At 37.1% G+C, this 72089-nt stretch overlaps 3 protein-coding genes and 2 long non-coding RNA genes across 5 annotated transcripts; 2 read left to right on the plus strand and 3 right to left on the minus strand.

Moving 5' to 3' along the window:
* The first annotated feature begins 7200 nt into the window (after positions 1 to 7200).
* LOC138333023 (uncharacterized) lies at positions 7201 to 11899 on the plus strand. Its single transcript, XR_011209929.1, has 2 exons — positions 7201 to 7513; positions 9650 to 11899. It is a non-coding gene; the product is annotated as an uncharacterized lncRNA (long non-coding RNA).
* Positions 11900 to 13383: 1484 nt separating this feature from the next.
* LOC138333024 (uncharacterized) lies at positions 13384 to 17151 on the minus strand. The gene is made up of 3 exons (XR_011209930.1): positions 16886 to 17151; positions 15635 to 15829; positions 13384 to 14864 (listed from the first exon to the last, which is right to left on the minus strand). It is a non-coding gene; the product is annotated as an uncharacterized lncRNA (long non-coding RNA).
* A 4826-nt stretch (positions 17152 to 21977) lies between these two features.
* On the minus strand, positions 21978 to 23637 carry LOC138334068 (balbiani ring protein 6-like). Its single transcript, XM_069282783.1, has 3 exons — positions 23033 to 23637; positions 22585 to 22728; positions 21978 to 22311 (listed from the first exon to the last, which is right to left on the minus strand). The coding sequence occupies exons 1-3, from the start codon at positions 23635 to 23637 to the stop codon at positions 21978 to 21980; spliced, it is 1083 nt and encodes a 360-aa protein (XP_069138884.1).
* Positions 23638 to 26536: 2899 nt separating this feature from the next.
* On the plus strand, positions 26537 to 28577 carry LOC138334069 (probable myosin light chain kinase DDB_G0279831). Its single transcript, XM_069282784.1, has 2 exons — positions 26537 to 26553; positions 27839 to 28577. The coding sequence occupies exons 1-2, from the start codon at positions 26537 to 26539 to the stop codon at positions 28575 to 28577; spliced, it is 756 nt and encodes a 251-aa protein (XP_069138885.1).
* A 23104-nt stretch (positions 28578 to 51681) lies between these two features.
* Positions 51682 to 53034, minus strand: LOC138334070 (multifunctional-autoprocessing repeats-in-toxin-like). Its single transcript, XM_069282785.1, has one exon. It carries the CDS (start codon positions 53032 to 53034, stop codon positions 51682 to 51684), a length of 1353 nt encoding a protein of 450 aa, XP_069138886.1.
* Between the last annotated feature and the right edge of the window lie 19055 nt (positions 53035 to 72089).

The following is a 72089-nucleotide window of genomic DNA, read 5'->3' on the forward strand; positions in this document are numbered from 1 at the left end:
GTAACGGTCGTATACAAACACCTAGGGCTAAGGGGCCAAGGAGAATCAAGTTTCAGTCATTTAAACGCCGTTATATTGAAATATATAACGGCCAAATGGAGCATTTGAAGGTGTTCCACACGCTCGGGGCTATTTGTCCGAGGTATACTTTGGAAACACACAGTGCTGAAAAAATATCTAGTTCGATCGTGAATACAGCAGAGGTTCCGTGTTAACGCAAAAAGCAATGTTTTAACACACTCTCTATTTTCATATATCTTATTTATTTACACGACAAAACACATTACTTTAAAGGGAACTATTTTATTCGGGAGCAGTAACGTGCTGTGTCGCGGCGGGATATGTCGTTTGCTCTGACCAATCTGTCAATCAGTGCCAGCTAACCTATTCACAGCGGCGGAGCGATCCGATACTTTCAATGATGGCGGTTGTTGGCACGGGTTGACGAATACAATGTTCAAACCGCGTTCCCGTCGTGTCAATTTTTACTGAGTTACTAAACCGCCTATATCATTAAGTGAAATGTATCCAAATTTGTCTGTTACGACAGGAAATACCTTTCACCGAATACCTTGAGAGTACTAAGATTTCAAATATGACCAATGAGAATGAAAATGTTACTTTGAAACAAAAATGACATCGACTTCTTTATAATTAGCTGTTAAGTGGGAAATGTCCATCAAGCTGAGGACAAATTTCACATTTTTATACAATTTTACGAAAGTATAGAATGAGTGGATATTGTAGAGGTTTCATGTGTATGACAGCATCCTGGGGTATCACATCAGACTCAACAATCCCAAACTTCTGTAAGCGGACTACCAACATTTAACAAAAAGTATTTGACGCAGTGTGACTAAATTTCTAGGTCTAAATTCTTCTGACGAAGGTGTCTTTAGACGCCATGACCATCTAAAAGCAGCAAAGATCAAATGTCATCACTGTCAAAGATGAAGAGACCACGTCACTGCGACTAAAGTGATGACAAAGAATACACGCTGATGATACTGCCACAAACAATAGTGTAATATATATTTTTATCTTGATATTTCAAAATTATTTTCGCAATATACATTTCCGAAACAAAAATTAAAATATTCTTAAAAACAATAATAACATAAGTAAATATATATCGATGGTCTAAGATGAGGTTGTACATCCAAACAAATGCGTTTCCCTGCATAATCTATCATAACAGTGAGGATTCATTTCAGTGTTTTGTCGTCTGGTGCAGTGATGGTCAACTAATGTTCAGTAATGAACGCGCGTTATAAACATTCTTTTTGTTTTGTTTATTTTAATGAAATTGTTCAAATAGTGCATGGGCCATTAACAGTACACCAATAACTTTTGTGACTCTACAAAATTATCTGTCTCGATTTACATAACATTTTAAAAAGTAAAAGCCGTCTTGAAAAGGAGATGAGCATTTGATATCAATAATTCTAATTGCCTTTAACTCTAAAGGCAAATTATGTTTGGCATTAGGCAAAGTCTGTTTTAGCCGTCTCCAAACTAATAAGATAGAGAACAATTTGTCCAACAAAGCATATTTAAAGCAAACAATACATTATATTAGTGTATAATATATCAACCATAGTAGGAAAAGTTTAGACAAATAGCTCAGTACACCCACATTAAGGTACATTAAACAAATACATTTATTGTAATGTGGCAATTGCTCTCTACTGATTACAACTTAAAGACTTTTATTCGCATTTTTTTAAAATACGATCACTCGACCCGAGTGATAAAGACATGCTTTATCAAGAGTCAGTTGTCCGGAGAGTCGGTGTCAATACAGACAATGGTTAAGTACAGTGCTTGCCGTAACTGACAAATACACCTGAAACAGGCCGTGCGTGGCTCCCTACAGCGGCCAGGTGATCAGGTGGTCGTTTGGGAGTGAATTACCGATCATTGCAGAGTTACAAAAGATGTAACGAGTCGCAAGTGGACAGCATCATTACATGTCTGGAGTGTCGCGGAGATAAAATCATAACTCTACAGAGATGGCGCTCTACATGTGTTAATCTGTCAAGATACCATCATATAATTATTTACAAGCAGAACGGGAATAAATTGAGAAGAAATCCGATTTTCCGGAATACCTGTTGTTTTGAGGTTTATAACATCAGTTTTACCTGAGGTCGTGTATAATCTTCGGACCGACAGATCGGACTTAAGGCTGGCAGAGATTGATAGTATTGTAATTCTAGTGTATGAGAACAAAGTGGGATATGACAGCTTCATCGTGCATCTCGTGTATTAATTCATCTTTGCCTGCGGAGTCGTGGGGGTTTGGTCTTAAAAGGGCTCCAAAGGGGATGAAGCTTTCAGCATTAAAGGGGTCGATAATGTTTCAGTTATCAACAGGTTCTCAATCCATTAAAGAACTCGCGATGTTTTAAGTCTACTAAAAAATCAAAGGATTCTTTAGGGGTTAACTGCCTCAGAACGAATGGGTATTGACGGTTGACATCTTTAGGATAAAGTGTCTTCAGGATAGCAGCACATTTTGTCTTACATATCAGTAGTCCACTAACGTGTCCACGGGTTTCAGCCTTTCAAGATTCTAAAAATTCAAGTGTTTCAGCTATAAAAAAATATTGGCGTCAGAGTCGACGTTGGAAATCACTTGGTTTTAAATGTATTTGTGTAAATATTGCGATAATATTATAATATTAACAGTCAACTGACCAGGATTTCTACATTGATTATTGTTAGTGTTTCAGTGAAAATGAACAATTATTTTGGAGGTAAATGATCAATTTTTGAGAATTTCAAGAGTCCCAATGGGCCGAAATTACCAGCTTAAGGCTTTGGTACAAGTGTTGAAATACTGTTATCCGTAATAACTGACACGCATTTTAGTATAAATATCAAATAATCAGTCTTGCTTTTGGTATTGATAAACAAGGATGAAAAATTAGAATTTTGATAATTTCAAAATGTCTTAAGGGCAAATTTGTTCTTAGTTTTCCGGCTATTTTGTTATGGATGCGAGAAATCATTTTTGGGGGGTAAATCACGGGAATTTGACTTTTGAGAATTTCGAGGGACACAAAGGGCATACTGTGAAATCATTTATTTTCGTTGGGCTAATTTTTTTTTGGATTGCAAAGTTTCACAATTTTGTTGGCACTTAAATTCGTGGAGAAGACCTTAAATATTAGTGTTGAAAATGCACAGTGGACACTGTCACCTGTACTATGTGATCGCTCGAGCGGAGGAACTCAGCTCTATCACACCACACAGTTATACCGGTTACCACTTACAAGTGTGCCTTGAAACAATAATCGTGTTAGCGTTGATGATTTTATGATAGACTCAGTTTTTTCGTTGGTAAAAAAACTATCTTTGTGTGAACAATACTTTTCAACTGATGTTTTGAGCTTGTTATACTCCCTGATACAAGACTTACAGTGGGATACCAATTAATCATCGCATGAACACATAAACTTACCAGACATTGGTATACATAACATAAAACAGATCAATTTCCGTTAGGACGTAAATTCGTAGATTTTGGTCAAAAAACGAAAAATCACGAAAATTTAACCCCGACGAAAAATAATGTTTCCACAATAAATATACTCGCATTGTGATGATTTAGCTCTTAGGTCCTGAAAGCTGTCAAATGCGAGCTTTGCTGTTCTCAAATAGTTGTTAATCATTTTTACTCTTAGCTATTTCTTTTTTCGTTGATGGTGATTTTTGTTTGGTAATAACAATTAAGCTTTCAGTTTTTCATCTATTAAACAAACATTAGTTAAGTTATCCTAGATGTCAATCATTCTGGGTACATATTTAGTTAATGATACAGCCGTATAGATTCACAGTGTCATGTTTTGAATTTATTTTATTTCATCAATAGTGGATATTTTCTTGACAAACCTTTCTTATTGTTACCCTTTTTTATCAAACAAACTGGTTTTGTTTGCTAAATGTGTCAATTTTATACCCACAAGTGCCCCATTGGTGATTTGTTTCAGCTGCGTTTTAAAACACACCTGTGAAAAACACATATTTCAGTTTCTTCAATCACTCACCATGTCAAAGCCCAGGCAGCGTGAATCTGATTGATTTTCCCCGACAACTTGATGATCGCTTGTAGTATAAACCATCGCTGCGTGCGCAGTCATCCGGGCCCTTATTAAAAATTAGAAACAAGGCGCGTGCAAGGTGCGCGTGTTCTGAGTCGTTAGAATTTATGAGATATTGTTTCTTTGGAGTTAGACAGATTCTCTGCCCTGCATGTTAAAGCGGATTGAAATCATTCGAACCGGGAGTATTTAGTTTTATCTACGTCATCTTATACTCAAAATGAAATTCATTATCGAGTGATACAAATCTTTTCTATCTGCTTCTTGAAGCCTGATTTTTTTGTGGTTATAAAAAAAATATTGGATACAATGTGAACAACGGGACATATATTAGCATACGACATCTTACAGATCAGCTGCTTGACTGTTCTCACCTTGATGTCGTTTCTGCACGCGACTTAGAAGATGTCATCAAGGTTATTTTGTAATTATGCTATTTTTCTGTTCTATGATTTGTCTTACCTCCGAATTAAGTCCTAATTGGACCGAAAATATTGAATTTGTCCAAGTAATTCTCTCCAGATTCCAGGAGTGATAAGTTCAAGTAAGACAATACCAGAGGCACTGTAAGGCTGGACATTCCCTGAAATCACTGATCCGTTGATATCAGTTTTAACGTGAAATAAAATGTCACTTCAAAATTAAAAAAAAATCAAATGTTATCAACAATTCACATAACTACAGATGAAAAAATACACATTACTTTAAATGTTACATTTTCCTAGCAGATTTAGGTATGCTATCTATATTGCTGTTTTCCTGGAGTTCCCAAACGGTTTTTTTTTGTTGTAAAAAAACCTTTGATATCAACAATAATCAGGATGTATTGCATCAACAAATAAAAAAAAATCATAATACAATGCTGGTAGAGATTGAAATAATCTATTTACTTCATCGATGCAAATATGTAGCCCCAAAGGGAGCCCCTGTAAATCATGCACACGCACATTTCTATTTAGCTCTAATAGGGTGTAGGTATATCTGGTTATGCAATGACATAAATCTCTGGTTTATCACGTGATAATCATGTGCTGCTTAATCATTCATGTACAGGTGTAAGCTACTAAATACCGTAGATGAAGATAACAAACAGATGATCCGTGTGATGTGGATTTGGAAGAATTAAATGAGGTGATGCCTCGTCCACTGTAGATATATCTACATTATGTTATGGTTGTTAGTCACAGAAACCATACATAAACATAGGTGTTTTTTATTGCATTCTTAAAGGCCCACTACCTTTCCGGAGCAAAATTTAAAGGTTTCTTAAAACATTTATAACAAAAGAAAATATATATCGATGGCATAAGATGAGGTTACAACACCAAAAATATGCAAGATTTCCTGTCTAATGTACGATAACAGTGGAGATTCATTTCGCTGTTTTGTCGTCTGGTGCAGTGATAGTCAACTACCGCGCGGCATTTAGGACGACGGCGGGAAACATAAAACGACCCGCGTTATGAAAATTAACATTTTATTTATTCTAATTAAACAGCTCTGAAGGCGATGATAAGTGTGCTAGTAAACGTATAGTTAATAACTTCTGCGACTCTACAAAATTATTGATCTCGTTTTACATTCCTATTTTAAAAATTAAAAGCCGTTTCGGAAAGGTAGTGGCCCTTTAAGAAACTACATTGAAAAGTCTTTTTGTGCATTAAAAGGTGGGAAATAGAATTGTTTTTGATAATTGAAAGATTAATTTCTTTATATGAAGTTCGCAATTATTGAAATAATCTTTTATCTACATGTAGTAATCAATCAATAACAACCTATCTCATAGAATTTTTATTGAATTGTTACGCTGTTATTTCAGTCAATAGAAAGCTTTGTTTGTTTGTCAACGTCACTTTATATTTGTACAAATGCATTTTTATGTCCAGGAACATTCGTTTTACATGCAAAATTAAATTGATACCATTGAATTTGACGTCGAACATTTCATTTTCATTTGAATGGATAGGATATATATTTTAGCTGAACGAAATGTTAATATTGATTTAAAATCCATACCTTTTATACTACTCAATGGGTATCCTTTATCTCAATTTTTCAAAGTCCTTCGAACTTCTTTATTTGTTTATTTTTTTTCTAAATAAAGATCTAGTGGGTCACAGAATCAGCATTTTAAGAACTCAAATGAATTGCATGTTGGCCAATCGCGTTTGTCTGCTATTTTGGAGAGGTCAAGACCTCGTGACTGCAGATGACCGCTGGTTAACGGTGCTGCTAAGTACAGGGCTTGACCGGTCACGTGTTTTTTCTACTCAGACGTCAGTTTATGTATTATTCAATTAATAATGCCCGATCATCATGAATTAAGTATCTCGGTGTCTGTGATGTACCGATTACACTGTGGTAAGTGTGATTAGAAGCTTATATTCTGGGCCGTTTACGGACCATCCTACATGTACACAGGCCAATTACAATACATAATTAATGAAACTACATTTTGGAACTTTAGCGAGATTCATACATGTTCGGGTTACGACCCTTGCTCCGAATTAGCATATGTTCGTAATAATATGAGCTGTGTTGTTACCATGAACATGGATACATTAAACTGTATAGATCTAAAGCAACATAAGACTCCTTTTTATTAGTCATGTATATGTCATAATGCCGTTGATGCAAGCAAGATCGTTACATAAAACCATATAATAATCTGCCAACATTCACATTTAATTTGTTTTGTTTTTTTCCCCCGTTTTTTTTTTTATTTTTTTTTATTTTATGATGTTTCGTATCATGACATCCATAGCTTATGACGCCATAAAGATTTAAACCTGTTCTGTATGGCATGTGAAACGTTGCAATATTCATTAAATTTATATTTTTGTTCTAAAAAATAAATATTTGTTCTTAAAAAAATAAATATTTGTTCAATAATACAAAATATATATTCAAAAAATAAATATATGTTCATAAAGAATAAATATTTATTCAAAAATTGAAATATATGTTCATAAAAAAATATATTTATTCAAAAAAATAAATATATGTTCATAAAAAAAATAAAAATATGTCCATAAAAAATAAATATTTATTCAAAAAATTAAATATATATTCATAAAAATAAATATATGTTCATAAAAAATAAATATATGGTCAAAAAATAAATATATGTTCATAAAAAGTAAATATATGGTCAAGAAAAATAAAAATATTTGTTCAATCTGTATTTAGGATTATTGAATATATATTTATACATTCAATGTGCCAAAATAAATATATGTTCATAAATGTTGCATTGTGGGACAGTATGTAATGACACCAAGGGCTTTCGTTACGGCGTATTTGATTGGATAAATGAAAACGAAAGTAGTCTTGATCATGGAAGTGTTTGTTTTCAAATGAAGGCTGCAGACGATTTGACGATGGAAGTGGAAATGCTATTTGTTTTGGTGAGTAAACTAAGTAATACCTACGTGTACATCTCAATTAAATGTAACTGTGTGACAGGGCACATCGTTTGCAATTGGCGTCCGACCAGAAACATATATAACGTTACGTAACCTCCCGTCAAATAGTTCAATAAACCACAACATGTCATGTAAGACGACGACCGTTTTCGTTTATTCGGAGCAACCAGTTCGACCGTTTGTTATTGTCATTATCTAAAATGTAAATCCTGACGGACCTGCAGTTTTTTTTCTGACCGAAGGGTCAGGATGACCTATATAGTCATCATGCACCGTCCGTCGGCGTCCGCCGTGCGTAAACTATTCATTCAAACGACTTCTTCTCAATAACCGTAAGGCCTAAAGTACTCATATTTGGCCTGTAGCATGCTGGGATGAAGAACTACCAAAGTTGTGAAAATGAATGACCTTGACCTACTTTCAAGGTCAAAGGAGTCAAATAGGCTAAAATCTTTGAACAACTTCTTCTCAATAACCGTAAGGCCCAGAGTACTCTTATTTGGCCTGTAGCATGCTGGAATGAAGGCTACCAAAGCTGTGAAAATGAATGACCTTGACCTTCTTTTAAGGTCACAGGGGTCTATTTGGCTAATATATATTAAGTACTTCTTCAAACTAGCCGAAAGGCCCAGTGTATTCATCTTTAGCCAGTAGCATGATGAGATAACGGACACGGGGGTCAAATATTCTAAAATCTTGAATTTTGAATTTCTTATCAAGTTCTTGCCAGTGTAATTTAGCTGACACTTGCATGAAATGAGCCTGACATGGTCCCGACCAAGTGTTGTTATATTTTAATGTTGATCCGAAATCCAAGATGGCCACCACACCTGCCATCTTGAAAATATATTTTGAACTTCTTCTATTGTTCTAAGTTTGGCTGAAACTTGCATGAAATGATCCTTACATTGTCCCGACAAAGTGTTTTTATTTTTTAACCATGACACCATATCTAATTAATTTCCTATACGGCTATTGCCAAGGTAGTCCGAAGACCGTTAAGGCCCTTGGGCCTTTTGTTTTTATACAGGCCTGTGAGGGCTTTGTTAAGGCTCGTCTGAAAACAATATCAGATTAGCAGGTCCCTCTGAAATTCATAAACGAACGTAGCCTAGGTCAAAAACACTCAAACCGTATAATCGAAAACGGCCAATGACTTTGAAGGTTCATAGGTATTGTGATTTTTAACCCTGCTCAGGGGCTTGTACCTTTGACAGTTGAGAAAACAATACACTGCAGCTTTATTAAAACTTATATTTCTGAGAGTTTTTCTTAATGCGGGGAAAATGTTAACATAAAATTGGGAAAATGCAGCAAATATTCAGCCACAGAGCCTAGTTTCTAATGATTAGATATATATATATAAGATAGGTCACGTCTATTTACATACATTACACAAATGTGAATAGATGTGACCTATCTTATATATATATATCATCATTAGGAACGAGGCCCTGTGTTCGGACAGAGAATTGTAAATAGTGTTACGGTTGCCTTCTAGCTTCGTGCTAGGGTGAATTTCCCTTTAGCTCAGTCAATAGAGTGGCGGACCAGTAAGTCTGGGGTCGCGGGTTTGAGTCTGGCTGGCGGCACACTACTCTGCGCCCTGTTACATTTTGTGCCGTAGACCACTCCATATGAGATTGAGAGCCTTTTTTTGGAGAGAGAACCTGGGTTGTTCTGTGTTTGGGGGTGAACACGTTTGAAGGGGGGAGTATTAGTGTTGTAAATAGTGATATCGTCGCCTTCTAGTTCGCGCTAGGGGGAATTTCCCTTTAGCTCAGTCGGTAGAGTGGTGGACCAGTAAGTCAGAGGTCGAAGGTTCGAGCCCATCTGGCGGCACACTACTCTCGCCCTGTTACATTAGTATGTAAATAAACGTGACCTATCCTATATATATCGCATCATTAGGAACGAGGCCCTGTGATTCAGCCATAAATGTACATAAAAATCCCTGCTATTTGTTATATAGTATTATATTTTGTAAACAGTGGTAATATTTGCATTATCCGAATATACAACTTTGAATAAATTTCTTGAATCTTTCATTTTGAATATATATTTGGTAGAGTATATTTATCAAAATTAGTATATGTGTTGATATTCTATATTTTGTAGATCTCCTAATAGAAATTGTGACAGACATGAAAGAAAAACACAGAAAATTGGCTGAACCTTTTCCTTAAATTTGCAAGCAGAAGACTATCAAGATTTTAGAGATTGTCAGAAACACTTATCTGTTTCTGGAGACAAGCGTGCAGAAACTACGCTCAGCTTATTTTCGGAAGCAGTAGAGAGGTATGGATTACCATCAAGGATATCAACGTAAGAGGTGATCGTTGAGTGGAAAATGTGCTAGTGGAAGAGTTTATGGAAAACTAAAGAGGATCGAACCGAGGCAGTTATATTGGAGGAAGATCAATACACAACTGAACAGTCGCAATAAACGACTATGGAGGGATGTTTATTATTCAGTGATAAAAACTTTTTATAGCCTTTTTTTATAACAATGTTTTTAGAATATGCAAATGTTTTAGAATGTCGAGAATGAAAATGATCTTTTCTGTCTCCATTATGTCTTACCATGGATTAATGCTGCTCCAGCCTCTCGGTTAATTTTCTGAAGCCTACAGTCAACATAGTATTAGAACAAAACATGGTGAACGTTGGAGTCCGTACATAATGTGGATGAATATATTGATTAAACTTACATAGACAGAACAGTGTTGCTGTAAGAGATGTCATGAAGTCAGCTAACATTCAATCATTTGGAATAGACCCCTTTGAAGTGTACACCAATAATGGAGACATGCTTCCACCACATTTTCCAGAAGTGGAATTACAGTTACCTACAGGTAGACAAAGAGAGGAAATCCTCAATGACTTGAGAACAAATGTTAATCCAATGAGCAACGGTCCAGAGTTTGGCATAGATACTTACCTAATTGTCAGACAGTATCTGCATTCCTTGCAGCAGTTGGTGTAATGATTTTTTTGCAAAAATTGTAGTGTTTGGTTGTACTGAAGAATTGTTACTCTTTTTTTGAGAGATACTGTAAGGAAGTAATGTTTTTAAACAACAGGAATAAAGCTATTGTGGCAGGGTAATTAATTATGTAATTAATTAAGTAACTAATTAGTTATGTAATTAGTATTAGTGTATTTATGTATGGTTATAAATTAAGATGCACCCCTGCTTGTCCCAATACTGTCTATATGTCACCGTCTTGTTTACCTGTATACCTGTATGTTACCTGGAATGAGTGAGTGCATGGATGGATGCATGAGTGCATTATTTAATTATAGGTGAGGGTAGGTACCAGTCAGTTGACTCACCTGGCTAGTCAGCTGATTGATTTTATTGGGTAATAGATATAATAATGTGTTATTTTATTGGTCAAACTTTCCTTCCAAATTTCTATCTTTGGAGCACTTTCCTTTGTCTGTGGACAGTTCACAGAAAGGTTTTAATGAGAGCATGCAGTTGTGTTTTTGGTCTAGCTCTTAGACCTTTTGACTGTTTTGTGGAATTGGAATATAATTCTTCTACTTCTGTAAGTCATCTTTTTATATTTCTTAGCAATATTGTATATCCTGTGCAATGTTCATAAAGAAAACTATGTATATTTATTTGTCTTATTTTGGTAAAATTATCAGAATGTATTTTTGAACAAGTTAAATTAACTTGAAAGTGTAAAAGTATAAGTATATATTTGAATTTAAGTGTAATTGTCTATTTATATGGACCATTTGATGTAAAGGAGTATATATTTGGATCTCTAGCATTATTAGTATAGAGATCGAAAACTAGTGTTTTATATGAAGATGTTATATTAGTTTAGACCTTTTTGTAACATTATGTATTTTATTCATGTATAATGTATAGGACCCTTGGTCGAATGAAACAGATAAAGTGTATGTAATGCATTGATAGTGTATTATGTTGTAGTGTCTAAGTGGGTAGATTATCTCCCCTTAGACTAGAGTATTTTATTGTATAGTTGTAAAGGGGCGAATTGTCTCACCCTGATATAGCATAGTATAGAGAAGACATTGTCTCCGGGAAAATATTGTCTCCCCTTGTATTTATCATAATATCTATTACATGTATTATAAATGGTTCATAAATGTCTTGTTCTACAGTTACTTATAATATAACTGTATTACTGTATGTTAAATAGATATTTCACATCTGATGCTAATTTACTGTAGGCTACTTAGGGATCTTGTATGTATGGATGGATGTATGATTAGTATGAATGTTATTATGTATTATTGCATTGTGAACATGTATTTAATGAGCTTGTTTTATTTTGTTACAGACATACACACTTACATGTATTGTCAATAAACCATCATGACTTAGAAGACGGATTGTGTCCTCTATTACATCCCAACACTCCCACCTTCATCTGGGACTTAACCAAACCCAGTTACACTATAACTGTGGACAGCAGTATACCTGATGAAGTTTAATCAATTATTAAAGCATTCATTACTAAAGTCTATAATTAAAGAATTTCATGTGAAATGTTAAATGAATAAACAATCTAAGTAATTTGAAATAGTACACAGTAAAGGACTGTTAATAATGTTTGTTGCTAAAATTTACCCTTTCAGATTCATATCCTTTCAGATTCATATTTCGATTTTCAGATATAGACACATCTATTATGTGAGAAAATTTAAAGTTTGCATTAACTTGAAAGTTTTCTGATATTTTTAGCCTACTATTATATATTTATGAATTTGCCTTAATAATGGAGGAAATATACAATTTTGTTTTTCTCTTTGTTGCAAGTTTTAGAAAGCCCATTCACTTTATTGACTGATCAGGAGTTTTAAGCAAAATGTCCGACACTCAACCATTTTGAATTTTGACATTGACAGTTTATCACCTTTCATGTTTTATTGATCTTTCTCAAATTTCATATGAAGGTTACCTTCTGTCCCTGGTTTATGTACCAGAAGAGTCACATTAGCTTATTCAGGACTTGAATTGTAATTTTTCTTGTCACTTGCTAAAAAATGCAAGTGCCCTAAATTTGTAAAAAAAAAAATATCATTTTACTTATAATTTAATATCCGTATTAAAATTACAGTTTTGTATTACAGATGTATATCAAAGAACTTATTTTTGCATGATTATGCGAGGTGTATAGGTACCAGGGTACATGTTTATCAACAACATTATAGTAAGAACTGTGTCCTTATATTTTCCATTAAAACAAATTTTCCACAATCATTTAATATCATTTTTAGTCCTTAAGCCTTGCAAGCAACACCTATTATGCTGAGCGTTAAGAAGGAGTAGTACCAGATTTACAGACTTTAGTACCGCGGTGGCCGAGTGGTTAAGATGTACCGACATATTATCACATGCCCTCCACCTCTGGGTTGCGAGTTCGAATCCCATGTGGGGCAGTTGCCAAGTACTGGCCGCTGGTCGGTGGTTTTTCTCCGGGTACTCCGGCTTTCCTCCACCAACAAACCTGGCACGTCCTTAAAAGACCCTGGCTGTTAATAGGACGTTAAACTAATCAAACTAAAAAATTGGTACGTCTCTGACAGGGGACAGAACCCAAATTCTAGCTTCCTCACAAGGGCGAACACTCTAGATCTACCAAAGGCCAAACGTGAGGCAGTGCATTATTCAGCATACTACTAGCCATATATCACATTTTTTTTCTGTCATAGTTATGGAGATGTTGCAATTGATGGACGACATACTACAGCACATGCTTTGCTTATAGTTACAATTATGTATTAAGCTAAAATTTGTAATTTGCATACTTTAAGAAATATCGTTTTATAAAGGAATGCAAACACAAGTATAAACTGACTAAAAAATCTTTATTTATGAAATCAAAGGAAGGAATTATAAATCTTATTTTGTAATCCAATCTCCACCCTAACACAGTAAATGCAGTTGTACATAGCTCATTTCATTAAACAACTTGAATACATGTGCTCACAAAATAATACCATTTATAACATAACAGAATTTACTCCAAATATTGTGATCTTTTGATTTTTTTCAATATCCAAAGTCATAGGAAAACAAGTTATACATGTATTTATAGTTTTGCTCCTCATGACATTACATCTACCATGCTATGAAAGCTGCTTTGAGGATGAAGATGTGCTGTAAATAATTACAGGCACAGAGGCTGAATGGTCATGTGACTATTGGTACAATACAACACACCAAATTGAATGAAAATGCCTACCTCTTCTGCAACTTACAATTTACAATTAAGACTCATTGTATATAACAAGAGGCCCATGGGTCTTAACGGTTATCTGACTATTGGCAGGATAAACCACACCTCAAAGAAAATAGTAGTGGTAAACAAATTGAGGCAATACAAAACACTCTTTTAACAAAAGAAGTTCATTTTCTGATACATTTGATGAATTAGACCTTGAATGAAGGTCAAGGTCACTAATTTAAAACAAGAGGCTAATTTGGCCTTGATGGTCATCTGACTATTGGCACAATACAACACCTCAAAGAATATAGTAGTGACAAACAAGGCAATGCAACAAACTCTTTAATAGAAGAAGTTCAGTTTCTGATATATTTGATGAAATTTTTTACCTTGAATGAAGGTCAAGGTCTATATCTTTAATATACATGTTAGCCCTTCATACAAACAAGCCACAAGTCCAATAACAGGTCTCAAGGACTCTTAGCTATACACAAGTTGTTTTTAAAGATTTAAGCCTATTTAACCCCTGTGACCTTGAATGAAGGTCTAGGTCATTCATTTGAACAGACTTGGTAGCTCTTCATCCCAGCATGTCACATGCCCAATATCAGGACTCTAGGCCTCTTAGTTATTCAGAAAAAGTTGTTTAAAGATTTTAGCCTATTTGACCCCTGTGACCCTGAATGAAGAAAATATTACTAAATTGATTGAATTGACCGTTATTAAAAATATTCTTATTTTTGTTTTTATTTCATGAAATTTCATGTAAATGGTATTGCTTCATGAAACTTTATTATAACAGTCCATTTGAAATGTGTCACATTATTAGAAATTGATTTTATAACAAAAGTATTATTTGTTACAGGAATGACATGCTCAAACTGATTTAATTTTCCCAAATCCTTGGCATTCTTTCAATGCTCTCATCATAAGATGTTTCAGTTGATCTACATCATAATCCCTGGGAATATGAATGTTCAATGTGCAAGTTGTCAGTTGATGTTTAAGGTAATCTGAAAACAGGTGGTTCTAAGAGTAGTGGAATTTTGTTGAGAAGCCTGCAGGAAGTATCTCATCCGCTCCAGTTATAAATGTGAGTAGTTCTCCAAATGTGATGTCAACTGAAATGGGGAAAAAAATCATACAAAAATGGATGTTTTGGAAATAAATCTGGTTCTCAATATAAACACTCAACACTTAACCAACATGCGAATACAGGGTTTTCGAGATCCCAAAACGACGCAAGTAAAGTACAATTTACCGTTCATTACTCACAACATCGCGAAACTCATGATATCATAATAACCGGATGCTGGGACTAATCCACAGTAAATTGTACTTTACTCACATTGTTTTGAAGTCTCGTAAGCCCCGTATTGGTATACGCTTCTATAGTCATTACATAATTGACGGATCGCAAGCTGTCAATCAAACCGCACATGACTTTGTATTGTGTGTGCTATGATGTTTGCTCCGACATTGAATAGAAACACGTGCGTTTGTGAGCACGAGGCGTAGCTATATTACACCTGGCGATCGGTCAATTGCTTTTAGATGCTCATCTACCGTAAAGATATTTTATCTAACTTACATGTATTAAATCTTAACCTCCAATGCTTTATGCAAAATTATTAAAAATTTTATAGTACTATATTAAATTTATCACAAAACAAGCTTACAATAAGTGTTGCAAGCAACACATGTACCCTGCCATTAATTAAATTTATGAAGTTTGAACAAATTCTGTTGTTGTGTTCTCAAGTTATTGTCCCGAAAATAAATTTGTGAAACTTTCTAATTAATTTTAGTAACTTGATCAAGCAAACTTATTTTATCTAAAATAATGATAAATTAAATGAAGCTTTTTACAATTGGGATATGCCATATATACCTATACAATGTAAGTCCACCGTAGTTCATCTCCAGTTCTCCGCTGAACTTTACTACAATTTGCAAACCATTGAAAACACTACCAAGAATGTCTCTAAGTTTTACTGTTATTTCTTGTTTGTCGAACATGTGGATCCTGCCTTTCAATTCGTTTATACCTGCTTCAATGCCTTTGGAAGGAATACTGGGTTTATTTCTGTAAAATAAAATTGGAGCATAAATAGTTGGATAACAAAGTCTCTTAAACATTCATCAACATCCTAAAAAATGTTTTAACTCTATGATCAATTACTAGCTGTAAAGTGAATCTGTGGAGTTAGCTGTACATCAGCAGGGTGGAAATAGGCGGTATAACAGGTTGGGACACTCCCTCAAATACAGGACTATTACTCAAATGCAGGACTATTCTGCGTATATATACGGGAGTGTCCCCAATCTGTATAATGGGGGACTACTGTACTGTACGGTACTTGCTATGACATTGGCCAGAATCGCCGAAAAAGACCGCTTTTTTAGACACCGACCTCTATCCGTCATAACAAGGATTTATAAGTATACGTCCTTGGCAGGGACGTAGGAAGAGGGGGGCAGGGGGGTAATCGCCTCCCCACCCCCGTTACCCAGGACAGGGCCAAACATGTCTTTTTGGTTTTCTTTTGCCCCCCCCCCATTTTAGCCGACTGAAATGTTCTAAAAATGCACATTTGAAAGAAAAATGGGTCCTCCTGCACATTTTGCATACTTCATTTTAGAAATATGAGTACTCTGGGCCTTACGGTTATTGAGAAGAAGTTGTTCAAAGATTTTAGCCTATTTGACTCCTTTGACCTTGAAAGTAGGTCAAGGTCATTCATTTTCACAACTTTGGTAGTTCTTCATCCCAGCATGCTACAGGCCAAATATGAGTACTTTAGGCCTTACGGTTATTGAGAAGAAGTCGTTTGAATGAATAGTTTACGCACGGCGGACGCCGACGGACGGTGCATGATGACTATAGGTCATCAAAAAAACTGCAGGTCCGTCAGGATTTACATTTTAGATAATGACAATAACAAACGGTCGAACTGGTTGCTCCGAATAAACGAAAACGGTCTTGGTCTTACATGACATGTTGTGGTTTATTGAACTATTTGACGGGAGGTTACGTAACGTTATATATGTTTCTGGTCGGACGCCAATTGCAAACGATGTGCCCTGTCACACAGTTACATTTAATTGAGATGTACACGTAGGTATTACTTAGTTTACTCACCAAAACAAATAGCATTTCCACTTCCATCGTCAAATCGTCTGCAGCCTTCATTTGAAAACAAACACTTCCATGATCAAGACTACTTTCGTTTTCATTTATCCAATCAAATACGCCGTAACGAAAGCCCTTGGTGTCATTACATACTGTCCCACAATGCAACATTTATGAACATATATTTATTTTGGCACATTGAATGTATAAATATATATTCAATAATCCTAAATACAGATTGAACAAATATTTTTATTTTTCTTGACCATATATTTACTTTTTATGAACATGTATTTATTTTTTTGACCATATATTTATTTTTTATGAACATATATTTATTTTTATGAACATATATTTAATTTTTTGAATAAATATTTATTTTTTATGAACAGATATTTATTTTTTTGAATAAATATATTTTTTTATGAACATATATTTCAATTTTTGAATAAATATTTATTCTTTATGAACATATATTTATTTTTTGAATGTATATTTTGTATTATTGAACAAATATTTATATTTTTAAGAACAAATATTTATTTTTTAGAACAAAAATATAAATTTAATGAATATTGCAACGTTTCACATGCCATAGTTCTGACTTATTTTATTAAGATCATCAAGGGTATAGGAGTTAATATATCCTTGATATTCAAGGAGTTACTTCCACTATCATCAACTCCTGGAGTATGTAATAGCATAACTGGAGGCAGGTCATTAGGAAAAAACTGACCAATCATAGACCGGAGAATTTTCCTTTGAGGATAAAATAGTGACGCCGACTATCAAAGCCACAGAGTCAACCACAATGAACCGTTTTTCGATTTCTATCAAAAACCAAATTAACTGTTCGTCACTTGTCGTAGGCAGAGCCTTCATATTTGTTGCGACTTAGTCCAGGGGTGGATTTTACAACAGTAAGTATTTACCCTCGGAATATCGAAGATGGAGTTGAGTGTGACACTGGTCGACATTTAAAAACATCCAATACTTTGTTCTAAATTTGTAGGTAGAAACATTAATTGGCATTTTACAGTACTAAAGTGAATTCAGATTATAAAAATCGTTCAAATCCTACACAGTTCTTATACAAGCAGAGCTAGACAGTTTAGGTATTTGTTTAAAAGGTTAATTAATGTAAACGGAAACAATGCGACAATTAACAAAATAGCATCTGACACTGAAGCTTTTTCATTCTCTAGGTAGTCGTAAAAGTTTATTCTTCTGAAATATAGAACCAAAAAAGCTTTTCTAAAAACTTTATTGAAACACCCTCTACCGCTGTACATGAGCTACCACTAAAATAAGTAGGTTTACATTAAATCGGCCAGTCAGTGATCTCATACGTTTATTATCAGATGTTGCGAAAGCGGAATGAATTCAGTAGAGATATATGAATGCTGAATGTTTTATGCTATATATAAACCCGTAAAACTCAAATCGCTTCCCATTCCATATGCGCTAGCCATTCCTAAATTTTTAGTCATTTGGTTGCCTCTTTTTTTTATCAAAGCCTTATCAGCAAACGTGTCCCATAGGGAGGAAACATTAGAATGATTTCTCTAAAATTACCGAACGAATCTGCGTTTTGGAATCCCTCCCAGAGCAACTGTTTGGATTTTCTAAAATAACTGACGAGTCCTAGAAGGCGAAAAAACTGTAAATGTTGTGCTGCCATCACCATTAGCGACGTGTCCTATAGAAATAAGGGAAGATACATGATGAAATGTTTTGCCTATATAGCATTATGCCGATGTGATAAAGAAGGTCTGGACAGTCGTACGGTGTCCCACTGACGAGTCCTAAAGCTATAAAGTCGATGTATGGTTGATTCAGCATTTCACTAAAAAGTCATGAAGGTATTAAACAATTGTACCACTGCATAGTATGATGCGTGATGTCATTTACATCACTGACGATTCCTAGAAGGACGAAACAGCTACATCACTGCCGTACGCTGTAGACGGATGCAATAGGTATACAGTGCCTGACACATCAGAAACGAGTCCTAGAAGGATAAAATGACTGACAAGTTCCGGTTACTTTTTCCTGACTGTCCTATCGATATTTTTCAGATGCCTCGTGAGGACTTGTTTGAGGAAGGCTGGGTTCTGTGTCCTAGACAAGGCACATCCTGCATAGTCTATAGCCGCTTAGTATAAAGATAGTTGAACGACTAACCGGGTGGAGTGTGCTCTGTTTTGTGTCTCAGATAGCATGCTTCAGTGTGATAGCACTATAAAAAGGACAAAAGTTATTACAAAGAAGTACAACACAAATATACCACAGTCTCTCAAAACACGCACGCACGCGCACTGCACACACGCAAAGCACCGCATAATGAAAAAAAAACCTAGCTGAGACTAAAGAGAATAACTTGATCTGTTTAACCTGGGTGTTCTTTTCTGTATGTTTTTCTCTTTTGATATTATGCTCATGACATTTTTTTTCTCTAAAATTTGTATGTCAGACTTCGTCAACATGTTCTGTGCTGTCTGTTTAATCAATGCCACGTGCCTGACTTATCGACGTCACCAACCATGCATGAACATTATCGTAAGTGTTTGCTTCTTTCTTTCATCAACTATCAGCAGACAAACGTCTAGGAAACTATGATCATTGTTTTGTGGCTTGTGGTCGGAAGCTAATTTAAATGATAAAAGAAGGTGGTCACATTGATGTCAGGGACACCGGAAGTGCTACAGTTTTTAATTGTTTTAATTATCTTTGATAATAGATAATATTTTCTTTATTTTCCTCCTCCCCCAAGATAACGTAAACTGCTGACAAACTGGTAACTGATCCGATAAATTTGTAACATGAAGTAGATTATATTTGTGGGCAGGTTCTGTCGCCAAGGTTTGTCGTTTTCTTCATCAAAATGATGGTGATGATATCGTTAAATATTCCAAGGCGACCTTAACTGTTATCTCAGTCTCATCTTATCGTCATCGCAAAGAGTAAACATCAAATTCATACATTATTTCTATTTATTTTTTGTAATTTTCAAAGTAAATAATCCTGTCAAAGTAAAATTGTGGAGTGAATTCGCGACCCTCATTTTGGTCCTATTCTTACTGCAAAATGCACAGAAAATCTTCTCATTATGCATAATAAAAAGATATTCAGCAACATTTGCAGCAATAATTAATAGTACCAAAAATTAGGTTAGTCATAGTGTATTAGTATATTTTACCTACCTGGTATATTATATAAATTTGTTCCCCCATTCGCTTTTACTTTTTGCGCGCCCAGTCATTACCACAATTCTAAATTCTAATCAATAATTATTTTCCACGCTCTGAAACCAACCAAACACATGTCTTTGTTTTCACAGAACTCTCACTGTATATTCTCATGTAAAATCACAAATTGTCCGACGCGCTTGTATTTTTAACTAAAAAATATACACACACAAAATATTTTCTGGTGTACAAATCAAGATGCAAAACAGAAATTTGTATGTGAAATTCAAAATTCCTACGCAAAAAAAAAAAAATATATAAAAATAAAATAGCCACGTCCTTGTGATTGAGACCTCTTTTAAGCACGTGCACAGATGTCCTTTCATTCTCCTTACCAATGTAATACTCGACAATCCTTCCCTGAAGAAATATAAGGAGATTAGAGCTGGGCTTTTCTGTATATACTTTTGTTCGTAACACCTCTCTTCCCATCACGTGAACAAACCATCAGTTTGGATCGGGATGTATTTTTTCTTTCTTTCCTAACAATCGGATTGTGTTTCTTGTAGCTCTTTAATTAAACACAAAAAAACACCGAGAACATGGTATAAAGCATCACGGAACAGCCCTTGTAATTATTATAAAGAACTTCCATAGAAGGGATCTAAATTTATTTTTGTTTAAACAACATTCTGTTTTTCTGTTTACAGTGGATTTGAAGAACGCCGTGTCTTTTGCTTCTTAAACACCGCAAACAGTCTGCGAGGAAACCCGTAAAATAGTGCTCACACCGAGACACAAAAATCAAGGCCCAGTAATGAGTGCGTTTGTCTAACAATTCTATAGTCTTCTACGGCGAATCCATTATCGATTCCTTAAATTGACGTTTGAAAATTCGTCAACATTCAGCTATCTACGTATGAGGGCAAAGCAGCGTCCATATTGAATCTGGTTAATATTGGAAAAGACCGCTGTGTTATTGTTCGGTTCGCGCAAGCCTCCCTACAAACAGGAAGTCCGCATTTTCAATACGAGGACAAAATTACCGGAAGTGAAGTTTGAATTAGCCTCTCTATTAGAGAGCTCCAACAGATAGCCCAGACAAAGAGTGTTTCGCTAGTTTCTTAACAACATATTTAGTTGTAACCGTCGGCAAAACATTACTAAGCGTGTATCCCCTTAATCACCCCTTAATAATTCCAATTGGAGAGTCAGCGGAAAGTGACAAATGATAACTGCGTATTAAGACCCCTCCATTTCCTTTCCACAACTTATAAGTAAAAGATATTGGATGATTTTTTTCATTATACACTGGCGGACGCCGACACACACTTCCGGTACAAATTGCTCACGCGCACGCTCCGATCGATTCTGGCGTATAATAATCACCCTGGATACACAATTCTGCGAAAAAATTACAAGAACATTCTTGTCAAGAACGAATCGACTCGTAAAGTCTGTCAAAGAAGTGAAGCATTTTTCTTGTCAGGCCTGTCACTAATGTCTGGAAACGATTGGTGGTTTCTGGCATCCGTCAGACATACGATACTGGGTATATTTGTTTCGGGTTGATTATAATAATTACACTGGTACGATATTCCGACGTACACGTATTTTAACCCCTGATGTAGTGTAACGATATACTGACTATTATTTATAATAAACACTTATGTTGTAACAGGTAATGGGCGGACAGCTATAAATTATACCTACCGATCTACACTCAGCTTCACGTTTTACATCATGTGTATGCTGTACTTTAGAGACTTTGTAGAACGTTCACGTTGTATAAACAATTTGTTTACAGACGCCTTCCCGGGCTATAACTTGTTCCATGGCATTCTCAAGATCAAAATGTCCGTCTTTTTTCTACATCAAAATTATGAATTCTAATTAGGATTGATCTTTGTTTCTTAGTGACACTTTGACGGAGAGAATTTTCTGTTAGTCAGGCACATGTAATAAGGTGCATCAAACCTCCGGGGTGTATCAAACCGCTGGGGTGTTTCAAACCTCTGGGGTGTATCAAGCATCTGTGGTGTATCAAACCTCTGGGGTGTATCAAACCTCTGGGGTGTATCAAGCCTCCGGGGTATATCAAACCTATGTGGTGTATCAAACCTCTGGGGTACATCAAACCTCTGGGGTGTATCAAACCTCTGTGGTGTATCAAACCTCTGTGGTGTATCAAACCTCTGGGGTGTATCAAACCTCTGTGGTGTATCAAACCTCTGGGGTGTATCAAACCTATGTGGTGTATCAAAACTCTGGGGTGTATCAAACCTCTGGGGTGTATCAAACCTCTGTGGTGTATTAAACCTCTGGGGTGTATCAAACCTCTGGGGTGTATCAAACCTTGGGGTGTATCAAACCTCTGGGGTGTATCAGACCTCTGGGGTGTATCAAACCTCTGTGGTGTATCAAACCTCTGGGGTGTATCAAACCTCTGAAGTGTATCAAATCTCTGGGGTACATCAAACCTGTGTGGTGTATCAAACCTGTGTGGTGTATCAAACAAACCTCTGGGGTGTATCAAACCTCTGTGGTGTATCAAACCTCTGGGGTGTATCAAACCTCTGTGGTGTATCAAACCTCTGGGGTGTATCAAACCTCTGGGGTGTATCAAATCTCTGAGGTACATCAAACCTCTGGGGTGTATCAAACCTATGTGGTGTATCAAACCTCTGGGGTGTATCAAACCTCTGGGGTGTATCAAACCTTGGGGTGTATCAAACCTCTGGGGTGTATCAGACCTCTGGGGTGTATCAAACCTCTGGGGTGTATCAAACCTCTGGGGTGTATCAAATCTCTGAGGTACATCAAACCTCTGGGGTGTATCAAACCTATGTGGTGTATCAAACCTCTGGGGTGTATCAAACCTCTGGGGTGTATCAAACCTCTGGGGTGTATCAAACCTCTGGGGTGTATCAGACCTCTGGGGTGTATCAGACCTCTGGGGTGTATCAACCTTTGTGGTGTATCAAACCTCTGGGGTGTATCAAACCTCTGGGGTGTATCAAACCTCTGAAGTGTATCAAATCTCTGGGGTACATCAAACCTGTGTGGTGTATCAAACCTGTGTGGTGTATCAAACCTCTGGGGTGTATCAAACCTCTGTGGTGTATCAAACCTCTGGGGTGTATCAAACCTCTGTGGTGTATCAAACCTCTGGGGTGTATCAAACCTCTGGGGTGTATCAAATCTCTGTGGTGTATCAAACCTCTGGGGTGTATCAAACCTCTGTGGTGTATCAAACCTCTGGGGTGTATCAAACCTCTGGGGTGTATCAAACCTCTGGGGTGTATCAAACCTCTGGGGTACATCAAACCTCTGGGGTGTATCAAACCTATGTGGTGTATCAAACCTCTGGGGTGTATCAAACCTCTGGGGTGTATCAAACCTCTGGGGTGTATCAAACCTCTGGGGTGTATCAGACCTCTGGGGTGTATCAAACCTCTGTGGTGTATCAAACCTCTGGGGTGTATCAAACCTCTGGGGTGTATCAAACCTCTGGGGTGTATCAAACCTCTGGGGTGTATCAAACCTCTGGGGTGTATCAAACAAGTGAAGCATTGAATAGGAGGGCGTGTTGTTATCCAGGCAGAGAGAGAACTAAAATGGCCGCATTTCCTCTGATACAATAGGAAATCGTCTTAAGATATACTTAAATTGAACCATAATCTTTTATTCCGTTTTTCTGAAATGGACATTTCTTACGTTGTAGCTTAAAGTCACAGTATGTGGGATAGGGGGTGATCTTACGTGGTTTTTCCGAGTCTTAATCTTTGCTCTGTTTTATTAACACAAGCTCTGTCGTGGCGGGTTCTTTTATCTGGTTCGTACCAATTGACCTACTGTACGTCATGTAATGGAACGCTCTAAGATTCCTCTAGATGACAAACCCATTATGCAATAAACGCTTCGAATGTAGGGAAACTAAGAAGGTTTTTAGCATCATTTGTGACAAAATATTTTATTCACTGATTGAATTTTAAGAAAAAATATTGAAATTAATCATTTGCGTATCTTGATAAAAAAAACCCAACAATATCCTGATGACAAAACCCACTCAGTGAACAAAGGAAATTATTTTGTAACCACTAAGTTTTTATACACAGGTTAAAATGTAATGGATTGACCATTTGGAACAATGAACTTAATAACCACCCGTACACTTCACATAAGTATGATAAAAGTCACAAAATCGTTATCGTTTGGCATAGTTAAAGTCTCTGAACAAAATGTCCAAAACAGAATAGAACGTACACGAGATGATAAATTTTATATTAACTGTCATTTGATTCGTGTTAACTATTACTGATACAATAAAATCACAGAGGCAGCCCATTAACGCACTGAAGTCAAATTTACTGCCATCGTAACAGGTAAACCAAAGTGCCAGGCAGGGAAAACTTATGTTTTTCTAGAGACATGCTAAATTAAGTGTCGTATTAAGTTGAACATTTTTTTTTATAATAAATAAATGTTCGCGATTCAATTTAATTCTATTCAATCTAATGCAATTCAAGTTTTCTAAGATATGGGTCCCGAACCGATAAGAGAATATGTCCATAAAATCTCAAGTCGTAACTGAAATCCGTTGTTGTTGATGTTCGATACAGTTGGTGTGTCCCTCTGTGACAAGTTAGTGATGTAAGTTTTAGGTTTGGTACACTTTAAATATGTAAGTTTTAGGTTTGGTACACTTTAAATATCTCGTGGTGTTCGGTGTTGTTCATAAATCGTTAGTTAAACATATCTATAAGGATCATCGTATAGTTGTTTCAATCTCCTCCCGATGTTACCGAGGACACGACACAGCTAGTTTGTTCTTCTAAGGCACGTAAGATATGGCAGCGACACCATACAGCTATTTTATCTTTCTAGAACTCCTCAGTGATGTTAGCGACACCATACAGCTTGTTTGTTTCTAGAACGCGTCAGTGATGTTAGCGACACCATGCAGAGAATACGCGTCAGTGATGACTTTCTAGAACGCGTCAGTGGGGCTAGCGTCACTAAACAACTATTTTGTCTTTCTAGAACGTATAAAAGATTTTAGCTTCACTATGCCACTACATGTAGTTTGTCCTTCTAGGACCGTCGTCAGTGATGTTACCGACATCATGTAGCTATCTTGTCTTTCTAGTTCGCTTCATTTATGTTAGCGACACTATTCGGGCATTTTGTCTTTCTAGAACGCGTCACAAATGTTAGCGACACCATGCAGCTAGTTTGCGCTTTTAGAACGCATTAGTGATGTTAGCGACACTTCAGCTACTGTTGTCTTTTCTAAAACGTGTCAGTGATGTTAGCGACACCCATAAACTAGTTTGTCTTTCTAAAACGCGTCAGTGATGTTAGCGATACCATGCAACTAGTTTGACATTCAAAAGCGCGTCAGTGATGTTAGCGATACCATGCAACTAGTTTGTCTTTCTAAAACGCATCAGTGATGTTAGAGATACCATGCAACTAGTTTGTCATTCTAGAACGCATCAGTGATGGTAGCGATACCATGCAGCTGTTTATTTGTTGGTTTTTTGTTTAGATGGTACGTCAGAGATGTTATATAAATCATGCAGCTATTTTGTCTTTGTAGAACTCGTCAGCTTTGGCTTCCTTCACCAAAAATGTTTCGTCATTCTAAATGACTCGTCTAGATTGTAGGGTTCCAAGAAAGTCGGTAAGGAAGATCAGATCCTAAAATTCGCCTTTCAGAATAATGCAAATGGGGCAACCATTGTACAAAGTTACAATTCGAATATTCTACCTACAGTGTCGCACTTGACGAGCCTAAGATTCAAAGTCTAATCTGATCGAAATAAAGAATTATTATTAAACATGTAGTTTAATCATTTAAATTAAATGAGTTTTTTTCCAAAGTTAATTGAAAAACATTCACATAAGAAATTCACGCAACAAATATATATTGTATAAAAAAGTAGGAGTATGTATCAGTACGGTATGTCATTTTTAAAGGTAGAATATTGATAAAATCTTTAGGAAATTTTTCTTTAACCAATGTTCCATTTATGAAATGTTAGAAAATACCTGCAAAAGAAAATTGACGTCACACTCATACCAATAAAAATTTATTCTAACACATTAACTAAATGAATCGCGAATACAGATTTTTAATGATTTTATTTTTCAGAGAAAAGTCTAGCCGACCTTTGCCCTTCACAGACCCGTGTAACATAAAAGCAAAAACTACTTGCCACTCGTTGACCAAAAAATTTTTGTTGTGTACCGAAAGGTTCGTAAAGTGTAATTAAGGCACCTGGCCACAAAGTGACGGCTCCAGTAGTTTATTTTCTGACGAGATCAAGAGCGCCAATGTCTATTGGCACCTCCATGGAGACCCATTTTGCATTGTAATTGGTGCTGATCAACTTTTCAGATCTCACCTGAATTGTTTTCTTGTCTATTAGATGTAACAGACCACGTGATTGCAGATTTAATGGCAACTATGGTAACGCGCTTCAGGTAAATCATTAAAAGTACATTTACAAATGACATGAAGTAAATTGTTTTTGAAAATGCGTCGAAAGTGGTCATTTTAAATTTTATAGGGATTTTAAGGCTACGGGTGTTCATTATTAAGGGTTGTTTTTTAAAATTTGTATGGCCTATGACTTGCTGTATTTTTTGACATAGAAAAAGTATTTTAAGTGTTCTACATATTTCTATCCACCACTCTTAGTTTTAAACTTTCTATATTTACCGACTTTTGTAAAGTTTGTATTCGCAAAGTTATTAAACAATTCAATTAAAATATTGTGAAAATTACAAGAAATACAACTTTAATTTGATCAATGCAAAGTCGTGATTGCTTTTCTTTACCCAATTATCTCGCTCAGCTGCTTATAATATTATTTTATTTATTTATTTCTAGGTTTTTTTCTTGATTCCGCTATCTTAAGGTCACTGACTGTCACACTATTTCTCCAGAATGGTGGCATGTTTGAGAACTGGATTTCTTAAGAACAATTATCATTAGCGATGATTTAATTAGTTTGTTAATTAAACTACAAAATACCAGGGTTGATGTGTGATAGCATTGTGACTATAATAAGAGCGGCTTTAGTTGACGGATCAGACCTAATCAGACCGACAATAATTCTAGTCCTCTGTCACAGTTACATTACAGTTAAGCTCTCATTTCTGACTTGGCGCTTGTGTTTTGGTAAAGCCAGATTTCATACTACTTAAAGAGGCGATTAAATCCGGAATATCGTGGTGTGAGCTGTAAATGAGAGCGTTAGTGAGCGCCATGACAATTAACCAAAGAGATAATTAGTTTCACTAATCTAAACATTCAATAAACACTTGCCTTGGGTTTATTGAGTTACCGTTCCCAGCTGCCTAACTGTATTTGTTGATAATTACGTTAATATTACATATCCGCACAATACTACGTTTTTCCAGCAATGTTAATACATGTAGTTTCTTGCCATCTCCGTAAAAGACTGCCCCTATTTAGCATTTACAGTTACTGGTAACTATACATCAGCAGTGTCAGTATCGTACTACGACAATTAACTTTATCCAAACCAACAGTTCATTATATCAAGGCCAAGACGACATTTTAAGCACCAACTATATCATATATATACTGAGCATAAATCCCAGTGTACGTATAACGTAGCCAGTGGGGTGTGTTGTTTAGTGTCTTTGGTGAAATGAGTTACTGAGATAGCACTATTAAATGAGTTTCACTAGTACAACAAGTGTACAATACGAAAATACCACATCCTTTCAAACCATACAGACCGACAACGCACCAGGGCAGGTCGTCCTCAAATGATACTACCAACAAAACATACAGACAGACAACGCACTACACACAGGTCAGGTCGTCCTCAATTGATACTACCAACACAACATACAGACAGACAACGTACTACACACAGGACAGGTTGTCCACAAATGATACTACCAACAAAACTTACAGAAAGACAACGCACTACACACAGGACAGGTCGTCCTCAAATAACACTACCAACAAAACATACAGACAGACAACGCACTACACACAGGACAGGTCGTCCTCAATTGCTCCCACCAACAAAACATACAGACAGACAGACAACGCACTACACACACAGGACAGGACGTCCTCAATTGCTCCCACCAACAAAACATACAGACAGACAACGCACTACACACAGGACAGGTCGTCCTCAATTGCTCCCACCAACAAAACATACAGACAGACAACGCACTACACACAAGACAGGTCGTCCTCAATTGCTCCCACCAACAAAACATACAGACAGACAGACAACGCACTACACACAGGACAGGTCGTCCTCAATTGCTCCCACCAACAAAACATACAGACAGACAACGCACTACACACAGGACAGGTCGTCCTCAAATGCTACTACCAACAAAACATACAGACAGACAACGCACTACACACAGGACAGGTCGTCCTCAATTGCTCCCACCAACAAAACAGACAGACAGACAACGCACTACACACAGGACAGGTTGTCCACAAATGATACTACCAACAAAACATACAGACAGACAACGCACTACACACAGGACAGGTTGTCCACAAATGATATTACCAACAAAACATACATGCAGACGAACAACACACTACACACAGGACAGGTCGTCCTCAAATGATACTACCAACAAAACATACATACAGACAGACAACGCACTACACACAGGACAGATCATCCTAAAATGATACTACCAACAAAACATACAGACAGACAACGCACTACACACAGGACAGGTCGTCCTCAAATGATACTACCAACAAAACATACAGACCGACAACGCACTACACACAGGACAGGTCGTCCTCAAATGATACTTCCAACACAAACATACAGACAGACAACGCACTACACACAGGACAGGTCGTCCTCAAATGATACTTCCAACAAAACATACAGACAGACAACGCACTACACACATAACAGGTCGTCCTGATATGATACTACCAACAAAACATACATACAGACAGACAACGCACTACACACAGGACAGGTCGTCCTCAATTGCTCCCACCAACAAAACATACAGACAGACAACGCACTACACACAGGACAGGTCGTCCTCAAATGATACTACCAACAAAACATACAGACAGACAACGCACTACACACAGGACAGGTCGTCCTCAAATGATACTACCAACAAAACATACATACAGACAGACAACGCACTACACACAGGACAGGTCGTCCTCAAATGATACTACCAACAAAACATACATACATACAGACAGACAACGCACTACACACAGGACAGGTCGTCCTCAAATGATACTACCAACAAAACATACAGACAGACAACGCACTACACACAGGACAGGTCGTCCTCATATGATACTACCAACAAAACATACATACAGACAGACAACGCACTACACACAGGACAGGTCGTCCTCAAATGATACTACCAACAAAACATACAGACAGACAACGCACTACACACAGGGCAGGTCGTCCTCAAATGATACTACCAACAAAACATACATACAGACAGACAACGCACTACACACAGGACAGGTCGTCCTCAAATGATACTACCAACAAAACATACAGACAGACAGACAACGCACTACACACAGGACAGGTCGTCCCCAAATGATCATACCAACAAAACATACATACTGACAGACAACGCACTACATACAGGGCAGGTCGTCCACAAATGATCCTACCAACAAAACATACAGACAGACAACGCACTACACACAGGTCAGGTCGTCCCTCAAATGATACTACCAACAAAACATACAGACAGACAGACAACGCACTACACACAGGACAGGTCGTCCTCAAATGATACTACCAACAAAACATACATACAGACAGACAACGCACTACACACAGGACAGGTCGTCCTCAAATGATACTACCAACAAAACATACAGACAGACAACGCACTACACACAGGACAGGTCGTCCTCAAATGATACTACCAACAAAACATACATACAGACAGACAACGCACTACACACAGGACAGGTCGTCCTCAAATGATACTACCAACAAAACATACAGACAGACAACGCACTACACACAGGACAGGTCGTCCTCAAATGATCCTACCAACAAAACATACAGACAGACAACGCACTACACACAGGACAGGTCGTCCTCAAATGATACTACCAACAAAACATACAGACAGACAACGCACTACACACAGGACAGGTCGTCCTCAAATGATACTACCAACAAAACATACATACAGACAGACAACGCACTACACACAGGACAGGTCGTCCTCAATTGCTCCCACCAACAAAACATACAGACAGACAACGCACTACACACAGGACAGGTCGTCCTCAAATGATCCTACCAACAAAACATATACAGACAGACAACGCACTACACACAGGACAGGTCGTCCTCAAATGATACTATCAACAAAACATACATACAGACAGACAACGCACTACACACAGGACAGGTCGTCCTCAAATGATACTACCAACTACCAACAAAACATACAGACAGACAACGCACTACACACAGGACAGGTCGTCCTCAAATGATACTACCAACAAAACATACATACAGACAGACAACGCACTACACACAGGACAGGTCGTCCTCAAATGATACTACCAACAAAACATACAGACAGACAACGCACTACACACAGGACAGGTCGTCCTCAATATGATCCTACCAACAAAACATACAGACAGACAACGCACTACACACAGGGCAGGTCGTCCTCAAATGATACTACCAACAAAACATACAGACAGACAACGCACTACACACAGGCAGGTCGTCCTCAAATGATACTTCCAAAAAAACATACAGACAGACAACGCACTACACACAGGACAGGTCGTCCTCAAATGATACTACCAACAAAACATACAGACAGACAACGCACTACACACAGGACAGGTCGTCCTCAAATGATACTACCAACAAAACATACAGACAGACAACGCACTACACACAGGGCAGGTCGTCCTCAAATGATACTACCAACAAAACATACAGACAGACAACGCACTACACACAAGGCAGGTCGTCCTCAAATGATACTACCAACAAAACATACAGACAGACAACGCACTACACACACAGGACAGGTCGTCCTCAAATGATACTACACAAAAAACATACATATACAGACAGACAACGCACTACACACAGGCAGGTCGTCCTCCAAATGTACTACCTCGCAACATACAAAACAGACGCAGCACAACGCACTACACACAAGGCAGGTCGTCCTCAAATGATACTCCAACAAAACATACAGACAGACAACGCACTACACACAGGCAGGTCGTCCTCAAATGATACTACCAACAAAACCATACAGACAGACAACGCACTACACACAGGCAGGTCGTCCTCAAATGATACTACCAACAAAACATACAGACAGACAACGCACTACACACAGGCAGGTCGTCCTCAAATGATACTACCAACAAAACATACAGACAGACAACGCAAACACACAGGGCAGGTCGTCCTGAAATGATACTTCCAACAAAACATACAGACAGACAACGCACTACACACAGGGCAGGTCGTCCTCAAATGATCTAGCAACAAAACATACAGACAGACAACGCACTACATACAGGCAGGTCGTCCTCAAATGATCCTACCAACAAAACATACAGACAGACAACGCACTACATACAGGGACAGGTCGTCCTCAAATGATCTACCAACAAAACAACAATACAGACAGACAACGCACTACACACAGGACATGTCGTCCTCAAATGATACTACCAACAAAACATACATAAAGACAGACAACGCACTACACACAGGACAGGTCGTCCTCAAATGATCCTACAACAAAAAAACATACATACAGACAGACAACGCACTACACACAGGGACAGGTCGTCCTCAAATGATACTACCAACAAAACATACAGACAGACAACGCACTACACACAGGGCAGGTCGTCCTCAAATGATACTAGCAACAAACATACAGACAGACAACGCACTACACACAGGACAGGTCGTCCTCAAATGATCCTAGCAACAAAAATACAGACAGACAACGCACTACACAGGACAGGTCGTCCTCAAATGTTCCTAGCAACAAAAACATACAGACAGACAACGCACTACACACAGGACAGGTCGTCCTCAAATGATCCTAGCAACAAAACATACATACAGACAGACAACGCACTACACACAGGACAGGTCATCCTCATATGATCCTAGCAACAAAACATACATACAGACAGACGAACTACACACAGGACAGGTCATCCTCAATATGATCCTAGCAACAAAACATACAGACAGACAACGAACTACACACAGGGACAGGTCGTCCTCAATGATCCTAGCAACAAAACATACATACAGACAGACAACGCACTACATACAGCACAGGTCGTCCTCAAATGATACTACCAACAAAACATACATACTGACAGACAACGCACTACACATAGGGCAGGTCATCCTCAAATGATACTACAAACTAAACATACAGACAGACAACGCACTACACACAGGGCAGGTCGTTCTGAAATGATATACCAGCAAAAAACATACAGACGGACAACGCACTACACACAGGACAGGTCGTCCTCAAATGATACTACCAACAAAACATACATACAGACAGACAACGCACTACACACAGGACAGGTCGTCCTCAAATGATCCTACCAACAAAACATACAGACAGACAACGCACTACACACAGGGCAGGTCGTCCTCAAATGATACTACCAACAAAACAAACATACAGACAGACAACGCACTACACACAGGACAGGTCGTCCACAAATGATCCTAGCAACAAAACATACATACAGACAGACAACGAACTACACACAGGACAGGTCATCCTCATATGATCCTAGCAACAAAACATACAGACAGACAACGAACTACACACGGGACAGGTCGTCCTCAAATGATACTACCAACAAAACATACAACAGACAACGCACTACACACAGGAGAGGTCGTCATCATATGATGATCCTACCAACAAAACATACAGACAGACAGACAACGCACTACACACAGGACAGGTCGTCCTCAAATGATACTTCCAACAAAACATACAGACAGACAACGCACTACACACAGGAAAAGTCATCCGCAAATGATCCCATCAACAAAACATATTGACAGACAACCCATCACACACAGGGCAGGTCGTCCTCAAATAATACTTCCAACAAAACATACAGACAGACAGACAACGCACTCACACAGGAAAGGTCGTCCTCAATTGCTCCCACCAACAAAACATACAGACAGACAACGCACTACACACAGGACAGGTCGTCATCATATGATCCTACCTACCAAACATACAGACAGGCAATGCACTACACACAGGGCAGGTTGTCCTCAAATGATACTACCAACAAAAAACATACAGACCGACAACGCACGATACACAAGGCAGGTCGTCCTGATATGATTCTTCCAACAAAAACATACAGACAGACAACGCACTACACACAGGACAAGTCGTTCGCAAATGATCCCATCAACAAAACATATTGACAGACAACCCATCACACACAGGGCAGGTCGTCCTCAAATATACTTCCAACAAAACATACACACAGACAACGCACGACACACAAGGCAGGTCGTCCTCAAATGATACTACCAACAAAACATACAACAACAGACAACGCACGACACACAAGGCAGGTCGTCCTCAAATGATACTACCAACAAAACAAATATACAGACAGACAACGCACTACATACAGGACAGGTCATCCTCAAATGATACTACCAACAAAACAAATATATACAGACAGACAACGCACTACAGACAGGACAGGTCGTCCTCAAATGATACTACCAACAAAACATAAATAAGACAGACAACGCACTACACACAGGGCAGGTCGTCCTCAAATGATCTTAGCAACAAATCATACAGATAGACAACGCACTACACACAGGACAGGTCGTCCTCAAATGATACTACCAACAAAACAAATATACAGACAGACAACGCACTACAGACAGGACAGGTCGTCCTCAAATGATACTACCAACAAAACATAAATAAGACAGACAACGCACTACACACAGGGCAGGTCGTCCTCAAATGATCTTAGCAACAAATCATACAGATAGACAACGCACTTCACACAAGGCAGGTCATCCTGATATGATACTCAACCAACAAAACATACATACAGACAGACAACGCACTACACACAGGGCAGGTCGTCCTCAAATGATCCTAGCAACAAAACATACAGACAGACAACGCACTACACACAGGACAGGTCGTCCTCAAATGATACTACCAACAAAACATACATACAGACAGACAACGCACTACACACAGGACAGGTCGTCCTCAAATGATACTACCAACAAAACATACAGACAGACAACGCACTACACACAGGACAGGTCCGTCCTCAAATGATACTACCAACAAAACATCAATAAGACAGACAACGCACGACACACAAGACAGGTCGTCATCATATGATACTACCAAACAAACATACATACAGACAACGCACTACACACAGGGCAGGTCGTCCTCAAATGATACTACCAACAAAACATACAGACAGACAACGCACTACACACAGGGCAGGTCGTCCTCAAATGATACTACCAACAAAACATACATACAGACAGACAACGCACTACACACAGGACAGGTCGTCCTCAAATGATACTACCAACAAAACATACAGACAGACAACGCACTACACACAGGACAGGTCGTCCCATCCTCAAATGATCCTAGCAACAAAACATACAGACAGACAACGCACTACACACAGGGCAGGTCGTCCTCAAATGATCCTAGCAACAAAACATACAGACAACGCACTACACAGGACAGGTCGTCCTCAAATGTTCCTAGCAACAAAACATACATACAGACAGACAACGCAACTACACACAGGACAGGTCATCCTCATATGATCCTAGCAACAAAACATACAGACAGACAACGAACTACACACAGGACAGGTCATCCTCATATGATCCTAGCAACAAAACATACAGACAGACAACGAACTACACACAGGACAGGTCATCCTCATATGATCCTAGCAACAAAACATACAGACAGACAACGCACTACAACACAGGGCAGGTCGTCCTCAAATGATACTACCAACAAAACATACAGACAGACAACGCACTACACACAGGGCAGGTCGTCCTCAAATGATACTACCAACAAAACATACAGACAGACAACGCACTACACACAGGGCAGGTCGTCCTCAAATGATACTACCAACAAAACATACATACAGACAGACAACGCACTACACACAGGACAGGTCGTCCTCAAATGATACTACCAACAAAACATACATACAGACAGACAACGCACTACACACAGGACAGGTCGTCCTCAAATGATACTACCAACAAAACATACATACAGACAGACAACGCACTACACACAGGACAGGTCGTCCTCAAATGATACTACCAACAAAACATACATACAGACGGACAACGAACTACACACAGGACAGGTCATCCTCATATGATCCTAGCAACAAAACATACAGACAGACAACGCACTACACACAGGACAGGTCGTCCTCAAATGATACTACCAACAAAACATACATACAGACAGACAACGCACTACACACAGGACAGGTCGTCCTCAAATGATCCTACCAACAAAACATACAGACAGACAACGCACTACACACAGGACAGGTCGTCCTCAAATGATACTACCAACAAAACATACAGACAGACAACGCACTACACACAGGGCAGGTTGTCCTCAAATGATACTACCAACAAAACATACAGACAGACAGACAACGCACTACACACAGGACAGGTCGTCATCATATGATCCTACCAACAAAACATACAGACAGGCAATGCACTACATACAGGGCAGGTCGTCCTCAAATGATACTTCCAACAAAACATACAGACAGGCAATGCACTACACACAGGGCAGGTTGTCCTCAAATGATACTACCAACAAAACATACAGACCGACAACGCACGACACACAAGGCAGGTCGCCTTGATATGATACTTCCAACAAACCATACAGACCGATAGACAACGCACAACATACAGGGCAGGTCGTCCTCAAATAATACTTTCAACAAAACATACAAACATACAGACAAAGCACTTTACACAAGGCAGGTCGTCCTCAAATGATACTTCCAACAAAACATACAGACAGACAGACAACGCACTACACACAGGACAGGTCGTCCTCAAATGGATACTTCCAACAAAACATACAGACAGGCAACGCACTACACACAGGACAGGTTGTCCTCAAATTATATTACCAACAAAACATACAGACAGACAACACACTACACACAGGGCAGGTCGTCCTCAAATGATACTACCAACAAAACATACAGACCGACAACGCACGACACACAAGGCATGTCGTCCTGATATGATACTTCCAACAAAACATACATACAAACAGACAACGCACTACACACAGGTCAGGTCGCCCTCATATGATACTACCAACAAAACATACATACAGACAGACAACACACTACACACACAGGACAGGTCGTCCTCAAATGATACTACCAACAAAACATACATACAGACAGACAACGCACTACACATAGGGCAGGTCATCCTGATATGATACTACCAACAAAACATACATACAGACAGACAACGCACTACACACAGGACAGGTCGTCCTCAAATGATACTTCCAACAAAACATACAGACAGACAACGCACTACACACAGGACAAGTCGTCCGCAAATGATCCCATCAATGAAAACATATTGACAGACAACCCATCACACACAGGGCAGGTCGTCCTCAAATGATACTACCAACAAAACATACATACAGACAGACAACGCACTACACACAGGACAGGTCGTCCTCAAATGATCCTAGCAACAAAACATACAGACAGACAACGCACTACATACAGGGCAGGTCGTCCTCATATAATCCTAGCAACAAAACATACAGACAACGCACTACACAGGACAGGTCGTCCTCAAATGATACTACCAACAAAACATACTGACAGACAACGCACTACACACGGGCAGGTCGTCCTGATATGGTACTACCAACAAAACATACAGACAGGCAACGCACTACATACAGGACAGGTCGTCCTTAAATGATACTACCAACAAATTATAAATAAGACAGACAACGCACTACACACAGGGCAGGTCGTCCTCAAATGATCCTAGCAACAAAACATACAGACAGACAACGCACTACATACAGGGCAGGTCGTCCTGATATGACGCTCCCAACAAAACATAGACAACGCACTACACTCAGGGCAGGTCGTCCTCAAATGATACTACCAACAAAACATACAGACCGACAATGCACGACACACAAGGCAGGTCGTCCTCAAATGATACTACCAACAAAACATAAATAAGACAGACAACGCACTACACACAGGGCAGGTCGTCCTCAAATGATACTACCAACAAAACATAAATAAGACAGACAACGCACTACATACAGGGCAGGTCGTCCCCTAATGATCATACCAACAAAACATACATACTGACAGACAACACACTACACACAGGGCAGGTCGTCCTCAAATGATCCTAGCAACAAATCATACAGACAGACAACGCACTACATACAGGGCAGGTCGTTCTGAAATGATAGTATCAGCAAAACATACAGACAGACAACGCACTACACACAGGACAGGTCGTCCTCAAATGATACTACCAACAAAACATACATACAGACAGACAACGCACTACATACAGGGCAGGTCGTCCTCAAATGATCCTAGCAACAAAACATACAGACAGACAACGCACTACATACAGGGCAGGTCGTCCCCTAATGATCATACCAACAAAACATACATACTGACAGACAACGCACTACACACAGGGCAGGTCGTCCTCAAATGATACTACAAACAAAACATACAGACAGACAACGCACTACACACAGGGCAGGTCGTTCTGAAATGATAGTACCAGCAAAACATACAGACAGACAACGCACTACACACAGGGCAGGTCGTCCTCAAATGATACTACCAACAAAACATACAGACAGACAACGCACTACACACAGGGCAGGTCGTCCTGATATGATACTACCAACAAAACATACATACAGACAGACAACGCACTACACACAGGGCAGGTCGTCCTCAAATGATCCTACCAACAAAACATACATACAGACGGACAACGAACTACACACAGGACAGGTCATCCTCATATGATCCTAGCAACAAAACATACAGACAACGCACTACACACAGGACAGGTCGTCCTCAAATGATACTACCAACAAAACATACAGACAGACAACGCACTACACACAGGACAGGTCGTCCTCAAATGATACTACCAACAAAACAACATACAGACAGACAACGCACTACACACAGGACAGGTCGTCATCATATGATCCTACCAACAAAACATACAGACAGACAACGCACTACACACAGGACAGGTTGTCCTCAAATGATACTTCCAACAAAACATACAGACAGGCAATGCACTACACACAGGGCAGGTTGTCCTCAAATGATACTACCAACAAAACATACAGACAGACAGACAACGCACTACACACAGGACAGGTCGTCATCATATGATCCTACCAACAAAACATACAGACAGGCAATGCACTACATACAGGGCAGGTCGTCCTCAAATGATACTTCCAACAAAACATACAGACAGGCAATGCACTACACACAGGGCAGGTTGTCCTCAAATGATACTACCAACAAAACATACAGACCGACAACGCACGACACACAAGGCAGGTCGCCTTGATATGATACTTCCAACAAACCATACAGACCGATAGACAACGCACAACATACAGGGCAGGTCGTCCTCAAATAATACTTTCAACAAAACATACAAACATACAGACAAAGCACTTTACACAAGGCAGGTCGTCCTCAAATGATACTTCCAACAAAACATACAGACAGACAACGCACTACACACAGGGCAGGTCGTCCTCAAATGATACTTCCAACAAAACATACAGACAGGCAACGCACTACACACAGGACAGGTTGTCCTCAAATTATATTACCAACAAAACATACAGACAGACAACACACTACACACAGGGCAGGTCGTCCTCAAATGATACTACCAACAAACCATACAGACCGACAACGCACGACACACAAGGCAAGTCGTCCTGATATGATACTTCCAACAAAACATACATACAAACAGACAACGCACAACACACAGGTCAGGTCGCCCTCAAATGATACTACCAACAAAACATACATACAGACAGACAACACACTACACACAGAACAGGTCGTCCTCAAATGATACTACCAACAAAACATACATACAGACAGACAACACACTACACATAGGGCAGGTCATCCTGATATGATACTACCAACAAAACATACATACAGACAGACAACGCAAGACACACAAGGCAGGTCGTCCTCAAATGATACTTCAAACAAAACATACAGACAGGCAACGCACTACACACAGGACAAGTCGTCCGCAAATGATCCCATCAACAAAACATAATGACAGACAACCCATCACACACAGGGCAGGTCATCCTCAAATGATACTACCAACAAAACATAAATAAGACAGACAACGCACTACACACAGGGCAGGTCGTCCTCAAATGATCCTAGCAACAAAACATACAGACAGACAACGCACTACATACAGGGCAGGTCGTCCTGATATGACGCTCCCAACAAAACATAGACAACGCACTACACTCAGGGCAGGTCGTCCTCAAATGATACTACCAACAAAACATACTGACAGACAACGCACTACACACAGGGCAGGTCGTCCTCAAATGATCCTACCAACAAAACATACAGACAGGCAACGCACTACATACAGGACAGGTCGTCCTCAAATGATACTACCAACAAAATATAAATAAGACAGACAACGCACTACACACAGGGCAGGTCGTCCTCAAATGATCCTAGCAACAAAACATACAGACAGACAACGCACTACATACAGGGCGGGTCGTCCTGATATGACGCTCCCAACAAAACATAGACAACGCACTACACTCAGGGCAGGTCGTCCTCAAATAATACTACCAACAAAACATACAGACCGACAATGCACGACACACAAGGCAGGTCGTCCTCAAATGATACTACCAACAAAACATAAATAAAACAGACAACGCACTACACACAGGGCAGGTCGTCTTCAAATGATACTACCAACAAAACATAAATAAGACAGACAACGCACTACATACAGGGCAGGTCGTCCCCTAATGATCATACCAACAAAACATACATACTGACAGACAACACACTACACACAGGGCAGGTCGTCCTCAAATGATCCTACCAACAAAACATACAGACAGACAACGCACTACACACAGGGCAGGTCGTTCTGATATGATAGTATCAGCAAAACATACAGACAGACAACGCACTACACACAGGACAGGTCGTCCTCAAATGATACTACCAACAAAACATACATACTGACAGACAACGCACTACACACAGGACAGGTCGTCCTCAAATGATACTAGCAACAAAACATACAGACAGACAACGCACTACATACAGGGCAGGTCGTCCCCTAATGATCATACCAACAAAACATACATACTGACAGACAACGCACTACACACAGGGCAGGTCGTCCTCAAATGATACTACAAACAAAACATACAGACAGACAACGCACTACACACAGGGCAGGTCGTTCTGAAATGATAGTACCAGCAAAACATACAGACGGACAACGCACTACACACAGGGCAGGTCGTCCTCAAATGATACTACCAACAAAACATACAGACAAACAACGCACTACATACAGGGCAGGTCGTCCTGATATGATACTACCAACAAAACATACATACAGACAGACAACGCACTACACACAGGGCAGGTCGTCCTCAAAAGATACTACCAACAAAAACATACATACAGACGGACAACGCACTACACACAGGACAGGTCATCCTCATATGATCCTAGCAACAAAACATACAGACAACGCACTACACACAGGACAGGTCGTCCTCAAATGATACTACCAACAAAACATACAGACAGACAACGCACTTCACACAGGGCAGGTCGTCCTGATATGAAACTACCAACAAAACATACAGACAGACAACGCACTACACACAGGACAGGTCGTCATCAAATGATACTACCAACAAAACATACTGACAGACAACGCACTACACACAGGACAGGTCGTCCTCAAATGATACTACCAACAAAACATACAGACAGACAGACAACGCACTACACACAGGGCAGGTCGCCCTCAAATGATACTACCAACAAAACATACAGACAGACAACGCACTACACTCAGGTCAGGTCGCCCTCAAATGATACTACCAACAAAACATACATACAGACAGACAACGCACTACACTCAGGTCAGGTCGCCCTCAAATGATACTACCAACAAAACATACAGACCGACAACGCACGACACACAAGGCAGGTCGTTCTGATATGATAGGTCCAACAAAACATACATACAGACAGACAACGCACTACACACAGGTCAGGTCGCCCTCAAATGATACTACCAACAAAACATACAGACAGACAACGCACTACACTCAGGGCAGGTCGCCCTCAAATGATACTACCAACAAAACATACAGACAGACAACGCACTACACTCAGGGCAGGTCGCCCTCAAATGATACTACCAACAAAACATACAGACAGACAACGCACTACACTCAGGTCAGGTCGCCCTCAAATGATACTACCAACAAAACATACATACAGACAGACAACGCACTACACTCAGGTCAGGTCGCCCTCAAATGATACTACCAACAAAACATACAGACCGACAACGCACGACACACAAGGCAGGTCGTTCTGATATGATAGTTCCAACAAAACATACATACAGACAGACAACGCACTACACACAGGTCAGGTCGCCCTCAAATGATACTACCAACAAAACATACAGACAGACAACGCACTACACTCAGGGCAGGTCGCCCTCAAATGATACTACCAACAAAACATATATACATTGTATACAGACCGTTAGACAACGCACTTCACACAGGGCAGGTCGTCCTCAAATGATACTACCAACAAAACATACAGACAGACAACGCAGTACATACAGGGCCGGTCGTCCTCAAATGATACTACCAACAAAACAAACCGACAGACAACGCAGTACATACAGGACAGGTCGTCCTAAAATGATCCTACAAACAAAAACTTACATTTTTTTACCATTAGATGTCCATGCGTGTTGTTTTACCATTGGATGTTCTGATGTGTTGTTTTACTATTTGATGTCCTGATGTGTTGTTTTACCATTGGATGTTCAGATGTGTTGTTTTACTATTTGATGTCCTGATGTGTTGTTTTACCATTGGATGTTCAGATGTGTTGTTTTACCATTGGATGTTCTGATGTGTTGTTTTACTATTTGATGTCCTGATGTGTTGTTTTACCATTTGATGTACTGATGTGTTGTTTTACTATTTGATGTCCTGATGTGTTGTTTTACCATTGGATGTTCTGATGTGTTGTTTTACTTTTTGATGTCCTGGCGTATTGTTTTACCATTGGATGTTCAGATGTGTTGTTTTACTCTTTGATGTCCTGGCTTGTTGTTTGACCATTGGATGTTCAGATGTGTTGTTTTACTATTTGATGTCCTTATGTGTTGTTGGTCTCCTTAACGTCACATCCACGTCATAAAGGATGAACCATGAAGGTTGGCCATGATTATAGAAAGAGGCGGGGATAGTGGGTATCTCTGTCGGGGTCTAAATATGCTATATATACATAAAGCAACTTTATATAATGTTTATATCAGCTAACTTATAAGATGCAAAGTGGGTCATTACACAAGTCCAGAAATCAGTACTGTAGAATATGGTACTTCATCAGTATTTTTAAGATTCCTTTTATGTTTCTCTAGCTCATTTAACGACTTTTTTATCCTCTGAACCAAACCAAGCTGAGGTTTTGTTGAACGAACTGCTACCAAAGGAATAATTTACGTATATGCTCATTATTGTAAAATTTCAATTAAAACTAAATCAGAGATAATAAACCGCTCATAAAAGTGTTGATCGATGAATGTAAGTTAGTTTACAGATAATTACGGCTTCCCCCATGTATAAGTTTTTGTTTTTATAATCTCAAAACGTAAAATAATCATTTAGAAGATCATCAAATTCATAAATCGATCACGATGTTTTAATTGCATGTAAATATACTAGTACTTACCATTATAAAATACCATCATTAAACTATTACTCTGGCTGTGAATATCTCGCTTTGTAATTAAATTGCTCAATATTTCGTCTCGCTTTATTGTTATTGTTATAGTCTTTATGTAAATATATTGACGAAATTCAATTTTTTACCCCTATATCATCCAAACCCCAGCCGTTCCGTCAGAGGAGATGACATGCTTTCCCATTGATCGCTGTCTCCATGTGTCATTGAACAAAATGATATACATTGTAGATAATACGTAAATAATTACATTGTCATTGACAGCAGGATTTTTCTGTTAACTTTGCTTGATTCGATTAAATGTTGCTTGATTCGAAAGTAAGTTTCCTGAGCTATAATATACCAATATCTAGGACTTCCGGAACTACATTACCAGGCCGTCCATTCGTGAAAGTGAGTGCAAGGAACGACAACTCGGTAGGGATCAAGCGGATACCTTCTGTAATTGCCTTCATGGTACCGGCTTCAAGAACTGTTTACACAACCTATTGATAATAATAGCAATATTGGAACATCCATAATCATACAGATAACGCTACGATTCCAGGTACGCCTTACATTACATAAGCTTTTGTACTTCTCTAAGTCTGTAACTTCCAGAATTTTACCGATATCTTTTAAACTCCGCGATCTTTCATTCAGCATTCGCTCAGTTGACATTATTGGTAAGATGTGGCTGCTTGTGGAAATGTAATAAAGTTTCTTCAAGAAATGACATAGTTTACTCTTAACGCGTACTATGGACTTCCGGTTTCTTAAAATAATATATATATATATAGTCATTTCATTAATGTTGAAATCCTTTCCCGTTGATAAAAGAACAGGAGAATATATACACTTTGTTACTTATCCTCATAATATTGAAGATACTGACACATACATAAGTGCCAGACACTGGGATAAAAAACCATATATGTATTATTTAGAATATCACAAGGTTTACTCTCCGTTCCTGTGAGCATCTTTTTTCCAGATTTGTACCATTTTCGTCAGAATGATGGCTGAAATTTTGCTGGATGGTTTTTCCATTACTTGTTGAGTCTTGACTTGAAGGTGTTTAGAGATGGAGAACACACCATTTCCTCTGGTAAAGAATTTCATTAGTTGATAACTCTTTTGCAGAAGAAGTAACATGTTTTACTCAATCTAAATTGCCTCTAGAAAAGTTTTCTGGAATGTGGAATTGAACGACGACACCACACTAATCTGGTGCGTAAAATCAATATCAATTCTCATCTTCTTCTATTGATTTGAACATGACAATCTATAGAAATAACTTTCAAATCTCCTAAATCAAACAGTAAATCTTCAACAGCGGGGAAATTTTTTTTTTATACCCACGGAAGTTTAGAAACATAATAATCAGTGCGCATGTTAGAGTCATGTAAACATCCCGCCATTTTGACATGACGCTTCGAAGTGCCATCGGGGTTTCGGGGGTCATCAATGTCGTCTTCGGGAATGGTTGGACCTTGGCCAGCATATATGAACACTGAGTCGATGTCTTTTACACGTCAAATTTTCACCTTTGAGCAATATTTGCCTGACGAACTGATATCAACATTTTTCCTTGCATTCAATTCGTCGCTTCATTTATAAATCATTTAAATGTAACGGTTTGATAATGAAGCACATTATAACACTAGATTAACACTTAAAATAACTGACTAGTTATTACGGCGCATTGGTACTTGACCGACTTTTGTTTTCTAATGATACGGTCCGAATCTCAACTGATCGATTGATTGACCATCGACAGAAAACTCCAAACGGGAAGAAACAAAGGCAAATATTAGTCGCATGAAAAATAGAATCACCAATCGTTTCCCTTCATATTAGATTCATGATACGTGTGTAAAAGTTTCCATTTTTGGCGACCTCCCGAGCCATACCAATACCTTCCGAAAATATATATCTCTGGAACTATAAGGTATTCTTTAATATAGAAAACGTCTGCCTATCTTATTACACCACAGAATAAGTTCCTCTGTTATAACGGAACTGATCGATACATTAAAGGTCTCCTGACTAACTGTAGACAACACCATTTGTTCGAGTAAAACAAGTTTAATGTTAACAGAGATAATATTTGTTTGATTTTACAAAAGTAAAACGATTCCATTAACCTAAGTCGAACAAGTCAAAGGAGTGTATCAATGGGTCAAAAGAAAAGACACCAACGGTTATAACATCAGTAATAGAACATAGCACCTAACACAACGATTACAGATAGAAACATTTAATTAATCTTGCGCTGATCACAACACATTTTCCTGTAAATAGACATTGTGTTGTTGTTTTGTACATGTTCTCCAAGAATATAAGATGACACTGTTTGCGTCGTCTGAAATGTCTACTTTTGAGGTTTTGCCTGAAATACGACAGATCATGATACTTAGTCTTCTCCATAGCACATGAGCCTTTGTCTCAGAAGCCGGCATTTGTAATATTGTTCTTGTTGGTCTAAAGTACCTTGGTAAAGTAAAAGCGAGTTGTCCATGACGGTACTACAATCACCCCATTTGCTTTCTCTTGATCAAACGTTTGATAAGATGTGGCTGATGAGGCTAAAAGGAGGAAAAAATACCATAAGTCAAACTGCTTCCACAAAACAGGAAGCAGTAACTGCACACGTTCCTGGATATGTAGTCATGACACAAATGTTTTCAGTTGAAAATTTAGTATGGAGACAAACAAATCAATATCTGGTATGTCATATAACACGGATTATTTTCAGGAACACTTCACATCTATTCACTTTGATCATCAAAACATTTTATTGTCATCATCTACATGATATAGGTGTTCCTTTTAAAACACCATTCCAACATTTTACTGTATCATTGCACGCCTCTGACTTCAATGTTTTATAGTGAGTGTTGTTGTCACATAACATTATATAAACAGTTTAGTCTTTGGGTTATGTCCACATTTAAACAGATGTGTTTGGTATTACACAAACTGTTAAAACATAAACCTTATGCTACCTGGAAAGGTTTCAAGATACCTATTATACGAGCTTTGAAAGGTAACGTTACACATTGTGGTCTGAACTTTGATATGATTAGCCAGGTATGAAAACAAAATAGGTTTGGTAAACAGGCTAATAATTCCTTTAGTTGTCTCCTTGGGTTTTAAATAACACAAGTATAATCTTAACTTGAAGATAACTACCCATCCCTTATGGAATCGTTAAAAGTTTTCATGGAATACTGACACTCATGAAAACGTATTTAGACTCGCACTCGTCTCGTAAACAAGACATTTGCCTCCGTTATACAAATGTTAATTATTTTAAACAATTAAACTAGCATCGCTTTCGTTTTATATCAGAGTAAATATGATCTAGTCATTAGAGGTAATGTTTTGTAAGGTAATCTCAACCAATATATAACATTCGTACTTTTTAATCTTTTTTTTTGTGTGTGTAATGGTAGAAAGCTTGTTTTATGTTGCAAAGCACAGTACAAACAACCTTAAGAGATTACATTAAAATATCTATACTCGTTCGTTTACTCAATTGTCCATTCTTACTTCCTTCCTCCACACATACTTTCAATTAATTAATTAAGGTTTTAAATCTAAAAACTCTTTTTTACACATCGATTGTTAGCCCCCATGCTGGTTTTTACAAGGAATTAACTTCGAAAAGCATTGCTTTTAGCAACATTTTCTTCTCTGACCTAGCCGCCGTTGGAAGGTCACACCCACTGTTACATTCTGTTCCTGAGACTCGTTCGCACGTTTTGTAACCTTTGCTAATTAAGCACTTTCTTTTTTCTCCATTAATTACCTTTGTCAACAAAAATGTGTTTTCACTTTTTCATCGTCTGCGGGAAATGAAAGCAAACCTGTTTTCGTCTTCAGTTTATCGAAAACCAATAAACAAGATTTTTGCAAATTTTAAAGCGCTCTTAATTATTTTTCTACACATTAGTTTTAACAGTTAGCTGGCGTTTATTGTCGAAGGTTTGATTTTAAGATGGAAATAGATTTTAACCACCGTCGAAAGCAAATTAAAAGACGTAAAAAATATTTTTTTCAATTTTTCTAATTTCATGAGAATTTTGTTTGAAGATCAGAAGAAAAGCTAGAGAACTAAACAAAATAAAGTCTTTTGTATAAAGACCGCTGTAAAAGGGTGTTATAGATACACGTACGGTGTATATAACGGGATAGTTATTAGGGATGCGTTTGTATGTTTTAAGTAGAGATTTATCATTGACGTTTGCAATGTAAGCATGTGTCTACAAGAATGGGAGTACAGCATAACCAATACACAGATACTGAGTCAATGGTTTTAAATATAAAACGCACAACAATGCAATCTTTTCAAAACTATACCAGGTTGACTTATCTGTGAGGTATATTTCGCATAGACTGCTATTATTCCAGCTACTCAACTGAAAATATAAAATACTATGCAATATTATTTCGGCTCTATGTGGCCCCTTAAATCATCAGCTATATGTTACATGTAAGAGGCTATTGTATTAGAAGTAGTTAATCGTTCACCGATTAATAATAAAAGTAGTTTTCTTTTATTTCAGCTCTAGTAACCATGATAAACACTCGAAATTTCCATTGATTGAACGAATGAAAGTGTTAGAAAGGAGTAGATATGATAGGACCAGTATTTGGCCTTAATTTTTTAGGCCGAAAAATATTAACTCTGATCCACATCAATTTCACATAAATACTCTCATACTTGCCATTCATCAAAACACAACTTTTTATAACCATGTACACGATGTGCTCCACCTATGACGTCATCAAATTTATGATTTTCCTCTTCTCGCCAAATTTTGCTAGAAATTCATCATCTTTAGGTTAGAAAAGGCTTGAAATGGATTTGGCCGCCACCTTGGAGCAACTTTATATTTTGCATAGATATGCGTAAATACACGATACACAACGTGTGAAAATCTCTTTCTGCTTCACGAAGGCGGCCACATTCATTTTTAGAGAAAACCACTCAAAAAGTATGATGTTTCAAGGATTTTTGTGAAAAATGGCGGAAAACTGCATGTTGATGACGTGATAGTGAACATAATTAGCACATGCGGGATATTTTCGGGATGTAATGTGTTAGCAAATGTATTCAACTGTTATATGGCAAAATATGTTGTTCTTTACTGGAGAATTAATTTTGGGGCCATATTCGAGTCTTAACGTACCTTCTCCTTTGTTCCATTTTTTTGTAGTTCTTTTCTGCGAGAAGCTTTAGTCCGCTTAATGGAACGAACTTTTTGTATATGAATATGTATGTAGACGATACAAAAGCTTATAGATGCGCTCTATGCTTTCTTATGATAATGGCCAGACTAAGAACGAATCACAGAGATAGTGTTTGCAAAGAACTATCTGAATATAATAAAAGTACTGCTTGGGACAATAACAGCAAAAGGGAGACATATTTGTTCCTATGTAAGAAATTTTTGACTATCAAGCGGTACCTCAATATCCGGCTTTCAACTACTTGTTATAAAGTCTATGCCGTAATGCCAGTAAACTTTGACCTCTTATTGAAGGTTATTGTTAACGTTTTCTTATTGCGTACCTTTATGTTTTGCATGATACAAAACTTTTCATTTCACACTTCATTTATATATCAGTAGATTGAAGGCTATTGGATCCTGTAAGGTCCTTTTAATTCAGCAGGTACGACTGCTGAAAATGGAACACCTAAGTAAAGTTATCATTTTTTGAGATCATAGTTATCGAATATATATATAATCAAGTTAGGAAAATCTTAAATGCCTCTTTATGGGTTTTATCCAAATGTAACAATTCTCCGTTCAGCAAAATGGTATTTATTGAAATCATGATAAAATTTTAGAGTAATCGCACGACGTCATTATTTAGATTTTATACGAGAGCTTTCTTTATCATATTCAACCACATATCACGATCAGCATACAAGGGTTTAACACTTATTTATCGCATACCTAGCCATGTTTCACGATATAAACCAATCAGGTGATAAATAGCAGATTATTAACGTTTATGTCTTCACGATGTTTATACCCCGCATATTGCAAACACCTACAGCGACTCTCATTAGTCAAGTTCCTTTGATTCCATATTGGTTTGCAACTTCGGACTACTTTTCATGGTCCATTTTCTTTTTAATTGTATTTATAACAGATAGTTGGTGATTTAAATCATATAAAAACGGAATGTTTTCTTTTAGGTTTATTTTTGACAGATATATATGTTGTATGTACGACATTCTATATGTTGGTTAACAACTGACCGCCATCGTAGAAAATTGTATGGAATATATTCCCCAATTAGTGATTTTATGTTGTATTTATATCATGCTTATCCTAACTATTTTTGGCAAATTTTCAGATTTTGAAAGGGCAACCGCTAAAGCTACAATAATGCAGTGTCTTTTAGAGTTTGATTAAATGACAAAAATAAGTTACCTGTTGGGAAATCTCTACATACATCATGGCCCATCAACTGTGGTTTTGCTTTCATTACAAGGTTAGAATTCTACATTAAACATGTTTCAAATGATATAGCGATCCATTTCACATTCCTTTTCAGACAGTGTGAAGTTAAATACACATATCAACAGTACTAAATAGTTGATATATGAACCTACTACAGACAATGACATCAACAGAGAAGAAGGAAACAAATCAGAGAGAATGACGACAACCCATCAATCTTTTAACGATGTATTGAAGATATGGTAGATATTCTTCATAGGCAGTATTTCTGTATGTGAATTTCATATGAAATTTTTACCTCTTGCATGATCGTAAAAGGCTACTCAATTTAGGATCTTATCTTTTCTCTTCTTCCTATCTGACTTTATGTGTCATAATGCCTCCCTTGGCACCGCCTCACTTTTGGCCTTGAGTTGAGCGTTCGCCCCGTGAGGTAGACTCTGGGTTCTATCCCCGGGCCGAGACACACCATAGTTTATAAAAGCGATAGATTCTGCTCCTGCTACCGCTCGATACATGGGGAGTAGGACGACTAGGTTCGCCCGTTGTCAGTATAATGTGACCGGGTGGGGTGTGTTGCTTGGTGTCTTCGGCGGCACGCTTCAGTGATATAGCAGTATAAAAAGGGCAACAGTTCCACTATATAAGAAGACACAACACGAACATACCGCAGTCTCCCAAAACACGCACCTCGCACTTCACACACGCTACGCGCGGCTTACATGGGGTCATCCTTACATGACCCTGGCTGTTAATATGACGTTGAAATATTCAAAGAAACAAAGTTATTGTTTCATATGAAATGTTCACGTGAAATTCACGTGAAGAAATATTGCCTATGGTACCATTGCCCCCTCCCCACTGTTTGTGTTTAGATGGGTTTGGAGTTATAATTCGATAGTAGGTTCACGTAGGTAAAGATATTTATAACGCAATGCCAATCTCTCTTGATGATAAACCACAAGAAGAGACTGAATGTTTAACATAAATCTGTAGGAATCGCCAATAAATCAACACACGAGACGCTCGTGTTAGAACAGAGGAAATCAAAATAAGTCGTAATTAAACTAAAAATGTTTCCCTTGCAAACTTTGCACCGACAAACCTTACTCGATGGGAATAATGTAGACATACCTTACTGCCTGTGGATGGTACTATATTCTTGCACTGTCTATGGATGGTACTACCTTCTTGTACTGCGACGCTTTATCTGATTTCTCTCGTTGGTCTTCCCTGCTGTTTCGTATGTATCTTACTTCCCCTCAAATAAGATAGGAATAAAGGACATTAGCTAAGGAAACAGTTGGCTGATTTGATTGCTTTAAACAGCTGTGATCATTTAAGAACTTGATTGGTTGACTAACGTTCTTGATCAAGTTATAGGATAGTAACGTAAAAACGGTCTCCTCTCCATACAATGTTGTGAGTGCCTGTATGTTTTGGGAGACTGTGGAATGTTCGGGTTGAGTTTCTTTGTATTATTCAACATATTACCCATTTTATAGTGCTATATCACTAAAGCATGTCACAGATATGTACACTCCACCCAGTCATATGATACTGACAACGAGAAAACTAGTCGTCCCACTCCCTTAATGCTAAGCACTAAGCACAGAAACAGAAATTAACAATTAAATTTGTGACAGTCGTGGAGCACTTCTTTTTGTTCTCAAGATTTTCATTACCAAAACATCAGGGCTTTAAGATCAGTCCACCTTTGATACCGATCGTCTTTATGATCAGTCCACCTTGGGGTCGATCGTCTTTATGATCAGTCCACCTTGGGGTCGATCGTCTTTATGATCAGTCCACCTTTGATACCGATCCTCTTTATGATCAGTCCACCTTTGATACCGATCGTCTTTATGATCAGTCCACCTTTGATACCGATCGTCTTTATGATCAGTCCACCTTGGGGTCGATCGTCTTTATGATCAGTCCACCTTTGATACCGATCCTCTTTATGATCAGTCCACCTTTGATACCGATCGTCTTTATGATCAGTCCACCTTTGATACCGATCGTCTTTATGATCAGTCCACCTTTGATACCGATCCTCTTTATGATCAGTCCACCTTTGGGATCGATCGTCTTTATGATCAGTCCACCTTTGGGATCGATCGTCATTGTGGTCAGTCCACGATGAAGGAAAATCATCATCATATTCTGTCCACCTTCGAGATGGATCCTCATCATATTCAGTCCACCTTTGAGATAGATCATAATATTCAGTCCACCTTTGAGATAGATCATCATCATATTCTGTCCACCTTTGAGATAGATCATCATATTCAGTTCACCTTTGAGATAGATCATCATCATATTCAGTTCACCTTTGAGATAGATCATCACCATATTCAGTTCACCTTTGAGATAGATCATCATCATATTCAGTTCACCTTTGAGATAGATCATCATCATATTCTGTCCACCTTTGAGATAGTTCACCATCATATTCAGTTCACCTTTGAGATAGATCATCATATTCTGTTCACCTTTGAGATGGATCATCATCATATTCTGTCCACCTTTGAGATAGATCATCATCATATTCTGTCCACCTTTGAGATAGATCATCATATTCAGTTCACCTTTGAGATAAATCATCATCATATTCTGTCCACCTTTGAGATAGATCATCATCATATTCTGTCCACCTTTGAGATAGATCATCATCATATTCTGTTCACCTTTGAGATGGATCATCATCATATTCTGTCCACCTTTGAGATAGATCATCATCATATTCTGTCCACCTTTGAGATAGATCATCATATTCAGTTCACCTTTGAGATAAATCATCATCATATTCTGTCCACCTTTGAGATAGATCATCATCATATTCAGTCCACCTGTCATCATCATATTCTGTCCACCTTTGAGATAGATCATCATCATATTCAGTCCACCTTTGAGATAGATCATAATATTCAGTCCACCTTTGAGATAGGTCATCATCATATTCTGTCCACCTTTGAGATAGATCATCATCATATTCAATCCACCTTTGAGATAGATCATAATATTCAGTCCACCTTTGAGATAGATCATCATCATATTCTGTCCACCTTTGAGATAGATCATCATCATATTCTGTCCACCTTTGAGATAGATCATCATCATATTCAGTCCACCTTTGCGATGGATCATCAACATATTCAGTCCACCTGTCATCATCATATTCAGTCCACAGTCAAGCCTTTGAGGTCGTTCGTCATCATTTTCAGTCCAGCCTTTATGATTAATTGTCACCATGTTTAGATTATCTAGTTATCGGTATGTTGTGATCGGCTTCAGATTCAGGTAATCATGCAGTTGACGTGTGATAGTGGAGCGCCATTAATGTGGCATTGGAGATGAAACCCCCACTAAATTTCACGATGAATGAGACTTTGTTGTATGACGTGTGCATTTCATGCTGATAGATTGTAGAACATTAATACAACTGATAAGTTAAAAGATTTATGTTTTAATTGTGTCTTTGTTTTTGTTTTAGTTTCTGTTCTTTGTTTTTTTTATTATCATTGGTTTTGATTTTGATATAGGACTAATTAAGGGTCATTTTCCCTATTTAATAGACTTAATACGACTACACTATCTTCTGGTACCTATTTCACTATTCATGTTTATCTATTAAATTTTACTCTAACAATTTTTATCATTTGATAGTTAAAATTGATATGCGTGGGGTTCCTTGTTGTTTTAACTGAACTGTTATGATAAAACAAAATTTTGTTGAAAGCATAATTATGTATACGGGATTTTATAAAGAAAGTAAAACCTTTGATTTACTATACAGAACTTTCATTGCTACTATTTATAAACAAAGGATGGTGATAGAATAAAAGTAGAATATTGTATAAGGTATTCCCAGAAAGAAATCTATGTACTATGGATGAAGTATTTTTAGACAAGGAATGGAAACCCATTGTCCAATGTTGTATATACGTTAGACCTTTCTGACTAATTTGTTGATTAACTTTTGTTGGCGATCAGCAGGAAACTCTAACCGCTTGTTTCCTTCGATCTATACCAACCTGCTATTTACCATTCCTGGCACTCTTAACATCAGAAATTTGTATGTAAATACAATTACAAAGCCTGTAATTAGATCAGAATATTAATCAGGATGACCATATATGGTATAATGGTGGTCAGCGTTGTGACGCCGTAGCCCATTAGCCGTTGAATACACGTCAACAGATATACATATTCTGTGTACTGTTTGTGGGATGTTTTGGCCGCACATATTTATAATTAACGACTAATTGGATTACAAGCGGAAGTGGCAGCAATGCTAGGCTTCTTTAAATGAAAATGTAGTTTTATACTAGTCAACACTAATCAACGAAGCCGCCAACGAAACACATATGAAGGATAACAGGTGACTTCAAGAAGGTAAAAAGCACACAAATAAGAAAAAGATCGATGTTTAGAGATGGCTTAAGATAATAATCAAAGAAAAGGACTGAAGGATACAGGTAATCCCAGGTAAAAAAAAAAGATAGCGATGATTACAGGCAATCTCAGGTAAAACTCAAAGATAACGATGGTTACAGGTAACCCCAGGTAAAATCAAAGATAACGATGATTACAGGTAACCCCAGGTAAAAATCAAAGATAACGATGATTACAGGTAACGCCAGGAAAAAAATCAAAAATAACGATGATTACAGGTAATCTCAGGTAAAAATCAAAGATAACGATGATTACAGGTAACCCCAGGTAAAAATCAAAGATAACGATGATTACAGGTAATTTCGGATGAGAATCAAAGCAGTGCTGCACAACGTATGTATCGATTCCTGTCTCTTTCGCCAGTGATGATATTTTAGTCGATGGCTCAATGAATGCTCTTTCTGAGGAGTATTTGAATATATTTTCATCAAAGAAACACCAACGTGTTTCATTATTTATATAAAATAATAATAAACTTGTGAAGACTAACTAGTACTTGGTGAAAGTTTTTCTTTGACAATCTCGATTGCTGCTAGAAAGTCAAAGTTACAGTAAGGATAATTGATTTATTCACTCCCTTTTTAAAACAGTTTCCTTAAAATTTGACGAATCGATATACAATGAAAGATCATTAACACAAAAAAAAATACTTTTGTTAATTCTGAATATTTAATGGTAATCATAAACATCGATTGATAAAAAATGTATATGTGCTACATGTAATTATCCGTTTCTATAAAAAATAAGGTATACTCGAAGCGAAAGCCAAAGATAGAGACAGAATCAGAAGGGTAAGAAAGCATAAACCAAACAGACGGAATACATTGAACCTAATGTATCTGACAGACCTTCTCGACATTTAGTCATGTATCCTTATCTAACCTCATTGATAGTTTGAAGATTTAATAAGACTATAATTGAGAGGACATAAAAGAAAATCTTTTAACTTGCAGATGTAAGAATTCTGCATAGCTTTCTTCACTCAGACTATTTTATTAAATTGATTTGTCTTTAAATGAAATCAATAATAATTAAAATGATTGTTTCAGTTTAGACAGGACAAGTTGATAGATTCATGTCGATTAGATCAATTTCGTGGCATTTTAGCCATAATTTTCTTAGCGTGGCCGTCTATTTTCATCGGTGTTGAAAACATGTCCTTTTTGAGATCTTCGTGTTCTAATAACTTGTACAAATTGGCTTTAAAACCCTTAATTGGCGAGTAAGAGCAGCATGCACCGCCTCTTTAACAACTCACCACTTATGTGAGGACACTAGAGTTATAAGTTTGAATACCCACACTCAGCCATGTTCTCGACGGATTAGTCGAGATTTCTCTGCCCCAAGCTATTCAGCGCGTCTCTATCCTACTCATTTGATCAATTTCTGTGTTAATACTGTGTGCGAGGTTTTCAATCATCGCCTTAATTTAACAATTTCCCTGCTATATGAAAGCTTTTAGACGATAATGTAACTGTCCCTTTTGGTATGTCTTCCGCAAAATGGTCAAATTCCCTTGACGAATGAACAAATATTGAGACACAATTTGATCAAATGAATGGCCTTTACAACAACGAGTATGTCATTTTTCCGTATTTGCATCAATTTTGAATGTCACGTGACCTCATAATGCCAGTCTACGATTTAGCGAGCTGAAGAGCTGTAATGATAATTTTCTATTCACTAATGGCCGTATAACGGCGACTGCCAGTAAACAGTTTTTGTTTTGGATATAACAATATGCTGGCCCTCTAACGCCGAGTAAAAGAGAATCACTTGCATGCCCTAAGGAGCCTGTAAATGAGTGACGATCGCGGAAGAATTTCCTACCCAATCCCCTTGGTGAAAATCGACGGTAATTGGTATGAACTCTATTACCATGTATGGATGTCTATAGTGGGGACTGGGTGAGAAATCACGAACGTAAAACATAACTATCACAGTGGAAATCAACAGTATCGCGTCTATGTAGATTATATTTTATTTGATGTTATATAAGCCTATGACGTCATCAGTTACATACACCAGATATATCCGGTTGACGATCAGAATGCCATCGCTCTGTGTTACATAAAAACTGATTCGGTTACCAGAAATACAACAAAATATCAACGAAAACAATACAAAAAAAACTATGAACAATACTATCAACAACAAAATCAACATAAGCAAAATTATTATAAAAAAACAAAACGCAAAATCACCAAAATCACTTAACAAAGCCAACAACAAGAAAAACAATTTGCAACAAGAACAAAAGTAAAACAAAAATCGACAAATTCAACATAATCATTTCATCAACGCTAAGAACAATAGTACGGACAACCAAAGCAACAATCGTAATATCAACACCAACAACAATAAAACCATTAGGATTAATATCATCATTAACAAAATCAACTTCATCAGTGAAAAACAATATACTATCAGTAAGAAATAATTAACTCAGTCATTGGCTGATTTGCATATTAATTGGTAGCTAAGCTGTAAAAGAATCTTAGGCGTAGAATATGTCTAATTAGTACTTTGTAACATTGAAAAGGAATATCTTGCTGGTATTATTATGAAGTTTAAAATAAAAATTATATATCTTAAAATAGAAAAAAATGTTCAAAACTGCTTTATTTCAGACCAATAATTAAAGTAGCACATATGCCTGCTATCTTTTATGTGTGGGTTTTTAGTTAAATATATTCTTTTGTCAGTTTTATCAGTACTTGCGTTTTTATTTTGTATTATATCAGCAGTTAATCCTTTTATCAAAAATATATTTCTTTTTTAATCTTGATAATTGGATTATAGAATTCCTGTGTTTGACTCTTTTATTTTGGCTGCATAGCCTCTTCTGGTGATTTTTTTATACAAAATATGTCCAAGAAGACACGGCTATGTTGTTATGTACTTTTTTACTTGTTTAATTTAAATATATATATATATATGTATATTCTGGTAATATGCTAATATCGTGTGATTTGTAGAATCTGTATTTAAATATATTCCTTACATATATTTTATCATGCGTTATATCATACTCATCATTATACAACCGCGAGTACAGCAGTACCATTTATTGTGATAGCACTCCTTAATACTCTCCTGTAGACAGGCGCTCATTTCTTAACTTGCCAGAAATGTGATCTACGTCAAAATATTTTCAATTGTGTATTCATGATTTTACCGCAAATTTGATAGTGCAAAAATTAGAATCCCGGCGTAGCAAGTAAATTGATTTTATATGTCTAAATGGGGAGCGTTGACGATTTCGTATACCCCCACAAATATGTTATCTGACAGGATTTAAATTTTATCCATGTATCTTAAACCGATAGTTAAATTGTGGTGGGCGATGAATTACACTAAATGCATTGCCTTGCCAACATTAAAGTGCCCTATTAATCGACAGATTTCGTCACAGTTCTGCACGCAATGTTTCTGTCATATTAAACACAATGCTACATGCTCTCTTTCTAAATACTGATTTGTTGTTGTTTTTCGCTTTGTGATTCATGTTTCGTTGTGTTCAAAAGAAAAATGTTTGTACTTGTCAAAAGGTTATTATTCATCGTTAATTGGCTTTTCCCCTATTATTATTTTTTATTTATTTGTTTATTTATTTATTGCATCATTTTTGCTATTTCTAAATTGTTTTGTTTTGTTTTGTTTTTTCGTATATATCCTATTTTATGTTTTCTATCAAATAAAATCAATAGGATTCGGGGTATGCATTGTTGACTAAGAAACGATGTATTATGAGTATTACTGAGTCTAAATATTTACATTTTCATTAAATATTTGAAATTCCATTCAGAAATGTTACGACAATGTGTGAAGTGATATACATGTAATACGACTGGGAATTTTCAATTTGATAATTAAGCGTGAAGATATTCGTTATTTTTACACTACTTAGCAGAACTACTGTTACCTTTTAACATTAATGCAATTTAAAAGCAATGAACTCCGAAGTTGCTGTTTAAATCAATTCGATTTTTCAGAAAGATGTTTTCTTTAAATAATATCTGAAGTCTTCGATCAAACGTTTGACAATGGATAACCAGGAACTGTTTTGTTCATGTTTGATAAAGAGTAAGTTTAGTTCTGAATTCTATTTGTACTATTTTGTGTTGATGTAGAACTTCGTTTAGGACGAAGCATTTAGTTTTTGTTTTAATTGGGTCCTGGTTAAAGTTTCATACATTTATTTCACAGATTTAATATAACAATCTGTAGGTCGACTTTATATTCCTGTTTGTTACCTGTATATACTCGTGTTCTAGCTGCTTATAGAACTATCACACAGGCTAACAGCGCCCGCAGATACCATTCCAATCTGTACGCAGGGAACTTGTAAACAATGGCGTAGAATCCCTGGAGATTTTCTATAATAAGGTAAAACGTTATGTAAGTATACCCTATCTGTTTGGTTACGTGCTCTCAGTTTGAGGAAACCTTACCTTAATATCCTGGCTGTTTGTTTGTCATCTATATTTCACGTGGTAGTAATTGTATGGTGAGACATACTACCCAGAAGTAATGTCAGCGGAAATGTGCTGACGGAAATGTATTGGTCCTACTATTGTTTGATACTTTTTTTATGAATTTCATTGATTTTTTTAAATAACAAAAAGGATACACTTAGGTTTTCCTTTCCAATGAGTTTTTTAGCTTGTTTTCATACTAAATCCGACTTTCTCATTGGCAGATGTTTTTTTCTTCATACTACCATGAAGAAAATAATCCGAGGATGGCACGAAAACCCGACATTATCATGACATTACAATAGATCTTATCTTCATTTCTAGGTTACTGTTTCTACCAATTAATCTTTTTCTTAATTAGTTACCATCTATATAACTTTCCCGACGTTTTTTGTGGTTTTTTTTTATTTTTTGTTTTTTTTGCCGTTTGTGTTTTCTAACCTTTTTAAATATCACTTTTTATAACGTGCCAATCTGACATGTTCTTCCTCTAACGTTTACCATCCATTCATTGTTAATGCAACATGCCCTTTCGCAACCGATCTGCACCGAATAACATGCCTGAAGTAACTGCGGTCAAAAAACCCCGACTCTTTTAGATAAACAAAATGCGTTACAAGGAAGGTCTCTTCCATACAGTCCAACAGCACCAATCTGCTTTCATAACCAATTATAGAGTCTTGGAGGTGCTATGTCATTTTCAAAAATGATGTATAATTCATTGATATCTGCAGACAAAGGTATTGGTTAACTTACTTAAAAAACGTGTATCTCGTCAAAACGTGTATAATGGATGAGAGATGACGTCACTGATAAGGTTAAGTTCTAATTAACATTGGGTAAATCCGGTGATTGGGAATCAGCGCGCCACTAACTTGTTATCAACGTGTTTGGTGCTGGCTCAGTAGAAACATTTTATTGCAAGAAAGCGTAAAATATTCTAACTTTTTTGCCTGTATTTATTGTTTAACAGGTGTTCGAATCAATATGTGGAGTCTAAGCGGCCCTTCTCCAATCTTCTCGTTGGCCACGTGGTGGAGCGGTGCGGTGAACTTACACCTTGTAAAAGTACTCTCGCAGACAGGTTGGTAAGGGTGATCCCCTCAGTAATTTCTCTTCTGTAAATTACCTCAGCAGCCATAACGGTCAATTTGTGTAGGTCAATCCGGTACCAAGCCACACCGGGTCCGATAGTTGTGATATAGCGCTCACTCTGACTGGCCCGTATCTGTACCCAACAAGGCCAAATAAATATATGTACATGTTTGTGATATTAACTACATGGTTTTATCTAGATTAACTTGTTTCATCAACCCAAACAAACCAGTCAAACATTTCATGAGGTATTTTTCCCAGGGCAATCGATATTTTATCCAATTCTATTGTTTTTTCCTTTTTGTTTTCTTAACCGAATTGATTGATTGATTGATTATTAAATCGATTGCATTTGGTTGTTAAGTTGATTTATTAATTATTTGAAAATTGACTAACTAATTCCTCGATTGATCAATTGAGTCTAGTTCTTTGTTTCCGACGGTTTCTCCATCGCATTCTAATGATATTCACCAATAATAGTCATACCATAGTGTTACTGTATAAAGGACGAGAAAACCGACATTCGACAAGCATTGCTTCCCTTTGGTCTTTATCAAAGGAAAACCTCCGATATACCCCTACTGGTTAGTAGTCGTTGTAAGGATATTGAGATGCCTTATATTTAAGAGATTCTAAAACTACACAGCAAAAATCATTTCAGTTTAACAGATATCAACTTAAATTGAACTATCAACCCATGTGGTTGTGATGCTCGATGTAAGATTGGTTTGGCGATACTCTACGCGAACTATAGAGGGTGAGTAGATTATCTTACAATCATTTGAATACCTTCATTTACATCAATTTGTATCAATCTTGTAAGCTGGTGATAGATGTATTATTTTTTGTCATTTTTTTAATTTTTTTTATTCCATTTTTGTTGATTTATTTTATATAATATAATTTTTTGTTTCTTTTTTTATTTTAGTGATTTAATGTCGGCTAACATTCAAGATAGATTAATGACATCAAAGCATTGACAAAGAAAAAAGAAGATATTTCTGATTGTATACTTGAAAAAAATAAGGGAAAAATGCTAAACTGTGCTAAAATTTTGAAAATGAAGAATGTATGTATATAATTTATTCTACATTACCGATTTTTTCAATGATTAGAATTAGTTTGGTCAACAGAAGTTTATTATAGTCATTATTTTGTATTATCATACTCGTTTGCAATTAAGAAGGTATTTTGAAATAGTACTACATTGTATAGGTTTCATTTGGACTATATTCATATATATATATATATATTCTTTTTCATTCAAGAAATAAATTTAGTTGCTGACATTAGTTGTCCTCTCCTAGAAAGACTTTGGTCCATTAGCCATCGCATACACACCATTCTCGCATCACTGATAGCTATATTCTTAACAATGTAAATTACATATCAAAAATAATATCAGATTTAAATAGTCGATAATTTTGATTTTAAGTTATTTGTGTTTGAGTGACTATAAGGAAGATATAATTAGACTTGAGACATACACCGGTACCAAGTGCATTCAAGACAATTACGATATGAAGTTGAAAATATTGAATCAGAATATCTAAAATAAGGAAATTAATTAAAAACGTATGCAAAAAAATATTGTATTCTTCACCGATGAAGATTTTGATTTTACTTGTTGTATGTTGAGTGATAGTCGTCTCTTCTGTCGACACATCTGGCCTATGGCACCACCTGGGAGGATTAAAAGGAAGGACAGGTAGACGTATAATGCCTTTACTTCTGTCGACACAGCTGGCCTATGGCACCACCTGGGTGGATTAGAAGGAAGGACAGGTAGACGTATAATGCCTTTACTTCTGTCGACACAGCTGGCCTATGGCACCACCTGGGAGGATTAAAAGGAAGGACAGGTAGACGTATAATGCCTTTACTTCTGTCGACACAGCTGGCCTATGGCACCACCTGGGAGGATAAGAAGGAAGGACAGATAGACGTTTAATGCCTTTACTTCTGTCGACACAGCTGGCCTATGGCACCACCTGGGAGGATTAGAAGGAAGGACAGGTAGACGTATAATGCCTTTACTTCTGTCGACACAGCTGGCCTATGGCACCACCTGGGAGGATTAGAAGGAAGGACAGGTAGACGTATAATGCCTTTACTTCTGTCGACACAGCTGGCCAATGGCACCACCTGGGAGGATTAGAAGGAAGGACAGATAGACGTATAATGCCTTTACTTCTGTCGACACAGCTGGCCTATGGCACCACCTGGGAGGATTAGAAGGAAGGACAGATAGACGTATAATGCCTTTACTTTTGTCGACACAGCTGGCCAATGGCACCACCTCGGAGGATTAGAAGGAAGGACAGATAGATGTATAATGCCTTTACTTCTGCCGACACAGCTGGCAAATGGCACCACCTGGGAGGATTAGAAGGAAGGACAGATAGACGTATAATTCCTTTACTTTGGTCGACACAGCTGGCCTATGGCACCACCTGGGAGGATTAGAAGGAAGGACAGATAGACTTATAATGCCTTTACTTCTGTCGACACAGCTGGCCTATTGTCGACACAGCTGGCCAATGGCACCACCTGAGAGGATTAGAAGGAAGGACAGATAAACGTATAATGCCTTTACTTTTTCGACACAGCTGGCCAATGGCACCACCTTGGAGGATAAGAAGGAAGGACAGATAGGCGTATAATGCCTTTACTTCTGTTGACACAGCTGGCCAATGGCACCACCTGGGAGGATAAGAAGGAAGGACAGATATACGTATAATGCCTTTACTTCTGTCGACACAGCTGGCCAATGGCACCACCTGGGAGGATTAGAAGGAAGGACAGATAGACGTATAATGCCTTTACTTTTGTCGACACAGCTGGCCAATGGCACCACCTGGGTGGATTAGAAGGAAGGACAGATATACGTATAATGCCTTTACTTCTGTCGACACAGCTGGCCTATGGCACCACCTGGGAGGATTAGAAGGAAGGACAGATATACGTATAATGCCTTTACTTCTGTCGACACAGCTGGCCAATGGCACCACCTGGGAGGATTAGAAGGAAGGACAGATATACGTATAATGCCTTTACTTCTGTCGACACAGCTGGCCTATTGCACCACCTGGGAGGATTAGAAGGAAGGACAGATAGACGTATAATGCCTTTACTTCTGATGACACAGCTGGCCTATGGCACCACCTGGGAGGATTAGAAGGAAGGACAGGTATACGTATAATGCCTTTACTTCTGTCGACACAGCTGGCCTATGGCACCACCTGGGAGGATTAGAAGGAAGGACAAATATACGTATAATGCCTTTACTTTTGTCGTATGAAATCCTCTAAAGCATGCCTGACCCTGTATACTACAATAACATTATTAAAATATACAGTATTAACGAGAACTTGTCTGTATAGATATCTCCCAGTACAGAATGCGTTTATGTGATGTGAATGATACAATCAAGTGATGCAAGACAACATCTGTGTTCCACCCTAAGGATGCTTTCTGTATACTTACGAATGGCTTATGTAATAAATGTATACATGTTTCACGATATCAATATTTTTTATTTTATTTTCTTGTTACAATGTACAGTAAGATTTCCATTTTTAGACAAATATGCTATACCGCCTTCTGTATTTTTAAAATTAAGTATCTTATTTCACATAGAGGCTTCGATGAAGGACATAGCACCTTTGATACGATCAACCATACCTATAAGAAGCTAAAGAAATAAGAAATAAATAAATAAGAGGCAAGAGAAATAAAATTACTTAAGAAATAAGAATCGAAATAAATAAAATTAATAAAGAAACGAAAGGAGAGAGAAATAAAACTACTGGAGAAAACTATACAATTAGCATATTATGTCCAACAAACATTCTATCCCTAAGAAATTCAGAGTAATTGTATGCCGACATCGTTAAGACGGATTCAATAAATTCTGGATTCTTTTTCATAAAAGTAGGCTTTCGTAATTTTGATTTCCGTAGTGATATATCAAATTATGGGTGTAAAAGTATGTGTATCCACATATTCAAATCATGTTTCACAGTCTTGTTTAAATATTTAATATTCAATTAACGGAGGTGGTCAGGTATTTTCCGTGTTATTCTTTCTTTGGTCACCCTTAATTTGTCCCAAGTATCACAAAACGAACTTTAGCGCCACAATAATGGTCAAATGATGGTCACTTAATGACCAGTGCGTCCAGTTTTCCCCGTGATTTACTGGTGCTGTGAAACGTGCTGTCCAAACTCGAAGCTCCTCTCCGTCCCTATATCGACACTTCTGTTTGATTGGATTAGGCGGTCGTCTGCTCCGACACATTTTGTGTAAAGCAATAAAGCGGAGCGATTGAATATTGTTCTATAATCGTGATCTCGAGAATCTTGGTGACTAATTTGAGAAGAGCTCTCCGAAGAGATGAACAATAGACGCAGCACTGACAAATCCAGGCTCTTAATTTATGGCACCTCGGAGAATACAATTTGCGGAGAATTGTCGTCTGCTCATAAGGCCGTTTTCAGTCGCGAGTGAACATCGTGTGGCGGGAACGAAGAAAACTTGATTAGGCACATCATCGTTCTTCCCTCACCATATGTTACGCTTAAAAGGGAGATAATAATAGTCGGGGCATTTTGTGATTGGGTATTTCCAGTAGTGAACAGTATTTACCAGTGCATTTACAAGCAATTTGCTTCATTCAGACGTTTGTAATCAAGGGGAAAATAGGATCAAACCAGAACCACTTTGCTGAATTGCTCAATCAGGCGTTAACCCGGCTATTTGGGTTGGTACATAGGCCCCTACACATTTGATTATCGATATATAACAAAGTGTAAATCGCTCCCTGTAGACAATGTTGGGGGCAGGAAATATTGTGTGAAACAGCTTGAGGGAGTATACACCACTACAACAAACATACCATTACAAACAGTCTGGGGTTAAGTAGGAACACACTCTCCTGGCAGTATGGTTATCATACCTTAATAGTCCTCATATAACTCAGTCGAATAATGTTCTTCGTGAGTAATGAAATTCATGGAACCATTTCTGTCATTTTACCAAAGTATTTTCAAATCAATATCACGTTTTGGATACCGGATAATCGCCAGAAATACCCCGAACTTTTTGGTAACGTTCTGTGTATGAAACCCAAAAGTTAAATTGTTTGGTTTTTTTTAATTATTTTATTTTTATCATCATTTTAACATAGTGTTTTGTTCATTATTGGTTAAATACAATACATAGAAAGCATAAATGAGTTGGGGAATATTTCTATTATTATGATAAAAAGCAATACCAATACAATTACATCAATAAGTCCATGACTGTTTCTTACTGATTAAAATGAATTGCAATATCAAAATCATAAACCAAATGTAGAAATAAAAATTCGTATAGAACATTTTATCACGTAATCCGCTAGATATCCAGTGATTTCGCCCGTGCAATATTTTTGGACTTGTCACTGGTGTAAGATGACCTGGGGCGATTTTCATTAGCAGGAAATCCATTTTGACGTCAGACAGTAACAATAAAGTGACGTCAGGAAAAAATGACGTAACGTCAGGATTTCGGGAATAGCTGGATAAAATAGTGGCCTGCGCTGGATTTTCGTACTACAGTTGGGCATGGGACTCTTCGAAATGTACGAAATATAAGTTGGTGTAGATATGTGATAACAAGTATCTAAAGTGTATGTTCATTTCATATGAGATATTATGAAACTCGTCTTAAAGTTAAAAGTTTTGATCGCCAACGCTCGCAAAAATACAAACATCTTAGAATTGTTTGATAAAATATCATATTGTCAAGTCTAGCAAAAATAAAAACGTCTTACACAAGTCTTACAAAATCTCATATCGTCTAGGCTCGCAAAAACAAAAATGTCTTCGTCTTGTCGTATAAAATCTCATATAACCAAGGCTAGCAAAAATTAAAATGTCTTAGACTTGTCCTATACAATCACAGATCGTCAAGGCTAGCAAAAATATAAATGTCTTAGACTTGTCCTATACAATCACAGATCGTCCAGGCTAGCAAAAATTAAAATGTCTTAGACTTGTCCTATACAATCACAGATCGTCAAGGCTAGCAAAAATAGAAATGTCTTAGACTTGTCTTATACAATTTCATAACGCCAAGGCTCGCAAAAATAAAAAAAACGTCTTAGACTAGTCTTATACAATCTCATATGAAAAGCACACCCATTTAAGATCATATATATTTCTTATATCATTAAACGTTATCATATGTTGATTATATAATTATAATGCACAATAAAATCGAAATGCCACCAAAGCAATATTATACATAATTGTACATGTATTAAATTTATTTGAATTACACAAACAATGTAACAGTGTCATAGAATAATAAAAATAAATCACGAAAATGATTCAAGTAATATTTCAATGAAATTATGCACGTTGAGAAAGAACATGAATTCTTTCTTTTATTAAATAATATGACTTTTTAAAATGAGTAATTTTGAAAAAAATATATATTATTCATATGGACATATTAACCATCTTCATATCATACAGTGATATATACTGGAATCAACCGATTTTTGGTTTTTTCCCTCAACCATATTAATCTACGAAATTCCTGAGATAACGTTCATTAAGCAGACAATTAAACCAAGTTTTAGTGTCACTGATTTGCGTTTAATTCCTATCTCTGCCTTTAATAATTTTATTCTTCATAAAAATATCATATATATCATATCCAGTTGTTAAAAGTGTTTTATTATTGTTTTAATCGTTCACAATAGAACACCATATCTTTTGATATTTCAATTTCGTATTTGGGATTTGTTAAAAACTGCAGGATGAGACATCTTTGCGTAGCCATTAAAGCGATTTGGTTTTATAGCCGTAAGCTGAATTTCCCTAAACTGGCATTATCCTTCATCATGTATCTTATGGATTTCTCTGTATTCATAATTATGTTATTTTACAAGGCAGCTAATGAAGCCACTTCCTCAATGGTATTCTTTAAAACTTCAGTGGGAGGTAGTTAATATCGGTTTAAACTAGTCACAAGGAAGACATCCCTTTGGATCAGCAACAAAAGAGTTCTGCCTATAAAAACTTAACAAAAGCACAGTTACATTGACTTTATGATGTCAACACCATTTAACCGCTTTATCGCCATATGCCTACCCAAGCAGACGACACCTCGCGTGCCCATTTCAAGAGCAATGACGGACTCCATTCATAACACTTGCCGATGAGTTTACAATTTTTTACATTGCAAATTAAGAAATTTGATACGAATCCAAGCATACCTCAGAGGAAGATGTGTTTATTTAATTATTGGGTATTAAAATTAGACAACTTATTCGCTCACTCGAAGTCATAGATTTTCCCGAAGTAATTCCGAGATCCAAGTTTAACAAGCAATTTAGCCTGTGATCCTATTCGACGACGATATTTGAGATTTGTACTAATTATTTCCATGTCGGCTTAGATATATGGGGTATCAGTAAATTTCAATGTTTTCACACCAGGTCGATCTCACAAGAATGGGGCCCGCCTTTCTTGATTGATGAACTTTTGTCGGAAACAACTGTCGTTAAATGTTAGCCCCTTTCCTTTTTAGCAATTTGTTTGCAAAACATTTGAAATTTCCCTAACGGTACTATTAATTAGCTACGTGTTATTTTGAACAACATGGCAGGAAATGATTTCCGGAACAATAGAATATTTAAGAATTATTTATGTCTTCAAGAGCACGAGATGTGTTAACCTGAAATCTGATATTGTCTCGGCTCCGGTTTTTTTTATTATACTTTCTTAGACAGTTGGCATAGAATTTTTACAATAGAATTTCAGCACTGACTTCTTTTTGTTGGAAAATACAAAATACAAAAATTACACAGTAAGAAGATATACCATGTGTATAAACAACAAATTCATTTTTCATTTTTTTTAATGATTTTTTTGTTTGTTTTTGTTTATCCTTTGACCATTAGTACAATTTAATAATTTTCATCAACCAGAATGCTCGCATTGTATATATTTCCATATTGAAATAGATTCTTGGTAGACTACATTATGTATTTTGACGGTTCTAACAGTTTTCGTATGACCCTAATATTTTAACAAAAACAATGATTTATGTCGGTATGAATAAAAACGTAATGGGCTGCATGCATCATTGTTGAAATACATTTTTACACAAATACTAACAAAGTTATGACCAAATCTCAAAGTTATCAATCCCACTATGAAAGGTAGAATAAATATAGTGTTACACATACATTTCTGCAATGTATTATCGTCAACGAACTATGAGCACAAGACCAGGATTACTAGACAAGCGTCTCCTGAATCCTAAACGACGCCTACCATACAAATCCATAAGGCACATAATCAGGTAAGGAGCATATCACGTAAGGAATATACCCACAATACTATTGTCTTTGTGATACACTGTATTGTACATTTATCTGATCAAAATCAACCACAGATAATGTGACACAAAAACAATACATTGTAGTACTTTTTTTATCTAGTTTTACCTAGTCAATTAATATGAAAGACGAGGAATAGAAAATATCAAAATGAAACAATTTGTTGCAAACTACATTATAATGTTTCAAACTTAATAGAGTATCAATGAAATTTAGTACCGTACATTCCTTACACATATTTTGTATTTAATTCAGAAGCAGACTGGTCTAAATCTTACAAAAATGACCCAGAAATGAACGCTAGTTATCCATTGTCAGATATAGTGTTGGAGAGAAAAAAGGGATGTTACAAATTATATGCCGCTTACACATGGCATGAAGGCAATCGTTTAAAATATGCCTTTATTGTTGGCAATTAGAAAATAAGTATTTAACATTCAATATCAAAGTTCCTGGTAAAAATATTCCCTAAGCCATATGACATTCGATAGGAACACCTGATAACAACCGTGTGTATTCTGTAGCTTTAGAGGCTTAGCCTACCGAACATTTACGTTCTTAGGTTTTAAGTAATGCAACACCCATGTACAGTGGATTAGGGCGTAACACCAAGTATCTCAAACCTGATATATTACTTTAAACCACGTTCATGTTTTATTAGGTGTAAAAATGATTTAATACATATCACATTAGGCGTGCTTATGAATCTGATGATCATGTTTTTATTAAATGATTAGCTTATTTTCAATAAAAATGACGAAAAATAACTTCTATCGATATCTTATTAATGTAGTTTTAATACAGCATTTTACATCAAAAGAAATAACAAACGAGAACGTCTTTTCCTCCGGATTCTCTTACCTTATTTGAGATCATTTTCCAAAACCGTACTACCATTGACTTACATTTTGACAATTTGAATATGTCATTGAGATAATATTAAAAGGAATTGTCTTATTAATAACAAATGATGTAGGGAAATGGATAAATTTTACAACATTTTCTTGTTGTTTATTTCAGTCTTACATGGTATACAAAATATAGCATTTCCTAACGTTACTTCAAGGAACAAATTTCCTAGATCACGTCAATATCGTGAAAATAACGGCTATATGATATCTAGAAACAGTTATCAAAACTTCATTTATACATTACAGAAAATTTATATTCATACGTAATTTAGACATAGTTATGTGATGCTGTACTGGAAAAACATTCTGAATCAATACATGTACTAGAAATGCTTCAATCAAAGCCATAGTAATTTACAGGCATTATTGCATTTTTACAGCTAATTATGTTTTAAACATACATCATTAGTGACACAGTTTAAAGTGCCATATGTATATAAAGTTAGGATTGTTACATAATATTTTAGATAATACGATTAGAACAATTTCCAAATACTCTCATCGTTTTATAAGATTGTTCTACACGTTTTACTCCGCCTCTGTAAGTTTTAAACTTTCCATATTTACCGACTTTTGTAAAGTTCGTAATCGCAAAGTATTTAAACAATTAAGCTTAACTATTGATTTTTAACGTGTACAAGATAAAAATGACTAGAAAGTCTCCGAACTGTTCCGATCTATTTCGATATGTACGAGTATTGCCGATGTTGGCCACGTGAAACGACTCGAAAGTTTCCGATCTATACGGGTATCGCCGATGTCGGTCACATGATGCAACTAGGCTTTCCGATATAACCCGAAACTTTAAAACATTGCGTTGACTGTGGCGGTCCTTTCAAAACGTGTGATATTTCATGCGATATTTACCACTATGTCAATTGTATATTTCTGCTTTTAAGGATATGAACAATCATATATAAGAATCCATGCTCACACATTGTATGTTTTATGACAGTTTGTGATGGTGAAAATTATTAGAAATTCATTTCTAAAGTACCTCTACATTTTGACACTGACAAACACAATTGAATTCAAGATTCAACCGCTCAAAATTGAATTGCCTAAACGAACAATAAATGTAAATGTTGCAAAAAGGTAGGACCTACTTCGTATAATGTTTTTTTCCAATTCTTCAACAAAATAACAGACCTTACAAACATATGAACAAGAAAATTGTTCCATCTTTTATGTTTAATGACCATATCAACCGTCGTTTATAAAACAAAACAAAACAATCAATAAAATAAAATCACTGACACAAACGTCCCCAACAATGTTTGTAGATTTATGCATTGCTGTTGTCTCTAAAAGCAGTGGAACCAATTCAATTGACATGAAGTACAGGTTCCATCTTCATATTCTTAACTACTGTTCATGACTTGGATTAGATATTTCATCACAAATACTTGTATGTTTTAAGTGCAAAACGAAATTAACCTAGATGTTAACGATACAACGGCTGACATCTGCTTTGAAAGAGTCAACAGTGATAGAATGCAATTATTACAAAGATTAAAAAATAGACATCTTGTTTTAAAACTAATTTGCCTTGGCTTCTTCCAATTTTTGCAACGATATTTCTGATAACTGGTTTGAAATTATATTGTGTAACATATATTTAGAAATATGTACGCATCAAATATTAATTCCAAATGACACTTAGTGTTTATTTTCATTCTCAATACCAATAACGTTTCGCGATACATTTCACATTTCTTGTCACTCCGTATATAATGGTGATCTGTTTGATTTTTCCAGGGATGAATCAGACACCCGGATTTGAGGGCAATATTTCTAACGTTTGCTGTAAACCTTTGTAGTTGCCAGCTAATTACTGCTGCTGTTTGCACTCCGAAATATCACCTCTCTTCCTGGTTCAAAGGAAATCTCTCGTTTCGGTATGAAGTGTGTAGAATGGCGCTGAACCCGACACTGAGTGTGACGTGTCCGAGCCCCGGCACGCTGTTTCCCTACCTTCCCCTCTCAGCTTTCTAATTGACTTCAACAGGTCTAACGGTTTGGTGTGAGGAGACTGACACTTGACATGGGAATCTCATCAGGCCAATCAACACACGATCTACGTAATCTCGCGAGAGTTAATTTACAGGGGCTCAATAGGGGGTGTTGAAAATTAGAAATAGGGTTTTGGTAATTTTTCCAAGGACTGACAGCTACTTTGCACACATTTTGTTTTCATTATTATTTCAATAACTTATTGAAAACATAAAACATTGATCGTTGAACTTTTCATGACCTCACACTGTATATCCTTTTAAATTAGTCTTTTTGTCACGTTCGATATTGAATAAAACATAAAGACGTCAGTAAGGTTCTGCCCCTATGTCTTATTTTTGAATTTTGGTACCAGCATATAACGTACGTTGCTTGGTACCAGCCTTACATTTGTAACAATCTTCCTGCTATGTATATGGCAATGATGTATGTTTTTTTTAATTGACCTTTTAAAGTGATTATGTTTTTTTTTCTCAAAGGATAAAATGAATACTTAAAAAATTACCCTGTTATTATTTGTTGTATTTATCTGTCAGATTGCACTATTAATCCAGATTTAGTTTCTAATTGAAACTGACCTAAATGCAAAAACTTAACGTTCCTCTGATTACCTGATTAAATGTTGCAAAACCCCACAAAATCTGAAAACATTACAAAGGCTACCATTTTATAGTTGTCTCTCTAGGTCTAAATTGTGATACATGTATTTAATTTCAAAAATTAATATCAAAATCCTGTAAATTGTTATTAGGTCACTTGCACTGGATAATTCATATTCGAAAGTCGTATACAGAAACAGTTAAATCAAACCATCAACGTTGACGATGCGGCCGTCGGCGGAAAGCTATCCCTGATCTTGATCATCGCTTTGGTGACTCCAATTTATTTGACACAAGAAGTCTGAATTATTTCTTCATTCGATCATCTTATTATATAGGATTTGTGAAGAGAAATGATTTC

Source organism: Argopecten irradians, chromosome 10, assembly GCF_041381155.1.
Source record: "Argopecten irradians isolate NY chromosome 10, Ai_NY, whole genome shotgun sequence".
Classification (NCBI taxonomy): domain Eukaryota; kingdom Metazoa; phylum Mollusca; class Bivalvia; order Pectinida; family Pectinidae; genus Argopecten; species Argopecten irradians.

Bases quoted from the DNA above. Each gene is read 5' to 3' on its own strand.
- LOC138334068 (XM_069282783.1), bottom strand. From the start codon at position 23,637: ATGCTTCACTTGTTTGATACACCCCAGAGGTTTGATACACCCCAGAGG. The intron at 22,729-23,032 runs GTTGATACACCC...TACACCACATAG, and splicing joins AGGTTTGATACACCACAAAG to GTTTGATACACCCCAGAGGT. The intron at 22,312-22,584 runs GTTTGTTTGATA...TACACCACATAG, and splicing joins AGGTTTGATACACCCCAGAG to GTTTGATACACCCCAGAGGT.
- LOC138334070 (XM_069282785.1), bottom strand. From the start codon at position 53,034: ATGGTGACAATTAATCATAAAGGCTGGACTGAAAATGATGACGAACGA.